At 40.6% G+C, this 72,089-nt stretch overlaps 4 protein-coding genes across 5 annotated transcripts in view; 3 read left to right on the top strand and 1 right to left on the bottom strand.

Annotated features, from left to right (window-relative positions):
- Positions 1–3,666, top strand: part of LOC113113114 (F-box only protein 28-like) — a 5,000-nt gene extending 1,334 nt beyond the window's left edge. Inside the window, exons 4-5 of the mRNA XM_026279288.1 lie at positions 2,079–2,274; positions 2,455–3,666. Coding sequence (XP_026135073.1) covers positions 2,079–2,274; positions 2,455–2,888 — 630 coding nt within the window. The 3' untranslated portion in view covers positions 2,889–3,666. The remainder of the gene's footprint in view (positions 1–2,078; positions 2,275–2,454) is intronic.
- Positions 3,667–42,225: 38,559 nt separating this feature from the next.
- On the top strand, positions 42,226–47,891 carry LOC113113113 (sphingolipid delta(4)-desaturase DES1-like). The gene is made up of 3 exons (XM_026279287.1): positions 42,226–42,529; positions 43,937–44,679; positions 47,087–47,891. Exons 1-3 carry the CDS (start codon positions 42,448–42,450, stop codon positions 47,231–47,233), a joined length of 972 nt encoding a protein of 323 aa, XP_026135072.1. The 5' UTR covers positions 42,226–42,447; the 3' UTR covers positions 47,234–47,891.
- A 408-nt stretch (positions 47,892–48,299) lies between these two features.
- On the bottom strand, positions 48,300–58,417 carry nvl (nuclear VCP like). Its single transcript, XM_026279285.1, has 23 exons — positions 58,200–58,417; positions 57,294–57,364; positions 57,158–57,210; positions 56,991–57,078; positions 56,854–56,914; positions 56,621–56,770; positions 56,349–56,472; positions 56,045–56,121; positions 54,100–54,234; positions 53,934–54,035; positions 53,064–53,181; positions 52,838–52,982; positions 52,535–52,712; positions 51,099–51,320; positions 50,899–51,003; positions 49,953–50,015; positions 49,762–49,881; positions 49,564–49,663; positions 49,379–49,485; positions 49,221–49,297; positions 48,759–48,847; positions 48,588–48,667; positions 48,300–48,424 (listed from the first exon to the last, which is right to left on the bottom strand). Exons 1-23 carry the CDS (start codon positions 58,281–58,283, stop codon positions 48,380–48,382), a joined length of 2,394 nt encoding a protein of 797 aa, XP_026135070.1. The 5' UTR covers positions 58,284–58,417; the 3' UTR covers positions 48,300–48,379.
- An 883-nt stretch (positions 58,418–59,300) lies between these two features.
- Positions 59,301–71,760, top strand: LOC113113111 (uncharacterized). 2 transcript variants are annotated; one of them, XM_026279283.1, is made up of 7 exons: positions 59,301–59,452; positions 62,352–62,417; positions 64,990–65,069; positions 65,341–65,473; positions 65,790–66,068; positions 66,155–66,251; positions 66,381–71,760. In XM_026279283.1, the coding sequence occupies exons 1-7, from the start codon at positions 59,371–59,373 to the stop codon at positions 70,699–70,701; spliced, it is 5,058 nt and encodes a 1,685-aa protein (XP_026135068.1). In that variant the 5' UTR covers positions 59,301–59,370; the 3' UTR covers positions 70,702–71,760. The 2 variants fall into 2 exon arrangements, with proteins under 2 accessions (XP_026135068.1, XP_026135069.1); XM_026279284.1 differs by lacking the exon at positions 64,990–65,069 and having other exon boundaries at positions 59,386–59,452.
- Positions 71,761–72,089: the final 329 nt, after the last annotated feature.

Genomic DNA, 72,089 nt, shown 5'->3' with positions numbered 1-72,089 from the left:
TCCTTCATGAAGCTGCATCACATTAAAGAAACCGAATCAGTTCACATCATTTAAGGGATTATTCACCCCGTATATGAAAACGACTAAAATATACTTCAAAATGTCCTGGCTCTTCTGAGCTTTTAGTGAATGGGTGTTGAGATTTAAGTAAAATAAAGTGCAAGCATCCATCATGGATCAAGTCCTGCAAAACCCTGCCATGAGCTGAACTGATCTGAAGTCTCCGTTTGTCTTTCATGCAGAGACAAAACTCAAGTCTAATCATTCTGGTTTTGCTTCAAATTTTGAAATTGTACAATCTTATTTAAATTAAAAACTGCTCATGTTGTGTGTGTGCAGCATTGTCCACACTAATATACTTTAGTTTGAAAACGCATCTTTTTCTGTCTGCTTTGGTCGTCTGTCCAAATGGAGACAGTGTTTTTAGTCAAGGAAAACAGAGTTTTTTGAAAACGCTCTCCAACGTGGATAAATGTTTTCATGTTGTAGTGTGGACTGTGAAAACGAAGACGCAGTTTTAGTCATGTGACACATTATACCAGTAGATGTCTGTGATATCTGGTTTCATGCATGATACATGCGATGCACTTTCACACTATTGTTACAGATTTTTATTTTAACATTTTCTGATGTCTCAGTGTGGATGAGACAAAGTTTGCAAAACGCTTGAAAACGCTAAAACGGAGAGTGTTTTAAAACTAAAACAGTTTTAGACTGCATCTGGATGAATGTAGACGTAGCTTTATTTTGTTTATATGAAGAGATTCCTTTTATGTTTTATTTAATTGATTTAGGGCTCATTGTAAAATTTCAATTTAGTTTTGTTATTTACATGTACATTATATTTAAATTGTGTCATTTAGCAGAGGCTTTTATCCGAAGCGACTTACAAATGAGGAGAACACAAGCAATCTAAACCAACAAAAGAGCAGTGATACACAAGTGATGTATTAGTTTATTATTATAGTGTTATATTTCAATTTCACAAAGAAACATGCAGCATTTTGTCCAAGCAATAATAAAAGCACACATATAATTTGTATTAAATCTCATTTTGTTAATAATATCGTAAGTGAATCGTTACATCCCTACGAGTCAGTAGTCAGCCATTAGTAACATCATCTGTGATTGCTTTTAATGAAGGGAGTGTCATGAGCATGAAATAATAACCAGGATCAGGTTTAGTTAGTGCTAGTCAGTCTCTGTTTTGACGCTTGCATTCTTAAGATTTAAGATCTGCATTTACTTGAGTGGTTCAGATCTCTGTGATACAGACATAAACTCTCATCAGTACCAGTAACTAAAGAACGCAATGATTCCCATTGATGTTCCACACTATCAGATGTAAAAGCATGCCTCTGGTGTAGTGTTGTCATCTTGAGATGGTCAGAAGAACACCGTGAGATCAAACGGTTTCGTTCACTCAACAGTGAACTTCCTGAAGGGCGTCCAGTGAGGGATCATCTGGTGTAATCAGACGCTGTATCTTTAGTAATCTGAAAGGAATCCCAGCACTAAAGAGCATTGTAGTCAGGTAATCTTGTAGGGTGTGTCGAAGTTAAAAACTCTTTCTTAAGGAAATGCAAAAGCTCAGAGGGAGTTATGCAAAAGTGCGTATAAAGCGCTGTGTGGCATTAAGGCCTGCAGCAGTGAATGCAAATCATGTGTGTGACAGAAGAACACTGACGTGATGTGCTGCCAGCAGACCGAGTGAAAGAGTTCAGTCACAAGATAATTATAAAGGCATGTCTGAGACAACCCTTGGCATTCGTTCTGTTTAATGAGTAAGAACTAGTTAAATTTAACTAATGAAACACCCTGCTCACTCTGTAGCTCCTCTGGCTTTCTGCTACATTTACAGTGATGCTTTTTCCAGAAAGACTCTTAAAGTTTTAAGAAACTGAATTAGTTGTTAAGTGAAGCCCAGAACATAAGTCATTATTTGTCATGCTATTGACCCATGTATGATACATAAAGACTTATTTCAGATCCCTCATTTAAACTGAAAGATCTCAGGAGTCATAGTGCCGCATTTGAAAGCCCAGTGTTTGGACGGTGTTGTGTTCTGCCCCCTGCAGGTGATCGATGAGATTTATCGTGTTCTGCGGTATGTGAACTCCACACGCGCCCCACAGAGAGCTCACGAGGTGCTGCAGGAGCTGCGGGACATCTCCTCCATGGCCATGGAGTACTTCGACGAGAAGATCGTCCCCATCCTGAAGAAAAGGCTTCCCGGCGCGGATCTCTCCGGACGACTGATCGGGTCTGCTCCGGGTACGACCACTATCTAAACATTTTTATGTTGCTAAAATTCTTGCTTAATTATCTGATGCTAATTGTCACTGTCTTGCGTGTGCAATAATGAGAAATGATCATTGTTTTGTTGGCTTTCCTCTGAATTATTGCCCAAAAGCAGCACCAGTGTTTAAGTCTCTGTGGTTGTAAATGTTGCAGTGGCCGGTCCCTCTTCCTCTCTCACCACCATGTCCCTGCTGGCCAAGAACACTCCGTCTCGCTCGGAGATGACGAAGGTGCAGCAGCAGGTGAAGGTGAACGGCGCGTCGATGACGGCGCTGCGGCGCGAGATGCAGGAGGTGCGTGTGAAGCAGCTGGAGCAGCAGAAGCAGCTGCAGGATCAGGAGCAGAAGCTGCTGGAGCAGTCTCAGGTGATGGGCGAGCAGAACGCCCGTCTGGCCGAGCTGGAGCACAAGCTCAGGGAACTGATGGACAGCGCGGTGGCCTCCAGCTCCTCCTCCACCCCTGGGGCGACCGCTGCGTCCTCCTCCTCCACCCTGAGTCCGGCCGAGGCCCAGAGCCTGTGTCTCAAACGACCACGCAAGTGCTCCGACCTCCCGCGCCACTCCAAACGCCTGCGCAGCAAGAAATAGAGGGACGGTTCTCCGTATCCGTGTTTAAGTTTTCTTTTGCTTCCTTAAAGCTGTATAATTTTTTCCACTTATGTCAAATGATAAGTATCACACAGAGTTGGTGGGAAATTGAAAACGAGAGGGGAATCTTTTAGTTTTATCAGTCGTCAGCATGTCCCTCATATCATTCACGTATTACACTAATATGCTTGACTTCTGTTTCTAAAGGCTAGGCATCTGCCTTGAGCAGTGTTTGCCTTCAATGTTTACCCCACCTTCATGCCAGTGAGCTCATCATTGCCCGAGGAAACATTGCAAAGAAACACAAGACCAACATTTGCAAGGGAAACATGAACTGAAATGATGCTTCTGAAGACACTGCATTGAGGAAACATAGCTTCTTTGGCGCTCCGCCGTAGTTTCGACCATACGTAGGTTCAGTTGTGTACGAAGTTTTCAAGTTAAGACCTAGATCCCCTTCTTGAAATGGAGGACATTAGGTGTTCGACACCTGACTGCTAAATTATATTGTTATAAATGGTAAATATCCGCTTCGTTGTGTGTTTTAAGAGTGAAATATTTGATCTGAGATGTGCCTCGACAGTATGAGTCTTGCAGGTGTCTGCAGCTGTAGCATACTCGATTATATTGTTTGTCTGAAGATCGTCCATCATTGAGGATTGTGTCTTGTAGGTGTTAATGCCATGTTGTTCCTGCCACTGTTTGTAGGTGTGTAATTTACTGCAAATAGATCTGTCTCAGTGCAATAAAAATTGTGGAAAGCCTTGTTACTAGGAAAGTTTTTGCCTGTGAGAGAGATTTGTTTTTGTCATTTGACACCATAAGGTAATTGTCATTCCAGCTGCTCAATTATGCAGAAAAGATTCCATTTGCTTCTGAAGCACAGTATCACCTTTCTTTCTTTCATAATTCATCTGATCAAACCTGAGAAAGCAGTTCTTCACCGTCCAGATGATAATCCTGTGCTTGCGTGAACTGTAATGGTGAACCGATGTTAATCAAGTAGCAAATAAGAGGAAGAAATACCGGTGTCGTAGTGAAGAATAATGTTTTTTCCTTGACTTTGTTGTGTATTGGCATGCTTTCACATCAGAGTTGCTACCAGTCCCACTGTTGATATTACTGAGTACTGTCAATGCTTTTTGCAGTTGTGATTACAAACCAGTTGACTTGAGCCCCTTCCCCTTTAATCAGTAATGTTAAAGTGTCCTTTTTATTATATGATCAAAACTATTTGATGGTTTTAATGACACTAATACCACATTTTCCAAGGTATAACATTTGGCAAGTTGCCCTTCTGCAAGGTTTGGCAAAGAAAGACATTTGGCTTGATACCGCAAAAGAGTATATTTTCACAAAACTTTGCAACAGAACAGCCAGAGTTTTCTGCTTAATTTTTACTTTATTTACTCTCCTAATACAGTCCCGTGCAATTTGAAACTAAAAAACCGCTGTTTGGTTCCTTATCAAAAAGTATACATGTAACAACAACAAAAACATTAACACATTTTTAATAGGGTTAAGTAAGCTGAAACCATTTTAATTTACTACAAGGTAGAGTTGCTCTGGAACAAGGGCCTTACGTGCACAGTAATGAGTATTTTCTTTGACCTAACCCATTTGTTTGAGCTTCCTTTTTAGTTGACTGCCAACTTTAAAATTGTCTTATAGTTCCTGGAGAAGCCTTTTTTATGCAAGTCCATTTTCGCCTAAGAAAGGTGATTGTGAGTTAATATAAAATAAGAAAGTCACATTGTTGTGAGATCTAAAGTCTCAATTGCAGTATATGAAACCGTAATCACAAGAAACGGTTGTAATTCCAAGATCTGAAGTCACGTAACGAGAAGCAGAGTGACGTTGTGCAAGTTAAAATAATGTCATCGTCAGGTTGATCCATTTAAGACTCCGATCATGTAAAGACAATATAGAAACTTGTGTATTTTCCAGTAATGCAGTATGACCACAACATCCCTCATCTCCTCACTTGCCAAGTTACTCAAAACAGATGCAATCAAATGTGCCCAGGTTTATTGTAAAATGAAGTATAGTCATGCATGATTTGTGAATTCATTAGAAGATTCTTACCTTTCAACCACCTAAACATCCATGCCATGAATGGACATCTGCGGGGAGCCACTGTCCTGCAAAGATTAGTTCCATCCCCAATCGACCCTGGAGTTGCCCGTTCCTATTTATTGCATTTGAACTAACATTAAACTATGATATTACATTGTCCATCAAGTTGGAAAAGTACAACTGAAACCCAATCTTGGCATAGTACATCAAGCACTAGTTTGTAAATTATATACCATTCATATAGTGAGGGGTTTAGTTTGTGTTAGGCCACCATGGGATCTAGGCTGCTTTTTTTTTTTTTTTTTTGTCCAACGTGAAAGAAGGCCTCTAGGAGAGTTACATCTTAAATTACATACTTGGACATATTGTTTGGTTTGCATCCATTGCTGCAATGGTGGAGGTTAGATATTCTGTCAAAGACTGTAACCACTGAAACAGTCTATGTAGAGTTTCTGTGGGTTGGTATAAATCGGTGGCTCCTAGTAAGTCTTGCAGGATCATATAAGTTGTAATAGAGAAGATGTGGTGTTCTTTGATATGGCCCAGAATGTTGACTCCTCATTCGTTAAGGTCCAACAGCATCAAAGAATATCACCCACAGTAATGATGGAGAACAACCAATCACTTGAGTTATTTTGGTGCTACTTCCACTACCCAAGTCTCTCTTTTCTGAAAAATGTATGCAACAAATGCTTGAAAGGAGAGTGCCCCCAAAGGTAATTATTTCAAACACAGCATAAATGTTTTCTGTTTGGGTGAATGAGCCTGGTTTTGTGTCACTGTCATGTGCTCCTTACACAGGATAATTTAAAGTGGATCAGATGTGTGAGTCAAACCGGTTTCTCTTGATGTTGTGGCATAGACCACAAAACTGATCTGACCCATTTGAAACACAGAATATTCGGCTTTAAAGCGATATGGAGGAGAGCAAAAAGGTTAGACCGTCTTGGGATTATCAATGGCCCTGAAAAGAAGAAGAGGAGATAACACTGTTTGCCATGCACCAACATTAGTTTTTCTAGTAATTAATAATTGCAAAAATTCTTACATGAACTGGTATTATCGGTATTATTATATAAATTTAAATCAAAGAGGAAATTTATTAGACTGCATTTTTATTGCTACGGTCTTTGTTGAGCCTCAACTTGAACTAAAGTTTACTGGCTATTTAAAAATGGGACAGGCTCATGTTCTGCCCTGATATCATATTTCAGTCAGAAATGGGTCAACACATCAAAGAAAACTGATAATCAAACTTTCATATTCCCTCCGACATCCCTAGTATCTCCCCAAATGTCTTACCCACTGCACCCACTGTCCGGGTAACTAAGAGATGAGCGTTATGACCCACCTTATGTTCTCAGAGCTGGAACTAGACCTACATCAGGCTTCAGCAGCGAGAGATTCTGAAGATGCTTTGGCAGCTTGACAAGACGCAGTGAATAAGAGTCATTGTTGAGAACCACTCCCAACTTCCAGGTTAGGAATCTATTAGAGAATAGAAAATTGTCACATATCACCTGTTCGCTCATGACTCTTCTTTTAAAGTTTTTCAATTTCTTGGTTTATATAAGGTGTGATCCATGACTCAAACTCCTTATAAGCTACAGAATAACAATCAACAAATGGATACAGTGGCTGTTCAGATAAAACTCCATAAACAGAACAACCATTATCTCGTGGACTTCATCATCGAGTTTTTACATCTATTTAACTTGGTGCACTTTGATGGTGATGACCTTATTTAATTTTTACAGGCTTAAATTAGCTATTCAAGTTGTTGCTGCCAAAGGGAAGGGCCTCAAGGAATTAATTTGTCCTATTAATTGGACTCACGGTGGTTGAAGTGGAAGAGTCTCCTGACAACATTGCTGCACCCCCTGTGCTCCCCCAGAGTTTGCTCCAGCCTTTGAACTCTTAAAGGGGTCATATGATGCTGCTAAAAATAACATTATTTTATGTATTTGGTGTAAAACAATGTGTTTATGAGATTTAAGGTTTAAAATAACACATAATTTCACCATATAATGCACATTATTGTTTCAACTCTATGCCCTGCCTTCTAAAAAATTCAGTTCAATTTGGTGAACTAGTTCGAAGCCTACTCTACACTGCTCAAAACTCGTGTTTGAATCATCAATGGCAAATTATTTAATTATAAATAATGTACTTACAGGCTGTGTCAGAAACTCCCTGCTTTATAGAAACAACTGTTGTGCCACAGACGCACTGCAGGCTAGAGGTTTATATGGGATGGACTGTTCTTGGAGATTGTTGAAATACAACTTAAACATTGATTTCTAGTTGTGTCCTCTTCTGTAAGGCCAAACAAGTAGTTTTGTTTGCAAACAAAACACAGTGACTCTACAACAGGGGTGCCCAACCCTGCTCCTGGCGTTCGACTGTCCGGCAAAGTTAGGCTCCAACCCTAATCAAACACACCTGCCTTTAATTTTTAAGTGAGCCTGAAGACCTTAATTAGTTGCTTCAGGTGTGTTAGATTAGGATTGGAGCTAAACTTTAAACGCCAAGAGGGTTGGGCACCCCTGCTCTACAACATGGCAGCAGTGCCAACAGAGAAAATAAAAGTTACGGCTTCTTTCTTTACGTGAACATTTGGGTGCCGTTATGCAAATCTTCCCACATAGTGACTTAGATATGTAGGGGCATGTTAGAAAGAGATGTTTTGGGGGGAGGGGTTTATTGTTAACTTTTATAAAGAATATCTCTTTGGATTTGAGACTTTAGTCTTTGCAACTTTACAGATCTTCTTTATGCACCAAGAGCTTGTAACACTCCAAAGAGAAAGGAAATTGAGATCACATCATATGACCCCCTTTAATCATTTCACACCACCCTGTCCATCCATGAGCCTTTGGCCTGTCAGTACTGGAGCCAGTGGTCACCACACTTTCCATCTAGGAGTTAGTTCCTGCTCTTGTACCTACTCCTAGAACCCTGTTTGAGATAGATACAGCTGTCTTTATCATGGACATTATTGACTCCCTGGTTCCTTGGTAACCGAGATAAGTAAGACATGTTCCTGGAACAACATTATTATCCAAAAATATAGACAACCCAATCCCAATCCCTACCCCAAACCTAAACCTACCCATAATGTATTCCTAAAATCAGTGTGAAATGATAGCTGATTAACCGATTAAGCCTAATTGTAAGCCTAAAACAGATATTTCCTGAAAATGTATATCTCAATTTTGATTGATTGAATAGAATTTAGTTCCAGGATCAACAAGGACGTTGATCCAGGAACATGTTGTACTTGGTGAAATCAAACTCCATACAGCTTCCATACAGAAACCTAGTCCTTTCTTTTCCACTGCTTCTGCCTGTTATGAAAGACTCCCTGTTTCCACCCAGGGCCCTTGTCCTTCCTCCTCGCCAGTTCTGTCCAGCAAGAATTACTCCCTGGTTCTGCCTCTTCAAGTCCCTAGTCCATCTTCTTCAAGTTTGTTCCATCCAGCACTTTGGCTCCATCTGGGGTCTTTGTTCATCTTCCTCCAGTTAATTTTTTCCTGGGTCCTCATCACCCTAATGCTCTGCCTGATTACCAAGGACCTCAGGCTTCTCCAGTTCAAACATGGTCTCCTGACTAACTGCAGTCCCTCGGCCTTCTGATCCCCTGATGTTGCATTTGTTCTCTGATTCTACCTTTGACCTCTGTTCCTCTGGATCTGTTTTATTTTCCAGTTTCTTCTCATCTCCCTGGCTCGTGCTTGGGTCATCCTTTCCTTCAGCCCTCTAGCTCCATCCTGATCTCATGTTTCTCTTGGGTTTCACTGCAATGAAGTGGGTATCTGTTCCTCTTTTTTGTAGGCCTGGCCTTCCTTCCCACTTTTACAAATAAAAAGTTTGTAATCAGCCAGGGATGAGTGTGTAAAAGTAATGTCTATATGGCAGTAATATACAGTTACAATACATATTATGTGCTTTGTTAATGGTGTATTCAGTTAAGCAGACACAACGAATGTGTCAGGAAACAATTACAACTGGTTCTCATAATGATTGCAATATAAGGATGTAACGACGGAGTGGCAGGAAGGAGTGGCAGGAAGCAAGTGCGAGTAAATGGTTTTTTAATAAAATAAATGACACCGTACATGAAGACAGGAACACAGGTGATACTTGGCCGGGGATACACTGTCCGAGAAGATGCAGATGAGTGGAGGATCCGAAGTGTGGTGATGAGTTGGCAGCAGGAGAGGGTGACATAGGAACTGCGGGGAAGCGAGCCGAGTGGTAAGTGATGAATCCAACAGTGAGATTAGATGAGTGGACGGGGTTCCGGGGAGACAATACAATCCAACGAAGAAACAACACAAGAAGAGTGGAAAATTAGATGAGGCACTTGAAACAACGCTCTGACAAACACAAAACGCTAGACAGGGCAATATATAGGGAGGAGTAATGAGTGACAGCTGTTGCTGATAAAAATTAGCGGAGACACCCACAAGAAACAATCAGTGCTGACGCGTTACACACAGACTTCACCCACATAGTGAAAAACCCTGAGATCACGTTGAAACCCCCCCAGGAACACCTCCTGGAGTTCCCAGAAGGACCTACCTGCTGATTGTAATCATCAATAAGGGAGTGATCCAGTATGTCCCTAGCAGGTACCCAACTCCTCTCCTCTGGACCGTATCCTTGCCAGTCCACCAAGTACTGGAATCCTCATCCTCTCCGTTTCGAGTCCAGAATCTGATTTACCAAATAAGTAGGCTCCCCATCTATGAGACGCGGTGGTGGGGGAACTGGGGTAGGTGGATTAATACATGGAATAAAACACGGGCTTAATTTTGGACACATGGAAGGCGGGATGAATCCTCCTGTACGCCGGGGGTAGTTTGAGGCGGACTGTCACCGGCCTAATGATCTTGGTGACAGAAAACGGGCCAATAAATTTGGGAGCTAATTTATTAGAAATGGAACGGAGTGGAATGTTGTTAGTAGAAAGCCACACTTTTTGACCCATGACGTATACGGGAGGCTTCGACCGGTGGTGATCGGCCTTGGCATTAGTGCGCTCCCTCATCTGGAGCAGAGTCTCGGGGGCTCTGGTCCAGGTGCAGTGGCACCTCTGGACAAACGCATGAGCAGAGGGGACCGCGACTTCCAACTCCAGACCAGGAAAAACAGGTGGCTGTTAACCTATGCTACACTGAAAGAGAGAGAGGACCGTGGCTGACACTGGTAACGAGTTGTGAGCGTACTCAACCATAGAGAGTTGTTGGCTCCAGGAAGAAGGATTCTTTGAGACTAAACATCGCAACGTTCTCTCTAAATCCTGGTTGGCTCACTCAGATTGCCCGTTACTCTGAGGGTGATAACCCAAAGACAGACTAGCTGTCGCTCCTAACAATTTGCTAAAATCCTTTCAAAAATTTGCATATAAATTGGGATCCCCTGTCAGAAACCCCGTCTACCGGGAGGCCATGTAACCAAAAAGATGTGACAAAGAATCGGGTTTAACGTTTTTGGAACCCGGGCAGTACGACCAGTCAATCAAACCAGCCAAAAAAAGTGCCCACCGAGCCTGCCTGGAATTGAGTCTTTTGGCAGTTCTAATGTATTCTAAGTTTTTTTGATCGGTCCAAACAATGAAAGGTACCCCTGACCCTTCCAGCCAGTGAAGACACTCCTCTAAAGCTAATTTGACAGCCAACAACTCTCTGTTACCAATATCATAATTGTGTTCACCAGGAGACAAACGATGGGAGAAAAACATTCAAGGATGCATCTTATCGTCTGAGGCAGCACGTTGGGAAAGAACTGGACCTACTCCCACCTCTAAGATGGGAGCCGGAATGAAGCGGCTCTTGAGGTTGGTAAATGCAGTTTCGGCTGCATTAGACCACCTGAACGGAGTACGGGGGGAGGTCAAAGCGGTCAGAGGTGAGACTAGTTTGCTGAAATTACAAATAAAACGTAGATAAAAATTGGCGAACCCCAGAAACCGCTGTAGGGCCTTATGGGAATCTGGACCTGGCCAATCTATCACAGCCTTAACCTTGTCTGGGGGTGCTTTCACATCTTTAGTTCGATTCATTTGGTCCGAACCAAGGGCAAACAATTATACATTGTAGCATTTTTCAGCTTTTTTGGTTCCTTTTCACACCACACTGATTGCTTTGGTCCGTACCAGTTGAAACGAACCAAAATGCAGTCACATGACAACATCTACATCACTGATTGGCCATGACGTATTTCCTAAACTGCTTTTCGATTGGTCAGAATTTACGTGTAGGAAAATTCCAACATAAAGAGGAAAAGCCAGCAAACAACACGGAGACAACACGGAGACAACACAACTACTCGACAACACGACTTCGCGGGCTGGTTTTGTCCCTGGCCATAATCTATTACATTGTTTTTATACACCACCATATGCAAAAATAAATTTCTATAATGAAGCGTGGATGCGGCTTGAAAACAATGTTCTAATGCACTGCAAACGGCGAGCGGGAATCGCTCGTAACTTCAAGCAGAGGCGTGCATTAATTCTTCTTAACTCTGACATGCTCATGGTCATCTGACCAAATATATATGAGGCTCCGCACCTCCTCACTACTCCAAGTTTGTCCACGAGCTGCCATGCTAAAGGGCAAACTGTCAACAAACACTTCCTCATCCCATAATGCACAACACAGCTGACTACGGCAGCCGGTTTAGTCCAAAAATGATCAGTACTTTTTGCAGTTGGGTCTGTTCGAGGTCGGATCACATTCTCACCACAAACGAACCGCTCCAGAGTTCGTTTGAAAGCGTACCGAGACCACCTCTTCAAGCAGGTCTCGGTACGCTTGTTTGGTATGCTTTTAGTCCGCACCCGAGTGCGATTGCTGCTTTCCCACCTGCCCAATCGAACCGCACCGAAGGGGGAAACGAACTCTGGTACGATTCAACCGAACTAAATGAGGCAGGTGTGAAAGCACCCTGGATCTCAATGTATTCCCTCGGACTAGACAATATACCCTAGGAAGGGAACAGACTTTGCATGGAATATGCATTTCTCCGCCTTGACAAAAAGATCATTCTCAAGTAATCTCTGGAGCACTCGTCTAACGTGTTGCACATGTTCCTGAAGAGATGAAGAAAAAATCAGTATGTCATCCAGGAAAATGTATATAAACTGATCTACCATGTCTCTTAACACGTCATTAATGAGTGCTTGGAAAACCCCTGGCGAGTTGGAGAGCCCGAACGGCATCACCAAATATTCAAAGTGCCCTCTAGGGGTGTTAAAGGCGGTTTTCCACTCAGGCTTCTCCAGTTCAAACCAAATGATAAGCATTACGTAAATCCAGTTTTGTGAATATGGATGCTCCCTGTAACCTCTCGAAAGCTGAAGACATCAATGGCAAAGGATAGGTATTCTTCATCGTGATGTTGTTCAGCTCTCTGTAGTCAATACAAAGTCGCAGAGAACCATCCTTCTTACACACAAAAAAAGAATCCCACCCCCGCTGGAGAAGAGGAAGGGCGGATGAACCTTGATGCCAAGGAATCAGAAATGTATTTCTCCATGGCCTCCCTCTCCAGAATAGAAAGAGAGTAAAGCTTGCCCTTAGGCGGAGACTTACCTGGAACTAAGTCTATGGCACAGTAATAGAGATGATGCGGAGGAAGAGAAGCAGTGCGGCACTTACTGAACACTTCCTTCAGGTCCAAGTACTCTGCGGGCACATTTGATAAAACCATGGTCTCCTCCTGAAAATCAGAAACAGACACAACAGGGCAAGCAGAAACCAGACAAGACTCATGACAACTTTCACTCCACAATGTGACGGTGTTGGAACCCCAATCCACTCGTGGATTGTGTTTAACCAACCAGGGATGACCTAAAACAATGGGAGCGACAGGGGAGTCCATGAGGTAAAGGGATATATTCTCAGTGTGGTTTCCTAAGGTGAGCAGAGTTATGGGTTCAGTGGTGTGAGTGATGTATGGCAGTTCCTGGCCATTGAGTGCGGTGACATGGATAGGACGAGACACGGGAAGAACAGGAAGGTTCAGGTGATGTGCAAGGACAGTGTCAATGAAATTACCTTCAGCTCCAGAGGCTAGAAGGGCGTGACAGTCACGAGTGTGGTTCTCCCACCGCAGTTTCACCGGAAGGAGAGTTGAAGATATGGTTGAGGACTTCCCGACAGAGATCCCACCTGATAGTAGCCTCAAACTTATTACGGGGCTGGCTCTTTCACCGGGCATGAATGAAAGGTATGACCCGAGCCACCGCAATATATACACAGTCCTTGGGACCTCCGCCTCTCTCTCTCCTCCCGGGATAGTCGAGCTGGACCCACCTGCATGGGTTCGTGATCGTAAACGGGACTGACCATGTTTTCTTGACTCGAGTTACCCCGTTCAGGAGAGTTGTGAAGGCGTGAATGACTTGTCTGTTTACCAAGACAATAAATCCGGGCATCCACACTCGAGGAGGTAGATCTCCTTATGCACACGGTCCGCCAGCCCATGCAGGAATCGATCCCACTGTGCCTCCAAGGTGCGGAATTTGATGGAGTAGTCTGCCACCGACAAGTCCTTTCCGGCTGAGGCCTGATCGAATACCATCCACATTTCCTCGTAGAGGGCATGGAATAAGGCGCAACACAGATGATGGTTCTCCCACACCGTTGTCCCCCATAAGGCGGCCCTGCCAGAAAGCAAAGTGAAAGCAAATGAGACCTTGGACTCCGTCGCGAAGGTGCGGGGTTGTAAGGCAAAGAGCATGGAACACTTGTTAATGTAAGTTCTACAAAAGTCAGGCTCACCGGAGTAACTCTCTAGCGCTGGAAGTCGCGGTTCTGGCCGGAAGTGGTCATGGAAGACCTCCCGGGGGGCGGGCGGCGCAGCGGGAGAGGTCAGCTGATGGATCCGCTGGGTGAGCTCGGACACCTGTGTCACCAGCGCTTGGATCGTGTGTCCAGGGTTTACAATACTCTCCTGCTGCTGATCCATGCGGGTGATGCTGTGGTGGATGAAGTCGGAGAGTGAAGTGGTGCTCGCTGATTCCATGTTTGGTCAGAGCAATCTGTAACGACTGGTGAAAGGAGTGGCAGGAAGCAAGTGCAAGTAAATGGATTTTTAATAACATAAATGACACAGTACATGAAGACAGGAACACAGGTGATACTTGGCCGGGGATACACAGTCCGAGAAGATGCAGGTGAGTGGAGGATCAGAAGTGTCGTGATGAGTTAGCAGCAGGAGAGGGTGACACAGGAACTGCGGGGAAGCGAGCCGAGAGGTAAGTGATGAATCCAACGGTGAGATGAGATGAGTGGACAGGGTTCCGGGGAGACAATACAATCCAATGAAGAAACAACACAAGGACAGCGGAACATGAGATGAGGAACTTGAAACAACGCTCTGACAAACACAAGATTTTGTCAGAGTTACCATACAATTAACACAGTTCAAAGACCCGCTCCCTTAGTTTACTATTGCTACATCCAACAAGCCCTCTCAGGACAAGTGAGAAGGACAGGTAGGGGAAGAGAAGTAAGAATGCATGGTGCTGTTGTCACTGATGAAATAAGAGCCACCATCATAGACCATGTGATAAACTATGCCTAATCACTGACGGTCAACCATGGCTTTTCCTTTATGGATTTTTCAACAAAACAAAAGGTAAGTAATGCATTTCATGAGGGCTATTATTGCAGTTATTTTTGTTCCTCTAAAGGACACCACGACTTCCTTCCTCGCTCTGGGGGAAAAATAAGAAAGCTGCTCAGCGAAGACCCAAGATCATGCCATTGTAGGATGGGTCAGCTGTTTGAACGGTCCCCTTTTAAAGAAACAGTGAGCAGGACAAGGAACTCCTCCACCAATACGTTTAGGTATGATGCCTATACACTGTCTGATTCTACGGTAAGTTTTACACTATTCCACAATTTTTTCCCCCTACCAATCTCTATTGCTACTGCACTAGTAAACATACCTAATCAGAGACCACAGCAATTCATTAATGTAGACGAAGCATGGTTTAACGAGTCAAAAACTCGTAAACAAGGAAGAAACATAATAAGGAAAAGGGTTACTATTAATATGCCTTGTCAGAGAGGAGCAAACGTCACAATGTGTTTTGCAATCTCAAGTGCTGGTTTGGTCCTGCAGAAAAGCCTGTAGTGCGTTTCCTGAAACCTTCTTAACACTATGTCATTCTTAAGTTATACCTTAAGCTGTACTTTAATGTTAATATGCGTTTCCAGAAATGTTGTTGTATACTTTCTGTAAGTCATATGTTCTTAAGGTTACTCTGGACCATTATTAGCTATACCTTATCATCAGTGTTGACAGTTCACTCTTTACATCTTCTTCTTTACAGCTCACTCTATCATATCAAGATGCCACACCCGTGAGGTGGATGGATTATCTCGGCAATAGAAAGTGCTCACTAACACAGATTTAGACAGATTTGTGAACAGATTTTTGAGAGAAATAGGCCTTTTGTGTACATAGAAAAAGTTTTAGATCTCTGTAGTTCAGCACATGAAAAATGGGGGCAAAAACGAAAGTGTTGCATTTATAATTTTGTTCAGTATAATTAAGAAGGTGTAATACACACAAGTGTTCAGTTAGGCTAATGTAAGTGTTTTCATTGAGAATATATATATATATATATATATATATATATATATATATATATATATATATATATATATATATATATTTTATTACACTGATGGATGTACATTTTTATTCATATTTTCCAGGGCCACATCAGCTAATGTGTTTAATTTTATTAATGAAAAATGTGGCAAAGTCGTCAGCTATGAGAGATGAAGCAGGAGAGGGAGGAGGAGGATAAAGAAGTGAGGAAAATGTTTTAAAAAGCATACAAGAGTTAGACGAATTGTTAATTTTGTTATGGTAGTATGTCATTTTAGCAGTGGAGACATTAGCAGAGAAGGAAAATAGCAGTGACTGATACACATTAAGGTCAGTAGTGTTTTTGGATTTGCGCCACATCCTTTCAGCAGCTCTAAGCATAGAACAGTGTTCGCATAGAACTTTAGATAACCAAGGGTCAGAAGGAGTGGTTTCGGGCTGGCCTCGAAGATAAGGGGCAAACAGTGTCTAAACAAGATGTAAGAATGGAGCAGAAAGTATCAGTAGCACTGTTTGCATCCAAAAATGGGAAGGAAGTGAAGATGAAACCATTGCAGATAGCCAGGAGGGTGAAAGTGTGCGTAAGTTACATCGAAAGATGACATGTGGAGGAGTATGTGATGTGTCAGGGACCTAGGTTAAGAGTGGGGAGGAAGTGATCCGACGTGTGCAGTGGAGTAACCAGAATGACATCCATGGAGCCATTTAGTGTATGTGCACTACTTAATCTGTGAATATGTTAGTCCCTCGGGTACCATGTCAGAAGTTTCAAAAATAAAATTTGCCATCTAATTCAGCAGCTTTTAGATCTTGTTGGTCTGATTTTGTTGAGACAAATTTTACAGTGCTCGACACCCCCTCAGCCCTGAAATTCAGCTGCTGGTGGCTCTCCTCTTTCTCTCTTTTCTTCCCTGCCATATTTGCTGTTGATTATTTGATGAGGATGTGTTCTTTTATTGAGTAGGTCATGCAATAACAGAAATTAGTAATTTACACCAATAATGTGATGCTGCTGCTGAGCAATCAGTCTTGGCTGTCTAGTAAATGAGGACGCTATGGCAAAAATAATATATACTACATATAATTTATTAAGCTTTTTCTTTTGCCTGTCATTTTGTTTTATTTTTGCAAGCTTAGAACTGAAGGACTTTTTCTTTCACTGACAGCAATATCATATTCCTAATAAAGCCTTTGCTGCAGCAGTTCTGTCACCTATTTTTCTTGTATATTCTATAAAGTACTGATGACTCCTTTCACTATGTTGTACAAATACTATCTAAAATTAATCCACACATACACACTCACTAAAAATGTAGTGGTTGAGTGGTTTACAGCTGACTGAAAAGAAAAAAAAAGGATTTCATATTGTATGTTCTATGCAGGTAGAACTGAAATATGACAAGTGTTTTTGTAATGCCACCAACTGTTAGTATTTTGACAGTCATTGTATTATGATAGACTGATGCTCTTCTTGGATAGAAAATGTGCTAGTGTTTTGACAATAATTTGCTATTCCTTTGGGCTGCAATGTTTTGATAAGAGTTAGTGTATATTTAAAACATTTCTTGCATTTTGAAATGTAGAGTTAGTATTCATTGAACAAAAAGTTGTTTTGGGCAAAAAATTAACTATTTTGCTGATTGTGTGGTGTATGTGTGTTGCTGTGTAAAGAGTTTAGAAAAAGTACTTAGTATTAAGTATTAGTAAATGCTTGTTATTAATTGTAAAAGTAATTATATAGCAATATAGTATTTCAGATGTTCAATATTATTGTGTATTTGGCACTATTTAATCAGATTTAATTGTAGTACAAGTTTATGAGAGACATTATGTGAATGCTTGGCTAGAGAGATGTGTGTTAAATCTAGATAAAAAATTGAGAGTGTGTCTCAGCCCTAAACAATATCAGCAAAGCTCGACCTCCTTTATTACACTTTAATATCCTTGGTACTATCCAAAGTTTTTGGGGTTTTTTTTTTACCTTTAAAGAGTATGATGGACTGTAGCATGAGAAAATGTTTCTAAATACCATTTAGGGCTTTATAGATAAGAAGTATTTTATAATCTATACATAATTTTAGTAGAGACTGTAAAATAGTGGTGATATAATCATATTTTATTGACCTAATAAGAACTCTAGCATCTGCATTTCAGACTAAATATATAATTTGTTGAAGCAAGTAGTGCATCACAATATATCAGTGTTGAGGTCATGAATGAATAAACTATAGTTTTTCTGCATCTGAAACAGGTAGCATGTTCTGTAACTTGGTAATGTTTATAAGGTGGAAGTATAAGACTTTGTTCCATGGGAAATCGTTTATTTATTTATTATTAATATTTAATTTTTTTTCAAGACATGCTCCTGTCCTATATATAACACCCAGGTGTTTGACTGTTCAGTCATGGGTAAAAGTTTAGTCAGTGACATAAATATTGTGTTTTGCAAAGTTTGCTACTTAAGCTGATGTTCATTCACATTGTTTCTAGATTATTGTGTAGAGTGATCAGATGCATTTTAAATAATTTATAAAAGCTTCATTGACCAAAAAATGAACTTTCCACACTAAAAAAAGCATATCATATATATATTCATTGCTGTTAATAGTGTTCACCATGTTTGCTACACAGTGTTGTAGTCGAGTCACCAACTGTCGAGTCTCGAGTCCCATTGTTTGAGTCCGAGTCCAAGTCCGAGTCACCAAAGAAGAGTCTGAGTCCAGTCCAAGTCGAGTCACCATTACCAGAGTTAGAGTCCGAGTCGAGTCTTGAGTCCCGAATTGGAAAACTTTTAAGTTTTTTGAGGAAACATTAGCAACCAACTGAGTTGAAAGGCATTGAAGTCCATTATATGAAGAAAACATCCTGAAATGTTTTCCTTAAAGGGGGGGTCAAATGCTCGTTTTCACTCAATATCCTGTTAATCTTGAAGTTATGAATCCTTCATAACTCCAAAAAGTCTTTACATTTATTATATTCATAAGAGAAAGATAGTCTGTACCGATTTTCCCCGGAAAAACACGACAGGCTGGAGGCGTGACGTGTGGGCGGAACAAAAGAATCACGAGCGCCAGTAGGCTTTTGTGTTGAGAGCGTTTGGAAGCTGTGACAGCTGTGAAGGCTGAAACTGAACGAGAGCAGCAGCAGCAACGACTCGCTCCGAGCGGGGCTCGAACCCGAGTCTCCGGGAGGGGAGGGGGACGCACTAACAAGGAGGCAGAGATATTTGAAGCAATTTTACTCACCGCCTGCGGTTCCAACACACGATCGTGACCCTTTTTCCTTGGGATTGCATTATCCTTAAGAAATAAACGATGTGCAAATCCGTCGTCAAACTGGGCCTTGTTTGTAAAACAAGCATCTTCGAAATGCAGGGAACAAACAAAAACACTTGCATAACTCCGGTGATGCTCTGTAAAATAAACTCCATCCACTGGTCCCTTAATGCTGTTTTTTTTGGTAATCTGTGCAGGGTTGTCTTGCCCTGGCAACCAAAAACACTTCTTTTGTGACATTTCGCGACGCTCTCACTCTGATCAGTGAATGCCTGTGCTCTCAGTGCTCTGCTATACGGGAGCGCGCACTCTTCCGGCAGAAGTGCCTCAGGACCCATATAAGGAAATTCCGCTCCATCTAACGTCACACAGAGCCACACTCGAAAAAAACTTTCTGAAACTTGTGACAAACCAGAAGGAGTATTTTTGGAACAGAAATACTCCTTCAAACGTACAACTTAATTTTTGAAACTTTGTCCATGTTTAGCATGGGAATCCAACTCTTTAACAGTGTAAAAAACTCAATATGCATGAAATAGCATTTCACCCCCCCCCCTTTAAAAAACATAATTTAAGAAAAAACGCCATGGATATCCTGGATGGCATTGGGAGGAGTAAATGATTAGGAAATTTTCATTTTTGTGTGAACTAATCCTTTAACACTTCTTTTTCGGTGAAAAAAAAGAAACGTGCAGTTTACAGGACACTGTATTTTAAAGATACTTAAAACATAAAAATCAATATATTATGCTGAGAGAGAGAGATTGTGTGAGTGAGTGTGTGTGTGAGAGAGAGAGAGAGAGAGAGAGAGAGAGAGTTTGTGTGTGAGTGATTTAGGGTGAGTGCGTTTGTATGTGTTCAAGTGAATGTGTGTGTGTGTGTTTGATGGCACGCGACTGGTCAGAAAGCAACGTGTAACGTGTAGGATAAGGGCTGTTCACATATTGCGTCTTTTGCGCGCTCAAGTTCGTTATTTCCAATGTTGGCTCGTGGTATGCGCGCTCATAATGGAAGCGACACGCTCGTTTTTTCCAGGCGTGTCCGACTCCGCACCGCATCGAGTTAAAGGCCGTGTTGCAAGGTAGATTTTTAACGAATTTGTGCAATTTGCTTGATGGTAATAAACATTTAAACTGTTATCCATTGTGTTTTATGTTGTTGGGTATCACAAAACGGAATATAATACGAAAAAGTAGGTACTATCTTACAGCGGTCTCTTTTCCCCCACAATGCACTGCATCACGTCACGTTGGGGAGAGAATTTACCAAAACCCGCTTTGAGAGCATTGAGAGTGACTAGAGAGACGAGTAGTAGACGAGATTATTCAGATAGCGCAGATTATAGATAAATATATAAATACATAGATATATATAGATAGATAGACTACATGTATAGATAGATAGACAGATCGATAGATAGAGAGATATCGAACAACAGCGACCCAAACGGACTCGCTTCCCTACAGCACAAGCTTTTCAGCGCAGTTTCCATGGGACAGCACCGCCCACGCAAGCACCTGCCAAACACAGCGACAGACATGCATGTGTGTGTGTGTGTCGTTATTGTGCACTGCTGCTCGTAGACTTGCTCCAGTGCTCATCGCTGCGATGCTAAATGATAGCAACTCACCAGGACACTTCACCAACTCTCCACTCATTCTCCTTGGACCATGCATAGGCTTTGACGGACATCAGTTCTTGGCAATTCCTCATTTGCCCTCTTACGGCTGGCTCGATCAAAATTACATGGCTGCGGGCCTTCATACATGTTGGCTCTTGCCACCTCTTCCTCATCTGTCAGTCGCTATAACGTTCTGATGCTGCGTTCCAGGCATGTTTTTGAGCTCGTAATCACTATTTCATTCCACGACTAATGACTTTGTACCATTCCAAGCAAGTTACGCCAAACTTCCTGAGTGCAAGGAATTGTAACTAGATTATTTATTTTATTGAAACATTACATTGACCTAAAATCGTTTTTTCAACGTGTACCACTTGCATAAACACTGCATCCGTAGGCAGTATTATTCGTAGGGGCTGCCATTGTTGTTTCGCGTGCTGTGTGGCGTCAGAACTCGGAGTACATCGATCTAGTACATCGATTCCAGTGCACTTTCACGGGTTTAAGGTTGGAAAAACACGGGTTACGGGTATCCTGGAACGCGGCATCATACTAGGCTGAGGCTACCTTTCCTCGACTTCTCCCCAACGTGACATCATCACCGGGTTGCGTAAAAAAAAACGTTAATACCAAAAACTAAAAAAATAGGTCTTTAAGACCATTTTTGAGACAATTTAAAAATGATATACCTATCTTGAGTGATTTATGTACCCATTAATCGAAAGTGATGGTTAACCTGCAACATGGCCTTTAAAAACATCTCAACTTATCAGAATGCCGAAAGCGCACCGCGAATCATGTGACAAAAACTAACCAATCGGCTTCATCCTTTCCCTCAAGTGCCCGAGCGCTTTGGAAAAAAAGTAAAGTGAAAGTAAAGTGAGTGACGTCAGTGAGTGTGTTGTCAAGCAAAGAGAGCGAGCGGTAGCAGTGTCTTTAAGGGAAAAGAATAGATCCCGGTCAGTCTTGGGCACGAAACAGGAAAAGTGTAACACCTTATATAATTTTTTTATAACATTTTTAGTCAAAAACAACGTGATGAATGCTCAAGTCCGATTTTATATATCCTCGAGTCCGAGTCCAAGTACAAGTCATCAGTCCGCGAGTCCAAGTCGAGTCAGAGTCCAGGACTCGAGTACTCCATCAATGTTGCTACATGATATTAACTAACTGCTTTATTTTTACAGTACATTTCTGCCATATGGACATCAGCTTGAAAGTCACCAATGATAAGCTATTACTAAATATAATACGTAAACTTTATATTCTATAAAGCTGCTTTGCAAGAATTTAATCATGAAAAGTGTTATACAAATAAACTTTAAATTGAAAGAAAAGCTTCCAATCATTGTGTTCATATTAGTGTACATGCAAGGAATGTGCTACAAAGAATATTGTACCTGCAAAAAAACATTATCTGGATCATCAAGAACAAGGAGAGGGGTTTGACGGCAGTGAAATAGTCTTCAGGACGTCTCATAGTGTCCAGCAAGCATCAGGACGTCTCCTCCTGAGGAGTCAGCTACGGAACAGGACCATCTCCCCTTGGGGAGTCAGCTACAGAACAGGACAGTCTTCTCCTGAGGATTCAGCTAAAGAACAGGACAGTCTCCTCCTGAGGAGTCAGCTACAGAACAGGTGACAGAATGCATCGGTGACAGAATGCAGAAAACAAACCTTGGGAGAAACCAGGCTCAGTTGGGGGGCCAGTTCTCCTCTGACCAGATAAAAACAGTAGTTCAATTCCAGGCTGCAGCAAAGTCCGATTGTGCAGAAGAACCATCTGTTTCATGTGGTCTTGTCCTGGTGCTCCTCTGAGACAAAGGTCTTTACAGGGGATCTGTATCTGGGGCTCTAGTTGTCCTGGTCTCCGCTGTCTTTCAGGGATGTAGAGGTCCTTTCTAGGTGCTGATCCACCATCTGGTCTGGATATGTGGAAGATTTTTATTGGTCAATATGTAAACTAATCAGGCATTATCAATGTGAATCTAGCCATTTATGTATCAAGTTATTCTACTGTTATAATCATGCATTTGACTGTATGTAGAGGCCTGCGTGAGAATGGAATGTGCAGAGAGTGCAGGGGTATAGTATATGGTGCAGCTGCAAGCTCTATTTGGACATATGACAAAATATATGATCAGACCTCCTTGGTGCAGACATTACCAAAATACAGCATATATAGTAACGTTGGACACCCTGTTTTGACATAACAAAATATATGATTAGGCCTCCTCGTTTCACTTAAAATAAATTGTACATCCTAAAAGCAAACTGGAGACACAGCCATAAAAGGTAAAAGAGTTGATAAACAGAACCATATTTATGAAATGTATTGAACATGGGCACGGCTTCAGAAGCACTGTATAAAATAGAGAACCGACACAGACTCGACAGACTGTTCTGCAGAGCTTTCTCTGTTTTATTTTCTCTTGAAAATAAAATCTTTCTTATGGAAACAAAACCATTTTCCAAAGAACCAAAGATTCATGGAAGACGAAAATACACTACAGATACAGGCTTGGTCTGGTGGCTACAGTGACCTCGGAATAAGAGAGAAACAGAAAAATATTAGCATAGATGCCATTCTTCTAATGATGTAGCAAGTACATAGGGTGTTATGGGAAGTGTTTCCGGTTCCGGTTTACCTAATTAATGCAGCCTAAAAATCCTTGAACGGATTTGGATTTTAAAAGCATATTAGTATGTTATGTGTAAACCAGGTTAAAGAGATGGGTCTCTAATCTAGATTTAAACTGCAAGAGTGTGTCTGCCTCCTGAACAATGTTAGGTAGGTTATTCCAGAGTTTAGGCGCCAAATAGGAAAAGGATCTTCCTCCCGCAGTTGATTTTGATATTCTAGGTATTATCAAATTGCCTGAGTTTTGAGAACGTAGCGGTCGTAGTGGATTATAATGTAAAAGGAGCTCATTCAAATACTGAGGTGCTAAACCATTCAGGGCTTTATAAGTAATAAGCAATATTTTAAAATCTATGCGATGTTTGATAGGGAGCCAGTACAGTGTTGACAGGACTTGGCTAATATAGTCATACTTCCTGGTTCTAGTAAGAACTCTTGCTGCTGCATTTTGGACTAGCTGTAGTTTACTAAGCGTGCAGAACAACACCCAGTAAAGCATTACAATAATCTAGGCCGTAATTTAGATATATTTTTGGAGATGGAAAAATGCAGTTTTACAAATGCTAGAAAATTGGCTTTCTAAGGAAAGATTGCTATCGAATAGCACACCTAGGTTCCTATCTGATGACGAAGAATTGACAGAGCAACCATCAAGTCTTAGACAGTGTTCTAGGTTATTTCAAGCAGAGTTTTTAGGTCCTATAATTAACACCTCTGTTTTTTCAGAATTTAGCAGTAAGAAATTACTCGTCATCCAGTTTTTTATATCGACTATGCATTCCATATATAGTTTTGTGCAATAGTTTTTCAAATTGGTGTGTTTCACTAGGCCGCGAAGAAATATAGAGCTGAGTATCATCAGCATAACAGTGAAAGCTAACACCATGTTTCCTGATATCTCCCAAGGGTAACATATAAAGCATGAAGAGTAGAGGCCCTAGTGCTGAGCCTTGAGGTACTCCATACTGCACTTGTGATCGATATGATACATCTTCATTCACTGCTACAAACTGATGGAGGTCATATAAGTATGATTTAAACCATGCTAATGCACTTCCATTAATGCCAACAAAGTGTTCAAGTCTATGCAAAACAATGTCGTGGTCAAATGTGTCAAACGCAGCACTAAGATCCAATAAAACTAATAGAGAGATCATTAAGCAGATCATTTTTAACTCTAAGGAGAGCAGTCTCAGTACTATGATAAGGTCTAAATTCAGACTGGAAATCCTCACATATACCATTTTTCTCTAAGAAGGAATATGATTGTGAGGATACCACCTTTTCTCGTATCTTGGACAGAAAAGGGAGATTCGAGATTGGTCTATAATTAACTAGTTTTTTGGGGTCAAGTTGTGGTTTTTGGATGAAAGGCTTAATAACCAGTTTGAAGGTTTTGGGTACATATCCTAATGACAATGAGGAATTAATGATAGTCAGAAGAGGATCTATGACTTCTGGAAGCACCTCTTTTAGGAGCTTAGATGGTATAGGGTCTAACATACATGTTGGTTTAGATTATTTAACAAGTTTATACAATTCTTCCTCTCCTATAGTAGAGAATGAGTGGAACTGTTCCTCAGAAGGTCTATAGTGCACTGTCTGATGCGATACTGTAGCTGACGGCTGAATGGTTGCAATTTTAAAAGTAAAGTAGTTCATAAAGTCATTACTGCTGTGGTGTTGGGAAATGTCAACACTTGTTGAGGCTTTATTTTTTTTAATTTATCCACTGTATTGAATAAATACCTGGGGTTATTTTTGTTTTCTTCTAAAAGAGAAGAAAAGTAATCGAAACTAGCAGTTTTTAATGCTTTTCTGTAGGATAGGTTACTGTCCCGCCAAGCAATAAGAAATACCTCTAGTTTTGTTTTCATCCAGCTGCGCTCCATTTTTCGGGCTGCTATCTTTAGGGTTTCGAGTATGCTCATTATACCATGGTGTCAAACTGTTTTCCTTAACCTTCCTTAAGCGTAAGGGCGCAACTGTATTTAAAGTGCTAAAAAAGAGAGTCCACAGTTTCTGCTACATAATCAAGTTGTTCTAAGGTTTTGGATAAATCAGAAAGATATCTTAAACAGCAATCTTTTGTGGTAGAAGTGATGGTTCTACCATACTTGTAACAAGAAGTAGAATTTACAATTTTGGCTGTATGAAGTTTGCACAGAACAGGACAGTCTCCTGAGGAGTCAGCTACGGAAAATGACTGTCTCCTCCTGAGGAATAAGCTACAAAATAGGACAGTTTCCTCCTGCGGAGTCAGCTACAGAACAGGACAGTTTCCTGAGGAGTCAGCTACAGAACAGGACAGTTTCCTAAGGAGTCAGCTACAGAACAGGACAGTCTCCTGAGGAGTCAGCTATGGAATGGAACTGTCTCCTCCTGAGGAGTCAGCTACGGAACAGGACTGTCTCCTACAGAGTAGTCAGCTATGGAATCGTTTCACCAGCAATGCAGAGCTTGCTCAGGAATGGCAGCATATTGGTGTGACAGTATTTTCTGTCACACCATTACAGAAAATTAGGTCATTAGCGTTTTCTTTTCTCCTCTCCTCTCTCACGCTGCAGTTTTCCACAAGTTCATCAAACAACCGCAGTAAGAATATTTCATCAAGCACGGTGAATAATGGCTTCTCCTACAATTGTTATTTGCACCTCTTGCCACATGTACAGTTTATCTATCTCTGTCGCTGATGAGGGATTCACATGTGATAAATGCAGGGAAATAGTTAGGCTGACAGAGAAGATTTCAGAATTAGAGACACACATCCAAACTTTAATTGAGGACAGTAAGAATGTTAGGGCTCTAGATATGGCTTTGGATGCGTCTAGCTCAGGGACTCCTGTACATTGTACGGTTCCAGCAGAGCCCCTGCAGCAGGGCAACTGGGTGACGGTGAGGCAGCGTAGTCGTGGGTCAAAACACCACTCTTCTGTTCCGATCAAAACATTAAACAGGTTCTCCCCACTCAGTGATGCACCCACTGACAAACCTGATGAAAGTGCTCTAGTTATTGGCGATTCTATTGTACTGAACGTGAATATAGAGATACCAGCCACCATAGTCAAATGTTTACCGGGAGCCAGAGCGCCTGACATCTTGGCAAATTTAAAAGTGCTGGCTAATGCTAAGCGTAAATACAGTAAGATTGTTATTCATGCTGGCGCTAATGATGTTCGACTTCGCCAGTCGGAGATCACTAAAAATAACTTTAAAGAGGTGTGTGAACTTGCAAGCACGATGTCAGATACTGTAATATGCTCTGGTCCCCTGCCTGCTTACCGTGGTGACGAGATGCATAGCAGATTGTCATCACTCAATGGCTGGATGTCTAAGTGGTGCCCACAGAATAACATAGGTTTCATAGACAATTGGACGAGCTTTTGGGGCAGACCTGACCTGTTTAAAAGAGATGGTCTTCATCCCTCCTGGGGTGGTGCTGCTCTTCTGTCTAGAAATATGGCACATAGTCTTAGTGTTTATACTTGACTAACTGGGGCCCAGGTCAGGAAGCAGACAGACTGGCTAAACCGACCGTCTGCTAGCTGCCTCCCGTCACAGAGGTCAGTTAATTCTCAGCACATAGAGACTCTTTCACCTAGATATCACACTATAGAGACTGTGTCTGTTCCCCGAACTAGAAAATACAAAAAACGTCCAAACCAAGTTAAGGTTAACAATTTAATTGAGGTTCAACAAATAAAAAACAAATGCAATATGGATAAACAAATGATAAAGATTGGCTTATTGAATATCAGATCCATTTCTACGAAAAGACTTTTTGTAAATAATATGATAACTGATCATAATATAGATGTGCTCTGTTTGACAGAAACTTGGCTAAAACCTGATGATTACATTATTTTAAATGAGTCCACCCCCCAAGATTATTGTTATAAACACGAGCCGCGTCTAAAAGGCAAAGGGGGAGGAGTTGCTTCAATTTATAACAACGTTCTCAGGATTTCTCAGAGGGCAGGCTTCAAGTATAACTCGTTTGAAGTAATGGTGCTTCATATAACATTATCCAGAGAAACCAATGTTAATGATAAATCCACTGTTATGTTTGTACTGGCTACTGTATACAGGCCACCAGGGCACTATACAGACTTTATTAAAGAGTTTGGTGATTTTACATCCGAGTTAGTTCTGGCTGCAGATAAAGTCTTAATAGTTGGTGATTTTAATATCCATGTCGATAATGAAAAAGATGCATTGGGATCAGCATTTATAGACATTCTGAACTCTATTGGTGTTAGACAACATGTTTCAGGACCTACTCATTGTCGAAATCATACTCTAGATTTAATACTGTCACATGGAATTGATGTTGATAGTGTTGAAATTATTCAGCCAAGTGATGATATCTCAGATCATTATTTAGTTCTGTGTAAACTTCATATAGCCAAAATTGTAAATTCTACTTCTTGTTACAAGTATCGAAGAACCATCACTTCTACCACAAAAGACTGCTTTTTAAGTTATCTTCCTGATGTATCCGAATTCCTTAGCATATCCAAAACCTCAGAACAACTTGATGATGTAACAGAAACTATGGACTCTCTCTTTTCTAGCACTTTAAATACAGTTGCTCCTTAACGCTTAAGGAAGGTTAAGGAAAACAGTTTGACACCATGGTATAATGAGCATACTCGCACCCTAAAGAGAGCAGCCCGAAAAATGGAGCGCAGCTGGAGGAAAACAAAACTAGAGGTATTTCGTATTGCTTGGCGGGAAAGTAGCATATCCTATAGAAAAGCATTAAAAACTGCTAGATCTGATTACTTTTCTTCTCTTTTAGAAGAAAACAAACATAACCCCAGGTATTTATTCAATACAGTGGCTAAATTAACGAAAAATAAAGCCTCAACAAGTGTTGGCATTTCCCAACACCACAACAGTAATGACTTTATGAACTTCTTTACTTCTAAAATCGATACTATTAGAGATAAAATTGCAACCATTCAGCCGTCAGCTACCGTATCACATCAGACAGTGCACTATAGACCCCCTGAGGAACAGTTCCACTCATTCTCTACTATAGGAGAGGAAGAATTGTATAAACTTGTTAAATCATCTAAACCAACAACATGTATGTTAGACCCTATAACATCTAAGCTCTTAAAAGAGGTGCTTCCAGAAGTCATAGGTCCTCTTCTGACTATTATTATTTCCTCATTGTCATTAGGATATGTCCCCAAAACCTTCAAACTGGCTGTTATTAAGCCTCTCATAAAAAAGCCACAACTAAAAACCAGCACAACACAACCCAGAGAACTTGTTAATTATAGACCAATCTCGAATCTCCCTTTTCTGTCCAAGATACTAGAAAAGGTGGTATCCTCACAATTATATTCCTTCTTAGAGAATAATGGTATATGTGAGGATTTCCAGTCAGGACTTAGACAGTATCATAGTACTGAGACTGCTCTCCTTAGAGTTTCAAATGATCTGCTCTTATCATCTGATCGTGGGTGTATCTCTCTATTAGTTTTATTGGATCTTAGTGTTGCGTTTGACACAATTGACCACAACATTCTTTTGCATAGACTTGAACACTTTGTTGGCATCAGTGGAAGTGCATTAGCATGGTTTAAATCGTACTTATATGACCGCCATCAGTTCGTAGCAGTGAATGAAGATGTATCATATCGATCACAAGTGCAGTATGGAGTACCTCAAGGCTCAGTAGTAGGGCCGCTACTCTTCACGCTTTATATGTTACCCTTGGGAGATATCATCAGGAAACATGGTGTTAGCTTTCACTGTTATGCTGATGATACGCAGCTCTATATTTCCTCGCAGCCTGGTGAAACACACCAATTTGAAAAACTAATGGAATGCATAGTCGATATAAAAAATTGGATGACGAGTTTTCTTACTGCTAAATTCAGAAAAAACAGAGGTGTTAATCATAGGGCCTAAAAACTCTGCTTGTAATAACCTAGAACACTAAGACTTGATGGTTGCTCTGTCAATTCTTCGTCATCAGTTAGGAACCTAGGTGTGCTACTTGATCGCAATCTTTCCTTAGAAAGCCACGTTTCTAGCATTTGTAAAACTGCATTTTTCCATCTCAAAAATATATCTAAATTACGGCCTATGCTCTCAATGTCAAATGCAGAAATGTTAATCCATGCATTTATGACTTCAAGGTTAGACTATTGTAATACTTTATTGGGTGGTTGTTCTGCACACTTGGTAAACAAACTACAGCTAGTCCAAAATGCAGCAGCAAGAGTTCTTACTAGAACCAGGAAGTATGACCATATTAGCCCGGTCCTGTCCACACTGCACTGGCTCCCTATCAAACATCGTATAGATTTTAAAATATTGCTTATTACTTATAAGGCCCTGAATGGTTTAGCACCTCAGTATTTGAATGAGCTCCTTTTACATTATACTCCTCTACGTCCGCTACGTTCTCAAAACTCAGGCAATTTGATAATACCTAGAAAATCAAAATCAACTGCGGGCGGCAGATCCTTTTCCTATTTGGCGCCTAAACTCTGGAATAACCTACCTAACATTGTTCGGGAGGCAGACAAACTCTTGCAGTTTAAATCTAGATTAAAGACCCATCTCTTTAACCTGGCGTACACATAACATACTAATATGCTTTTAATATCCAAATCCGTTAAAGGATTTTTAGGCTGCATTAATTAGGTAAACCGGAACCGGAAACACTTCACATAACACCGTACTTTCTACATCATTAGAAGAATGGCATCTACGCTAATATTTGTCTGTTTCTCTCTTGTTCCGAGGTCACCGTGGCCACGAGATCCAGTCTGTGTCCAGATCAGAGGGTCACTGCAGTCACCCGGATCAGGTACGTATCCAGACCAGATGGTGGATCAGCACCTAGAAAGGACCTCTACTGCCCTGAAAGACAGCGGAGACCAGGACAACTAGAGCCCCAGATACAGATCCCCTGTAAAGACCTTGTCTCAGAGGAGCACCAGGACAAGACCACAGGAAACAGATGATTCTTCTGCACAATCTGACTTTGCTGCAGCCTGGAATTGAACTACTGGTTTTCGTCTGTTCAGAGGAGAACTGACCCCCCAACTGAGCCTGGTTTCTCCCAAGGTTTTTTTCTCCATTCTGTCACGGATGGAGTTTTGGTTCCTTGCCGCTGTCGCCTCTGGCTTGCTTAGTTGGGGTCACTTCATCTACAGCGATATCGTTTACTTGATTGCAAATAAAAAAAGACACTATTTCAACTGAACAGAGATGACATAACTGAATTCAATGATGAACTGCCTTTAACTATCATTTTGCATTATTGAGACACTGTTTTCCAAATGAATGTTGTTCAGTGCTTTGACGCAATGTATTTTGTTTAAAGCACTATATAAATAAAGGTGACTGATTGATTGATTGATTGACAGCATCTGCTCGCACAGTGAGGCCAAGACTTTTGTACAACGGCCTGGTGTCAAGAAGGAAAGGAAAGAAGCCACTTCTTTCCAAGGAAAACAATGACAGATTGAATTTCTATAGAAAGTACAAGGACTAGACTGCAGAAGACAAGTACATTAACAGAGAAGCGAAAGAAAGGAAAAGATGTGGTAGAAAAAAGTGAACAAGCAATAGGGAGAACTGCACCCTGGAGAGGATAGTGAAACAAAGCAAATTCAAAAATGTGGGGGAGATTCACAAAGAGTGTACTGCAGCTGGAGTCAATGCTTCAAGAACCGTTACGCACGGACATATGCAAGACATAGGTTTCAGCTGTCGCATTCCTTGTGTCAAGCCACTGTTGAACAACAGACAGCTTTAGAAGCGTCTCGCTAAAATTGGACTGCTGCTGAGTGGTATACCAGGACGTTTTAGAGCACTTCATGCTTCCTGCTGCTGACAAACTTTATGGAGATGCAGATTTCATTTTCCAACAGGACTTGGCACCTGCACACAGTGCCAAAGCTACCAGTACCTGGTTTAAGGACCATGGTGTCCCTGTTCTTAATTGGCCAGCAAACTCACCTGACCTTAACCCCATAGATTTTCTGGTTTGCTGGTATTGTGAAGAGAAAGATGGGATATGCCAGACCCAACAACACAGAAGAGCTGAATGCCACTATCAGAGCAACCTGGGCTCTCATAACACCTGAGCAGTGCCACAGACTGACCGACTCCATGCCACGCCGCATTACTGCAGTAATTCAGGCAAAAGGAGTCCCAACTAAGTTTTGAGCGCTGTACATGCTCATACTTTTCATCTTCATACTTTTCAGATAGCCAAGATTTCTAAAAATCATTTCTTTGTATTGGTATTGTTATATTCTAATTTTCTGAGATACTGAATTAGGGATTTTCCTTAGTTGTCACTTATAATCATCAAAATTTAAATAAATAAACATTTGAAATATATAAGTCTGTGTGTAATGAATGAATATAATATACAAGTTTAACATTTTGAATTAAATTAGTGAAATAAATCAACTATTATATGACTAGCACCTGTAATAAGATAAGAATGGATTACTAACAGCCAGGATTTGGCTGATATCCAGCATACCAGAGTGAACTGCAGAGGTTATGAAGGGTCAACAAGGGTTAACGCTCATTATAGTTTTTTTCCAATAAAAACACATACAAATTATGATATGCTTATCATTTTTTTCAGTATACCATAGAAACATGTGGAAAAATACAAGAAGCAGAAAACTTGGCAAAACACAAAACTTATTATTGCCATAACTTTTGGCCATGACTGTACAGGAAGAAATAACCATAAATCCTCTAAGATGCAGATTGTATTTTAACAGCTTATGTATACAAGGTTTTGTTCTGTTTAATAATATCTATATTTTATCATAATGTAATAGAAATCAATTTCTGGTCTTCACATCTTTAATGCCATTAACTCACTATGTTAACTTAATTATTTAGAAATTTCATCTGGCCTGGAAAAATTGACTTAGGCAAAACATGAAAGGTCACTTTTTCATTATACCATATTTGAAAGGTTATTTTGTAAAATCCAAATAACCTTTACAGAGTTTTATTGGAAGGGGTTGAAACAGGGTTTCATGCTTGTTCAATGAACCATTAATGATTATTGCACATGCGGAACAGTCCTTAAGACACTTACAGTTTACAAGCGGAGGAAAATGTATGTCACAGTTACAATAACAAAGACCGGCAAATCAACTTGATGCTTCATTTCTCTCCAATTTAGTGGGAAAATTTGCTGAGTGGACGTGAAGGGTCAATCACACAACACTTTTGATTGACTTCTATTCATAGGCATATGAATGCAGCAGACTGGAAATGCAAGTTTCCAGTTCCACTCAAAATGAAAGTTCAAGTTTCTTTCAAATTAACTTTTCAGATATTTCAAATTTGTTTTAGTTGTTATATGTTGAATTTATGTTTTTAAATAAATTGCCACAGAAAATGTTTTCATATCATGTCTGTTGCAGTGACGATAGAAATTTCACCAAAGTCTACCACAAAAAGCGCTGCGTCCTTGAGCAGCATCAGGTACAACAGTAGTAAAAAATCAACTGTGCACAGCATCAGCACGAATACAGTGCATCTATGTCTGTGCCCATATACAACAGCCAAACTAAAATTTAAATTCATAGAACAATTACACCCTCAAAAAATTGTTTTTCCTTGTCAGTATCAGTTTATAGCAAAATACCTGATGTGCAGAATAATACCTCTCAGCTGTCACTGTTTTAATAGTGTTAAATAAATCTGAAAATTCAAAATTCAATGAACCTGAAACTAAACTTGAAACTTATGTGTCAGTGACAAATAAAGGGTGCCCGCATAAGTTCAGCCATGCATAAAACTTCAGCCAGAGTAAAGAGTTTGTTTACAATAAGTTTTTTTTAAGCTTTATTATCAACAAATAGCACGTACAGCAGCATATTCCATAATACAACAGAAAAACATTTCACATGCTTCATGACATAAAGACGACCGTAAAGAAAGAGAGAGAGAGAAATAGAGAAAACAACAACAACAACAATAGAGAGCAGGTACATAAGTGTATACAAAAGCTTAAAATCACAAAAATATTTTTTGGCAAATTCTTGACATCTTTCCAAAAATGCTGAGTATCTTGACAGGACTTAAAAGGAAAATGTTTCAGTAAAACTTTCACAGAAAGAGCATTTTAATTCAGTATCACTTTTGAATTTAATTTTTGTAAAAAAAAAAAATGTAGTGTAGACTCTATTAATTATTTAAATATTTATTTAACCTTATTTGTGTGGTAATGTTGTTTAATTTTACTACAGTTGAGTGAAAATAATTGGTATCTTATTAACAAAGGTCCTGGCTGAAACCACATACATCCCTACTATAAAGTAAGCACAAAAGGTATGTGAAAGAGTAGTATGTCTGAATTCATAAAACAGCAGGAAAAAAGTTCCCAGATGACTTGCTACAAGATTCTGAAGTGTGTATCCACAGGATGTGAGGCCACAGGAGAGGAGTTATGAATGAATGAATGGCAGTGAATCCATGCAACTGACTACAGGCACATTTCTTGTGGCTTTAACACAAGTCAACTGGTTAGGTTAGTCAGTTCAAACCAAAACATAAAAACACCCATCTACAACAAAAGAAAAAGGTGAAAAATCCTCATACCATCTGCACAATTGTTTGAGCTGCTTTGTTGCCTTAGGGCAAAGACAACTTGATATCATAAGCAAGTTGTTTCCACTGTCAGGCCAAAAGCAAACGTGCAGGTGCATGCTTAAATGTGCCTCCTCTGGGCTTAAAGGCCAAGGGTTTTGGCCCATCGATTATTTTGGTCCAAAGAGGGTCAACTGATGCTTGGACAAATGCAACAATGCTCATTTCCCATGTCCCTCTACAGTATATTAACATTTAAGACATTTAAAATAATATTATCCACTCAAAACCAGCAAATATTTGAAACATCCAATTGCAATCTTATATGGATTCTGATCAAAGCATGAGGCAGAAATGCCTAATCATTAGATTTATTTGCAGTGATCGTTGAAATGCATTGTTAACCATTTCTATGATAAATACACAAACACCATGTTTTCTGAGAGACACAAAAATCTACCAGTAGGTATGACCAGCGGCTAATTCCCCTTGACATCTACATGCTTTGCCAGGATTTAGTTGTGTCGGGATTGGGCTCTTTACGCTGCAACCTTTGGTGCCTAATCTTCAAATACTGCAATCAGGTTGTCCTTGTATTTTAGGTTCACTGCCTTAGCACTGGCTTCAATTAGTATCAGCTCCTTCTGTTTGTATCGATGACGCTCTTAGCTGTAAGAGTTCTGTGGGCTCTGTCAATTTCTGGCAGAGTCTGAGAAATTTCCTCCCTAAATATGTCAGACAACAATTGTAAAAAGGAGGAGAACGGAAGAGGCCCTTCAATAGCCTTTGGTAAGCTGCCTGTTCTGATGTTGTTCTGGCGCCTGCGCAAATTGACCTCAGTAACTTTGGACTGAACTATTGCGTTGTTTTCTGAGAGCACCAAACATGTCTTCTCCAGAGCAAGTAACACCTGTCTTTTACATGAATGTTGGTTCCAAGCAAGGCATTCCTGTGATTAAGATCCAACTCACACACGCAACCACACACCTACAGACATATTTAGCTGAGCAAGCCAAATAAAGCAAGCAAAAGTAGACCGATTTCGACAGAAAGGGCAACGAAATATGCTGCGCGGTTTTAAAATAAGGCAGTAGAGACTTGTGAAAATTACAATAGTAAATTAGCATATCAGAATGATTTCTGAAGATCATGTGACACTGAAGACTGGAGTAATGATGCAGAAAATACAACTTTGACCACAGAAATAAATGACATTTTAAAATATATTCCAACAGAAAGCAGTTTTTTTAAATTGTAAAAATGTATCACAACATTACTACTTTTGCTATATTTTGGATAAAATATATGTAGGCATGGTGAGCAGAAGCAAATTATTTAATAAAATATTACCGTTCAAAGAATTTTGGACTGGTAGTGTATATTGAAATGTTTAATAATTCAATCAGATTAATTAGACACTTTTTAAATAGACTGCAGCAATAACGTATTGTCACACATATTTTTATTTAGTTCAGAATCGTAGGAGAATCATGATCTCTATATGGACCAAAAGAAATCATTATTCTCAATTTATCCAGAATCGTGCAGCCCTAATCGTGACATAAACATTTTTAAATAAAAAATTGAAAAAGGAAATTATCGCGGCCAAAACATTTTTCTTATCAATTTTTTTTAAATCAAATTGATTTATCAACTAAGGCCTAGGCATCAACTTATACAAAAAAGGGACGCTCCAGGTCTGGAAGGTTAAGGAAGAGGGCTGTAGTGTTTGGATAACTTGAGAATGGAGAAGTGAGTGCACTGTTTCATGTTTGTAGGTGTCCAGGTACAGAAAACAAATAATTCAATATAAAATAGCACTGCATAGTCTTCAATGTAAAAATTAAATTAACAGTCAAACCTAAATGTATTCAGACACCTTCAACATATCTCACATTATCACAGTTTATTTGCTCTAGTTTATAAAATGGTAAAAAAAAAAATATGACAAGAACTCAAGAGTTAAACTGTCAGAACAAATTCATCTTGATAATGTCAGATAGAAAGATATGTAATGTATTACAATCAACCAAAACTTCAGACAAGTGTTAGTATGACAACATTTACACAACTATCAATACTTTGTTGAACAATTACCAAGCAATGCTTAATTTTGTTCAGTCTGTGGTGTAAAAAAGGTTGCATTAGCAATTATAGAAAAAAAAAAAATGTAAGCAAAACATGGTGAGGTCAAGGTGTCTGAATAATTATTGGTCCCATTTTTTTTCTATCAATTTCACTAATAGTCCAATGCTTTTGCTATACTCTCTTACCTAAATTAATTATAGTGTCCTTCACCTACTATTAAAACATTTAAAAAAATCTTGGATTAATATTACAGCAGCCAGTAGCTAAATTAGGCGCGGTCACTTTAAGAGATGATGAAGCATCCAATATAATACACATCCGATATTTTTCTTAACTGTTTACTTTCACTTAAGACATAATCGACAATTTTTTTCGAACATACTATCCAAGACGGGTATTTTGACATATTTTGTATGTTTTTGTCGGTACAAAAGCAAAAAGAGGCAAATTCTGTGTTAAAAAAGTGTTTTGAGACACCTCTCTCTGCACTGTAAAACCCGACAAGTTCACTTAACTCAAAAAATAGTAGATTACATTGAAAATTTTAAGTCAAATTAACTTAATATTTTTTAGTTCAATAAAATATATATTTGTAAGTGTCTGTTACCATACACTGTAAACCCTAATAAGTTCACAGAACTCTTAAATTTACATTAAATTAAAACATTTAACAGGACATTAAAACATTTCCAGTTGCCTTAAATTATCTCAGTTATCTTATAAATAATGAGATTTTAAAATTTTGAATCAGCTCTTGCAATCTGCAGGACTTCTGTGACTGATGAGAATATGGTCTCAGTTAAGTGGCCGCTTTTGGATCCTGATTGGTTGTTGTCCAGCCAGTTGTTCAGTGAAAGGAAAGATGATACCTAGTTAAAAACAATAGGTTTCATTGTTGTCCCTGGACAGGATGTTAAAGTGAAGTATAAATTGTCTGTAGCACTATTCACATCCATTGATGAGAAGTGGGTGTGGGTGGGAAGAGGTGATGACACAAAAGGAAAAGGCAGAAGGGGGAAAGGGAGTGTAGAGCCCCTTCCACACTACAATTCCAGAAAATACACAGGTAATGTGTCCCGGCAATTGTTCCCGGGTCGCTAGATTTTGCACTTTCACACTGCCAGTGATTACCCAGAATATGTGCATGCATTCACACACAACCCGTAAAGATCCCATAATAACATGTGACATCAGCGCGTGACGTGTAATGTAGGAGTCAAAAGCGCTAGGCATGTTATACTTTCAATGAAGCTGGCGAACGATCTCAGTGTCAGTTCGGATAGTGAGGGAGCTAACTTATCTCTGCTTCACTACAGTTTGCGCATATTTTTCCGTCACGAATGTTGATCTGCCTTCAAAACATCTGGTAAAAACGTTGACGCACATTACCGGGCATCACTACGAAACACCCTTTACGGCATTAGATCTGGCTTTTGTTCAAACAGAGCGCATTCCAGAACTGAACCCGGCAATGTTACTATGTCCCAGACCCCGGATCAGTCCCGGAGTCAATCCCCGGACATGTTTTTTTTTTTTCGGGGTCCAAGGTGCAGTGTGAAAGGGGCTTTCACCTCAATGGAACAGTTCAGACACTTAAACGCATTAAATAACAAGGAATACAGTTAGCGTCTACTTGGCAAAAGCTGTTGTTCTAAATAGAAACTAACACAACAAGAATAAAAATAAAAAGTACCAAAAATAAATTCCATTCAAACCCATGTATACGTGACCAAAATAAAAATTGAATAGAATCATTGAAAAAAATCATTATTTTTGGTTTTCTTTGCACACAAAAAGTATTATTGTAGCTTCATAACATTATGATTGAACCACTGATGTCACATGGACTATTTTAACAACGCCCTTACTATGTTTCTGGGCCTTGAATGTAGTAGCTCCATTGCTGTCTATGCAGGGTCACAAAGCTCTCGGATTTCATCCAAAATATCTTAATTTATGTTCCCGAAATAAGTATTTGTTTATGGGATAAGGGTGAATAATTCATGACTGATTTTTCTTTTTTTGGATGAATTATCCCTTTAATGAGTCACACTATGTGAAGTGAGCACCATCCAAATCTCCAGGTGTTTTCATGAGAACCAGACTGAAAAAAGTATGTGCATCCCTGATTATATTCATGCTCTGAGATCATTTTCACAGTCGCTAGATGCAAGATAGCACTACTAGCATTTATATGAAAAGAGAAAGATCAAATCTGCAGTATTCCAGATGCAAGTGACTTCAGAGCAGGGCTCTTCATCTCCAGTCCTGGAGCGCCTGCAAACTTGATGACCAATCCCAGTTCAATCCACCTGCCCGGAATTGCAAAGTCATCCTAAACACCTAGCACTTAGCTCGTCCCGCTGTTTTTGGTTAGGTTTGGAGCTGAACTCAGCAGGGCTTGTTTTTTTAATGGAAATGGTGGTGCGTTGAACACTCCGTTCTGATGATGCAAGGGGCCTGATATGATCGGTGTAAATACATGTTTATTGATGCAAAATAAGCTCAATGTTACAGTCATTCTCCTTGTCGTCCTGAATAAAAGAGAACAGCCCAATCAAGAGAAGGGATTTGTAGAAACTCTGGATCCTAATTATTGTGTTACAACATTTGTCTCGCAAACTTTTCAGGTGAAGAATGATCCACTTCTAGCTCCAAAACTGTATTTTAATCTATATGACCTTATTATTTTTTATTGTGATGTATATATATATATATATATATATATATATATATATATATATATATATATATATGTGCATATTAATATTTACCATTATGTAATCAGAGGAGTATAAAAAAGTTTATGAAAGTGTCACTCCACAATACAATAGCAAAATATATAAATATAGTAGTTTTATGTCACATGAATCAGTATTAAGCACACCTTCCTAAGCAAAGGAACAGAAGACATTGCAATTGCTAAATTATATTTAGACAGACTTAAAGAAGTGTTAGATCTATACTTGTGCTCTTATTATTTTAGTTACATTGCCTTTAATGTAAATAAGCATGTGAACACAATCTACTTGCTCTTGTGAATTAATTTTGATGTTAATTACATTGTGCGAGCCGTCTCTTTAACAACGCGTGGTTTATACACATGTTGCTGATTGGGATGACATGTTTGACACACCCACCAAACAAGAGAAAACACATCTCAAACCCTGTTGCACACCGTTTCCAGCAAACATGTCATTCATTCAACTGGAATCCGGTGCACACCAGTTTGAGCTTGATCTTGGCCCGGGACATCGGTCCTGGACTGGAGTATTGAGCTCTGACGTGAGGACAGTGAATGCTGGAGTTATATTCAATATTGAATATGAATACAGTTTGACACTTGACACATCACCCGAATCAACTAACATTAGGTTATAGTAGTAAAATGTATCCAAAATTTGTTCCCTAAAATAACAATAAATAAAGTTCTCTAAAATAACAATACATGTTAATACTTTATTATAGTGTTTCTTAGACTTGAACATGTTTCCTGTTTATTTATACTAGTGTAAATGCAGACTTTCTGGCCTGTAATTGTAAGGGAAACAGGTCAATTTAGCTCAAAGGGAATCATTTAAGATTTTAAAGGGAATTTGAACAGAATCACTGTTTCACGGCTGGTCATTTAGACGCCCTGCGATTCAGTGAACTAATATAGTTAGATACTAATATGTGCTGGATACTAATATCCAAACTATAGTGAAACACTATCAATTAGCACAGTAACAAGATCGGCAGTTTAAGACATTAACTTGTAAGCACAAAACACAAGATACTTCTCTTTTCAATATGAATAAGGCTTTATTAGATAAATCTAAGACATATCAACTAATCTAACACATAAACGCACGCACTCACACATTCACACAAGTTGCAGGAAGATTGAAAGTTAAGAAAAGATGCGTTTAAGAGAATGGAAATATGGAATCCCAAGTTTACAGCAACACGTTAAATTGCATAGACATGAACAACCATCAATCATGTAATTAGCGCTCGCATTGAGTTCCTCAATGAGGTTACAATTATATTAGATACACAGTAAAGGTCACAGTCTGGAGGTAAAGTTACTAGCGTCTCCTGTGAAGAAGGAGCCTCGGTGAAAGGGGTATCCCGGTTTCGCTGATTGGCTGGAAGTTCAGTAGTCGCTGAAGTGACGTCTTGGGAAGCCCATGGTTGTTGGGCGTTGGCTGAAGGTGCAGAGTCGTGTGCGCTGGTTGAAGTTGAACGGGCACCCGAGGTCAGGCGTCGGAGACTCGATGTTACAAAACTTAACTCAGAACACGAAACTCTCAAATGGAAAAGAAAATAAATAAAGTTTGACGAGACAAGGTTGTGTTCCTTCTCATCGTGGCTAAGTAGCAGCAGGCGTGCAGGCTGAAACACGCAGAACCGCGCTCAAAGAATAGTGATGATCAACACAGCATGGCTAGAAGCTAAAAGCTAAAGCTAGGTAGCAAAGCTACAAGCTAAAAGCTAAGAGCAGGCATGACTAATAGCAGAGACTAAAAAGCAGACTAAAAGCCGACTAAAAGCATGACTGATAGCACGAGCAAGGCTAGAACTAAAATATTTTACGATGTCCTCAGTTTTTAAACTGGCATGTTGGCCACACCTCAAATGTTGTCTTGACCAATCAGATATTGTCTTGGCTCGTATCATAAATCATTTGTTTATCTTACCAAGCATGTGGTCTGAGTTTTCCTGCTCTGGCAGGGTCTAATTTTGGACATGATTCCTATAACACGAATATGATATATTTTACAAATAAATGATTGTCAGGACAATATCAAGCAAGAAAATTCAATCACAGACATACCAAACACAATTATAAAAATCGTTAAGCTATGCCATAGTTATAAAAAAAAAAACATACACAATAAGTGATTATAACATGATAGTCAAATGTGTGGGTTACACATAAGTGAATATGGAGTGAAGCGATGGACTGATTCATTTATAAGTCTTTTTGAGTTCATTCTGGTCCATATATCTGTACAAAAGAAGTTTCTTTGCCATTCTCTGACAAAGGGATGTTCTGTGAAGACAGAGGTTTAAAGCCCTTCCCCCTTAGGAATTTCAGTCTGGTTCTGCCGGGTGGGGGAAGTCAATGGAAGTGTTTAACTTGATCTCCTGGGTTTCCATGTGATGTCCAGCGTTGCATTTCCATTACGAACAACACATTTGGCACCAAATTTCTCTTCTTTGAATTGAAATTGTAAATAATTGTTCCAGTGGTGTTAATGTTGAAAGCTGTTGTGTGAACAAGTTGGTTGGTCATCTTGCTTGGTTCTTGTGGCACTAGAACTGATTTATGACTTCCTGAGGAATTCGGCTCGTGTTTCAAACATCGCTTTGATAGACTCTTTAATTTGTCTGGTTCGACTCATTTCTGTTACATAATTTAGGGCATTTAAAACAAAGAGCCATGATTAAGCTGTGTGAGAAAGTTCTGTAACGACCCATATCTGTCACCAATCAGAACGAGCGGTTTTAATCTGTAGTGTTAAGATATATTTACCAATAAACAAACAAACATGTTACAGAGGGGCTGACTAGACAGTCACTGCTTCCAGAAGTTGTGCACTTTCAGAGTATGTACCACATTTAATGATATACTGCTCAGTCATAAATTAAGTTTTTTAAGTACCGCACATGCACTCTATGAATATGATACTGCTATAGTATAGTACATAGGGCGAGGAGTCTAATATTGTCGAAACTGTGATGAAAGGAACAAAGCAAAGATTAAGATCATATGTGACACATGAGAAGAGCAGGTCAAGGTTTTGTGTGGATGCTATATCACCATCTGATTGTGAAGAGAACAGTTTTCCATTGACTTCCATTCAAACTGTATACTCTGACAAAATAAACCTTTAACTTATTTTAGTTTTATCTATCTGTTGCACACATCATCACAAGTATATATATAGCAAGTAGTTTATTTTTTTGACTAAGCGAAAATGCTTCAGATTACATATATTACTGTTTTATTAGTATTTAATCTCCTGTTATATGTTATTGTGAGAATATTTGGTTATTTTAAAGATTTTATCTATGTTCTCATATGCAATCTAAGCCTACTCTTGTCATATCTTTCTTCAATTATTGTTTCTTAACTCCATAATCTCCCCAACATTACAAGACCAAAGTACTTCTGCAGCTACTCTGATCTGAAATAAATGGCCTCATTTCATCAGTCTAAGATAAGATTCATTGCAAACTATTGTTAAATGTTTATCTCTGTAGATAGTACAACTGCAAGTGCAAATGTGCTCAGAAAAATAACAATGTATGTGCACGTGCATTTGATACTGTCAGCTCTTTAATGTGGATAAAATCTGTGAAAGAAAGTCTGCTGCAAACCTCTGTCTGCAGAGAGAGAGCGTGACGTCATCTGGAGGCTCCGCCCACCGCGTCGCGTCACTCTGCGTGTCCCGTTTAGAAATCGAAAGATCTTAGGAAAGAAAGGCGCTAAACGAGGAAGGAGAGCATGTTGATGTCCAGCAGCTGCTGTTAACCCGTGTGGATAAAACCCGCTGCTATTCCTGCAGACACGTGCTGAGCGCAAACCTTTACGCCGAACTAACAGTAACAGTAACAGTAACAGTTCGCGTCAACATGGGGAATCGCGTCGCTCGCGAGGACTTTGAGTGGGTTTATTCGGACCAGCCTCACGCCGACCGGAGGAAAGAGATCCTGGGTGAGTCTCTTATAATCCCAGCAGCGAGGATGGAGATGATTCTCGTGTGTGTTCAGATCTGTCTGTGGAGCTGTAGTCGGGACTCCAGTAGTTAATCAGCTCAAGACAAGCGCTCTTTATTCTGTAGTAACGTTTCTGTGCCATCGCTCCAGTGTTCAGTGTTTTTTTCTAAGTAAATAAAGCCGTGTGGTGTGAGTGTTGGTTGTTAGGTCTGAGATGACCGTTATGTGCGGGCCGCTCCCGCCTCGAGCCCTTCACTGAACACTCAACACTGAACACCTACAGCTAACACACTTCTGACTACAGCTAACACACTTCTGACTACAGCTAACACACTTCTGACTACAGCTAACACACTTCTGACTACAGCTAACACACTTCTGACTACAGCTAACCCCTCACATCTGACCCACACAGACAGCACTGCGGAGGATCTGCTCAGAGATCACTGAGAGAACCTTTTTATATCGATTTAAACTGAGTACCATTCGAATATACTATGACTCTCTTAACAATGTGATCTCTATGTTGTGTGTTCATTCAGTAATGATCTGTTAAGTGTTAAAATGGCGAGTGACGGTCACATGAGGAAGACTAGCTATTCTGTTCATTCATGTCTCTCTCTCTCTCTCTCTCTCTCTCTCACACACACACAAAAGCACTCTGTTGCTAATTCATGATTTATTCACGTTGCCCTCACTGACACACACACACACACACACCAGTCTTCTGGTAAATTATTCTGTAGATTTTCAGTTACTTGTAATATTATTTACGTGTTCTGTCCATGTCCTATATATTCTGCTGCAGCTGTTGTGAATAAAGAGATGAGCTGTATTTTGTATTGCACTGTAATGAATATGGTATATGGAGCGGATGATTTCTCCTGCTCATTGGCGAATCATCTTCCTTGTTCAGCAACCCCTCATGTGAGCTCATGTTTGTCTGATCTGGAGATGATCCAGTGTGTACCTGTGCTGACATGCAGTCGGTCTTATACGCTGTTGCATGTACAGTAAGTGATCCAGACCTGTCATTACCTTGCCCTGCTGCTTTATGCATTAAAACACTGGATTAGGCTGTAAAGTAGCACTCCTACCTCAAAGCGGTCAGTCCTCCCATTGTGAAGTACTTCGTATGCAAAGTTCTTACATTTAAATTCTACTGTGGGTTTTGCATGGTTTTCTTGGAAGCTAAAGGCAAATGGCCTGGGCTTCAAGTTTCATCATGTAAAGCATATTATATGGCTGACTCTGCACGCCCGAGACGTGTGAGCCACCGCATCAGATCCCACTGGTGTCCGTGTGGTGTGCATCTGTCATGGAAATGGACATCATTTGCATGCACCCATCCTCCACATCAGAGTATTTCAGTTTTACAATGGTTGTCTTGTGTTTTCTTTGGCAGCGAAATACCCAGAGATCAAGTCTCTGATGGGACCCGACCCCAGGCTGAAGTGGATCGTCTGTATGATGGTTGCCGTCCAGTTTTTGGCCTTCTATTTGGTGAAGGACCTGCCGTGGAAATGGGTCATGTTCTGGACGTATGTGTTTGGGAGTTGCATTAATCATTCAATGACTCTAGCGATTCACGAGATCTCACACAATACGGCTTTCGGCAACAACCGCGCCAAATGGAACCGCTGGTTCGCCATCTTCGCCAATCTGCCCATTGGGCTGCCCTACTCGGCGTCCTTTAAGCGCTACCACCTGGACCACCACCGGTACCTGGGTGGAGAAGGGGTGGATGTCGACATCCCCACTGATTTCGAGGGCTGGTTCTTCTGCACCCGTTTGCGTAAGCTCTTCTGGATCATGTTCCAGCCGCTCTTCTACACCATCCGTCCCCTCTGCATCAACCCCAAACCCATCAGTCAACTGGAGCTCATCAACGTGTCCATACAGCTCTCGTTTAACGCTCTGGTGTACTGGGCCTGGGGCGCCAAGCCCTTGGTCTACATGATGATGGGCTCCATGCTAGGAATGGGTCTCCATCCCATCTCAGGACACTTCATCGCAGAACATTACATGTTCCTCAAAGGCCATGAGACCTACTCTTACTACGGATCCCTCAACCTGCTGACTTTTAACGTCGGGTACCACAACGAGCACCATGACTTCCCTAGCGTCCCAGGACGCCGACTGCCGATGGTAAGACGAGTTATTCAGTTCATCTCAATAATTAAGTAGTTATCTGTTTTACTTTTTGATGCCACCCCAAATATAATGATCACCTTGTGATGGAGCCGTTCAAACATAATAGCAGCTCTATATTTTTATGTATGAACTCTCATTTGTACTTTGTGAGGAAAATATCAAGAATGATTCTATGAAAACAAATCAGATTTTGAATTTTAGAAGAGAGCTCCATGCATGAACTGTGTTCTGATTGATAGGGGCCCTACTCAGTGTTCTTTGGAAGGGTTTGATTGATAGGGGCCCTACTCAGTGTTCTTTGGAAGGGTTTGATTGATAGGGGCCCTACTCAGTGTTCTTTGGAAGGGTTTGATTGATAGGGGCCCTACTCAGTGTTCTTTGGAAGGGTTTGATTGATAGGGGCCCTACTCCGTGTTCTTTGGAAGGGTTTGATTGATAGAAAATCACCCATTTATGTGATTAAATCTAGCCATTGGCTAATAAATTCTTAAATTTAATTTGCCATTGTGTGTTAGAGGTTAATTTATTATTATTCTGAACTTCTGAATCTGTACTTTTTCAGTTAATCTCAATGGATGCAGTGTACTTGTATTTGACTCACCACAAACTTTATTGTGAAGGCGCACTGTGCCATTTTATAAATAGAAATATATAATTTTATAAAGGCTGGTGAGTAAACTTAGAAAGTTACTAGCCAATGGTGATTGTATTTCAAAGGTGTGCTTGGAAAGTTGTACCTGCCCCAAAAGCCTCGGCATCCATCTTAAAAGCTGTGTGACCAGAGGCATATTAAAACACTGATAAATTAACCCATTAATTTACAGCGTAAGGTTAGTCACCTTTCATTGCCCTCAATCTGGCAACCCGTGTGAACAGAGTTTGAGGGAGAACGTTGGAGAAACCATGCTATCCAGTCTTTTGGATCCGGACTGCTAGCTGTCAATAATACATCCTGAACCATTAAACACCAACATCTGAGTGTGAAAGTACATCACTTTCTTTTCAAGTTCCAGATGTAGGGTTGGTAGGGGCCTAATCATTCAGTCGTGTCAGTCATCATTACGAGCTTAGATAAGCCAGTCATTGCGTCGTCCCATCTCCTCCTCCATTTCTGTTATTCTCCATGAAGTACCACAATGGGACGTTGAACTTGGTGCTCAAGCTGAGCCTTTTGCTACGTTCACACTGGCCTGAAACGACCCAATTCCAATTTTTTACCCCCTATGCGACCTGGATCCGATCTTTTCATGACAGTCTGAACGACACAGATCCGATCTTTTCAAATGTGACCCAGGCCACTTGGATATGTGGTCCTGAATCTGATACGTATCCGATCTTTTGAAATGCGACCTTCGTCTGAACGGCCGAGCCACAAGTATCCGACCCGTACGTCATTGATACGCTACAAACGCCATAATTCTGCGTTGAAGTAGGCGGGAACGAGAAGAGCCACTCACATCATTATCCCACCCCTCCTGGCACCCACACGTTTCTCTGTACCGACGTTGCTAACACTGCTCCACAAAACGCCATGGCCAAAAACCTTCTTTTTAATTTTCTTCTTAAAACGAGAAGATTGTAAATGTGCTGGCTCCGTTGGTGAAATAACTTTAATATTGCAAAAAGAGATCCGCTGTTGACTACACTGTTGTTGACATCCATGTTTAACGTTAGCTACTTCCGCTAACAACGAGTGACGTCGTTCACTGTTGAGTACTCTTCTGCGCATGCGGGTCACTTATGGGTCATTTCATGTTCACACAGGAGATCACAAAAGGTCGCATTTAATTGGAAATGTGAACGGCCTTGCAAAAAAATCAAATTAAAAAATAAAATCGGAATTGAGCATTAAGCCCTGCAGTGTGAACGTAGCCTTAGACTCGAGCCTCTGTCGAGGACAGCAAGCCAAGGTTGTTTACCATTAACCATCAGGACTGTATGGGCAGCAAACTCATGAACCTGTTTTAAGAGGCCTTCCAGAACATTCACGAGAAAACCTTCCGTTGTTTTTGCATGCATATAAAACAGCCTTGAGCCAAAGCAAATCAAGTGAGGAAGTGCTCAGGAAGCATGCTGAAGCTTTGCTCGTATGATGATAAGACAGACTGTTTGGTTTCCTTCAGTCAAGTTCCTGTTATTATGAATGTGCTATTACACTAATAGTGATTTGTTGACTGCACCAGAGTCAGCTAAACATTCACTGATTGTTTATTCTCAAGAGGAGGTTCGTTACATTGCCTAACTAGTCTAGTCTGATGTGAAAGATTAACTCCTCTGAGCATGTGAGCTCAGACATGTAAACAATGCAGTTCATCTCTCATATCAGAGCATCAGGTACTGTGTGTACGTCAGCAGCTCAACTAATGTGATCCTCAGATACTCTGTGTGTCCCATTCCTCAGGTGAAGGAGATCGCAGCGGAGTACTACAGAGAGCTGCCCTGCTACACCTCATGGGTCAGGGTCCTGTATGACTTCATCATGGACGATGAACTGAGTCCGTACTCTCGCGTGAAGAGACGGCTGACAGGAGAGGTCAAACAGGAGTGACCGGGACATCTGCGGACGGTGTTAACCCTCGCCTGCTACAGACTCCATCACACAAAGGACAAGGCCATATTACTCTCTGGTTTTTAGCTATTTTAGTGCTATTGAATTTTAATTGTGAACCAAAAATTTTTGCGTTCTGCTGTTGCACATTGTCTGACACTTTTATTATAGTTTTATTGAATTTTGTTCTGCATTTACTCCTGTGTGACTGTTATACATTGGAAGTAGGGATGCACAATATTATCAGAATCAGCTGATGATGTCCAGATAGTCTGATTTGGTTCAGGTTTAGGAGCGGTTCAGTGGGTCTATCAGTACTCGGTGATTAATGCTACTCATCTCTCAGTAATAGACGCTGTGGTTGGTGAAGAGGCCCGTGTGTTTATATCTGTTACACTTTGTTTCATCATTTAACCAAGTAAACTGACACACCTCGGCCAGCAGTGAATGAAGTCTTGAGCGGTCAACATTTATACATTTACTGTGACGCGAACTGAAAAGCCTTAATACATTTTAGTTGGTGTCTTATGATGTTATTGTTGTCCATCTGAAATATTCGATATATTTTATAAGTATACACTACTGTACTGATCAAAGGTTTGGATAATTGAAAACTTACTCATTTGGAAAATAAGAATAATAAAAACTATTTTACACAGGTTTTAGATCAATCATTATAGGTTGAATATAAGAAATAAAAGTTTACGTGTGTCATATCCTTGGACTGGTAGTGCATATATATTACACACACACACACAATCTCAAACCTCTCAATGATTGCTAGTTCAGCTCATGATGGAGGAGTCAGGGATACAGTTGAATGATATTTTCCTTCTGAAACACACTAAACTATGACCCCATGTGTTTTCTGTTAAGGATGTTGAGTGTCTGTTCCTTTCTAAAAACACAAACCTCTGAAACTGAAGTTCAGTCTACATGAACATTACATGATGTGTCAAGTGTTAAAACGGTGTGAAACAGTTTCTGATACACACTTGAATGCATGTTTAACTTCATGAAATAAATGCTGAAATCTCCTCTGATCGAAGGCAAATACACAAAACACTGATTTCTATCAAACAGTTTATCATCTTTTTGTATTCTTAGTAAAAATGGAATCAAAAGTATGTTTCTGATCGACGCTTGTCATCTTGTGAGGGTCTCTCTCAGTTTCTCATACATTATCTGATCCTGCAAAGAGGAAGAGAAGCAGCCACGATTAATAAATCATACACACACTGACTCCAGACGGGTAAACTCTGAGCAGAACAACAGAAGAGTTGATCCAGCTCGAGGATCTCTCATGTGTTCTGTTCAGAGCGTCTTCATAACGAATGTTCTCCTCGTCCCTCACCTTCTTGGACACTGACGGTCGCACCTTCTGGAAGGCGTCTTCAAAGTGAATCCTGCTCACTCGGATGTCCTTCTCCGGCTCTGGAACATTAAACACATGCTGTTGTGTTGGGTGTGGATCTCCTGGAGTGTTTGTGACGAGATGATGTGTGTGTGTGTGTGTGTGTGTTACCTGAGTGTGTGTGTGCTGGCCGTGAGCTCAGGTGAACTCTCAGAGCGTTCACACATGCCTCTCGCACCAGCGCTGACAGATCTGCACCTCTGAACACACAATCAACAGACGATCAACATCTGCTGAACACAAGTCATCTACAGTTTCAGAGGAGGATTATACATCAACAAACTCATCTGAGTAGAGCCAAGTATCACCAGTAACCTCATCAATACCTACATACTACATAATCAATAGATGAAGCGTTACGATGTGTAACTGAAACTGCAGCACAAGCGTGAGAAAACCAGCTGGTCCGGTTTGAATATGTCTGATTTCTCAGAAGATACACACTCATTTAGATCAGCTGCTTCAATAATGGGATGCACAACAAGTCAAAGCAGAAACTAATCAAAGGATTTGAGTGGAAAAATGATCTTTTCATGTTGTGAGCACCGCTCTAATAACACCTGACACACTCACGTAAAACTGTCACAGCGTGCATCATGGGCAATTTCCTGGAGATTGACATCTGAATCCAGAAGAGGTTTGGTGCCGTTCTGAAACCGAATCAGTCCAGAGGTGAGCCACGCTTCAGCTCATTACACCGGTCATGCTGTGTTAGGTTATATGAGCTTTACCTTGGTAATGGTGACTAATATGGCGTGTCTGTCTTCAGGAGGCGGTAAACCCACATACAGAGTTTTGTCCAGTCGTCCTGGTCTGAGCACAGCTCGATCGATGATATCTACACACAGACATGAAGTCACAAACACCTTACAGAAGTCCAGGATTATCACAGACATGTGAATATAGCTCTGATCACCTGGCCTGTTGGTGGCGGCCATGATGAACACCTGGTGACGGTTCCCCATGCCGTCCATCTCTGTGAGCAGCTGGTTGACCACGCGGACGCTGGCTCCCGACTGACACACACACACACACACACACACACACACACACACACAGCAGTGTGAGCAGACTTCAGACAGCTGAGAAACTGAAGTGTGATGACGGCTCTCACCTCATGCTCCGAGCGACGAGGACAGAGAGCATCGATCTCGTCGAAGAAGATGACGCAGGGCGCTGAGTTCCTGCCCCTCTGGAAGACCTGCCGGACGGCCCGCTCGCTCTCGCCCACATACTGCACACACAACACGGCTCACGGTCAACCTCACACACTCCTCACACACCGGAGAGACCAGAGAAACTCACCATGTTGAGCAGCTCGGGACCCTTGACAGAGATGAAGTTCAACCCCGACTCGTTAGCGACAGCCTGTAACGAGAGAGAGAGAGAGAGGGAGAGAGAGAGTGAGAGAGAGAGAGAGAGAGAGAGAGGGAGAGAGTGAGAGAGAGAGAGAGAGAGAGGGAGAGAGAGAGAGAGAGAGAGAGGGAGAGAGGGAGAGAGGGAGGGGGGGGGGTAGAGAGTGAGAGAGGGGGAGAGGGAGAGAGAGAGAGAGAGAGGGAGAGTGAGAGAGAGAGAGAGAGAGGGAGAAAGAGGGAGAGAGAGGGAGAGGAGAGAGAGAGAGGGGGGGGGGGAGAGAGAGAGAGAGAGGGGGAGAGGGAGAGAGAGAGAGAGAGAGGGAGAGTGAGAGAGAGAGAGAGAGAGAGGGAGAAAGAGGGAGAGAGAGGGAGAGGAGAGAGAGAGGGGGGGGGAGAGAGAGAGAGAGAGAGAGAGAGAGAGAGAGAGAGAGAGAGAGAGAGAGAGTTTCACTGGCCACTGAAGATACAGGGAGCAAACACAGCCACGTCCTTAAAGGGACAGTTCACCCAAAAATGAAAACCCGTCATCATTTACACAGCTTCCTCTGATGAACACAAAAGACTGTGAGCAACCAAACAGCTCATGGCCAGCAACTCTTTGGTTACACACATTCTTTAAAACATCAAAACAACAATTTATTCACATTCATGATGCATCATAGATGTTTTCCTGATCACAGAACTTGGTTTCTGCAGGAATCCAAAAGCCAAGGGAAAACCAGGTAATGTGAAATCAGGGATGAGCCGACAAACATCCATCATCACTGAGGAACTCTACAGAACCAGTGCTGTACATGGCAGAGGAAGCTTTAATCACGCTGCGTCTGGTTAAGACCTGGTGTACACACACACACACACACACACACACACACAGCTCTAAAGAGAAGCTCACACACTTTGGCTAGCAGGGTCTTCCCACATCCGGGCGGTCCAGCGAGCAGCACTCCAGCGGGCGTGTTCAGACCCAGAGCTCGGAAATGCTCCGGGTTATTGATGGGAGCCTGAGAACACACAAACACACAAACACACAACATCACCTCTAAACGAAGAGACGGGAAACTGAGGAATCACTGATACCACAGTGGACGCGGTGTACCATGATGGCCATGTTGAGCTCCTCCCGGATGTCGTGCAGCGCACCCACGTCTTCCCAGGTGACGTCTGGGACGGTGGCGAACCCCTCGCGCTTGGCAGACGGCTGGACTCTGGGTAACGACGTCCTGAAGTCTGACATGAGCACACAGAGTCCAGAGAGCTGCTCCTCGCTCAGAGTCTCGTTCCTCTTCAACAATGACAGCAGCTGCTCCAGATCTGCTTTCTGACAGCAACCAACAACAGCTGAGACCACAGTCCTCTGAGAGACCGACACAAGCTGAACACGGTTTCACACTAAACGCTCTAATGGGATTAGTCTTCTTCAATGCTAACAGAATAGTTCACCCAAAAACAAAACCACTCAGTCCATCAGTTCACGTCTGGTGAAGCCAAAAGCTGCAAGTTTGTACCAAACAAATCCATCGTGAAATGTTTTTAAACTAAAATATGGGAGTCCATAACACTTCTTCCAGTGAAAATGTGTTCTGATCTGAATCAGGAGAGAAATCTGCACAGATCAGGTACTGTTTACAAGCCAAAACAGCTCTGAACAAATATGCGAGTTGATTTTGATGTGGCAGCCAACAGGATATGGACATTTTCACTGGAGGAAGTGTTGATATGGATTGTGAACTCACATTTTAGTTAAAAACGTCCTAATGATGGATTTATTTCTAATAAGCTTTTGTCTTCTCCAGATGTTAACCTGTGATGCTTTTATCAGCTGTTTGGACTCTCATTCTGATGGCACCCATTTACTGCAGAGCATCCACTGATGCAGTGCTACATTTCTCCAGATCTGATGAAGATCTGTTGGATGGTTTGAGAGAGCAAACATTTTCATTTTTGGTTGAACTATTCCTTTAATTATGTCAAATGTATTTGCATGGAAAGCAAGTATAGTTGATGTACTAGAAGCACTCATGAATGTTCTGATTGCATGCTTGTGTAAAGGCACTTTCACACCAAATATATTGCCAAAAGCACGAATCAATAAGAAAATGACTGGTGATTAATGAGAAATCAAACCCATAAAGATTAAAATGTGTAGACTATTTCATGCAAATTACTCGCTTGAGATCAAAGGGTTCTTGAAATGCAAGAAATGTTATTTTTGAGCTTGTGTCCAATTTGTGTGGATTTTAAAGGACTGCAGATATATCCCAGTTCAAATGGGCATCAGTGCTACCAAGGGCCTCGTATGAGTATCAGCAGAGGGTGTAAAAATTCCTTAAGATTGACATGTTTCAAATACATTATTACGGTTTCAAAGAGTGATCTACAAATTAGGCATTGTCTTAAAGCGCAGTATTTTTCGAGTATCGCTGTCAAAGTGTCTCAGGTCTAGGCTGAACACAGATGCTAACAATGCTAAACATCTTCTGCGGTCTGGGTTAGAAATCATCGGTCCTGGTCATGTGTTGTGTGTTTGTGTACCGGTGCGGTGCCGTCTTCAGTGTTGGGCTGCAGCAGGATCCTGTTGACCGCCGTCATGGCCGCCTCCCGACACAGCGCCATCAGATCTGCGCCCACATACCCCGGCGTGAGGCGCGCCAGCTGACTGTAGTCGAAGTCCTCCGGGAGCATGATTTTACGACAGAGCGTCTTCAGGATCCTGGGATAAGACACAGTGAGGGGAAGTTATGTTCCTTGTTCAACATGACTTCTTTTATTCAGCTTTTAGCAGTAGTATTAGCTCTTTCTGTGCTGTGTGGTGTGGTGTCAGTGAGAGTGACGTACTTCAGCCGCGCGGCCTCGTCAGGGATCCCCAGACAGATTTCACGGTCAAACCTGCCGGCTCGACGCAGGGCCGGGTCCAGCGAGTCCGGACGGTTAGTGGCTCCAATAACCAACACCTGAGCCGGTTCTGATAATGAATTGAGGTCTGAAGACAACAACAGACAAACATGATGTGTAGAAACAGAGCCATGGAGAACAGAATCACTGAGCAGTTACAGTGACGCACCGTCCATGCAGGTGAGTAACTGAGCCACGATCCTCCTCTCCATGTCTTTAGAAGCAATCTCTCTTTTCGGTGTGATGGCATCGATCTCATCGATGAACATGATACAGGGAGCGCTGCTCTACAGGAACAACAGACACAGTGACACGAGCACCACTGAGAAACACACGGTCTACAGTGTTTCAACAGCTGAAAGACGTCAGTGAAACAGCGAGAACAAAATCATGTAACATCACCTTTACCTCAGGAGAGACATCCAACGACCAGAAACTCATTAGTCAACCATCAGTGAAAACCCTGAGTCTCAACTCAAGATTCATACCTCATCTGACAGCTGAATACATAGTATTTCCACCAGTGTATGGTTTATTAGGATCGGACAATATTTGCCTGAAATACAACTATTTGAATAAATCCGGAAACTGAGGATGCAAAAACTAAATATTGATGAAATCATCTTTAAAGTTGTCCAAATGAAGTTTTACTTCATATTTTTACTAATATTAATATTACTAATCAAAAATTAAGTTTTGATATTTTTCGGTAGGAAACTACCAAATTTTTTCTATTGTATTTTTGCATATTGCTACAAATAAACCCCAAAGACTTCAGACTGCTTTTGTGGTCCAGATTTACATATAAAAACTACTTTAGAGAAGAGAACTACATCATCTATTCATAATCTGTCATAAAAACCACTAATACAGTTTTTTAGCCAGTAGAACAGATCATTAAAAATATGATTCCTACACATTCCTAATGTTCCTACACAACTCAGTTTTAGCTCGTTTATTATAATATCTATAAGTGAATATCAGTTGAGTTCTCAGTAGAGGCGTCTGACCCTGAAGATGTTCAGAGAGTGACTCTTACTATGGCTTGCTCAAACAGCTCCCGCAGCTTCTGCTCCGACTCTCCAGAGACTCCTGACACCAGCTCTGGAGCAGAGACCTTCAGCATCGGCAGGCCCACCTCCTGCACACACACACATCAGATGCAGCAGTGACACACACACACACACACGTTCAGAGTCACTCACTCCAGCCGCAGCCTGGGCCAGCAGGGTCTTCCCACACCCCGGTGGTCCGTGCAGCAGGAAGCCCCTCGGAGGAACCACTCCCAGCCGCTGGTACACCTCCGGATGCCTCATGTGGATCAGCAGCTTACAGACCTCCTGAAGAAGACCAGCACACGTGTGTGAGCAGGACAGACAGACAGATGGAGAGATTGAGAGAGACAGACAGATTGAGAGAGACAGACAGACGGAGAGACAAATAGACAGACAGACAAATGGATTGAGAAAAATAGATAGACAGACGGACAAACAGACAGACGGATAGACAGAGACTGACGGAGAGACAGACGGACAGAAGGAGGGACAGATAGTCGGAGAGACAGACGGACAGAAGGAGGGACAGATAGTCGGAGAGACAGACGGATAGACAGACAGAAGGAGAAACTTATGAAGAGACGGATGGAGAGACAGACGGCTAGACAAATAGATAGACAGACGGAGAGACAGACAAATAGATAGACAGACGGACAGACAGACAGACAGACGGACGGAGAGACAGATGGACAGACAGACGGATAGATGGATGGAGAGACAAATAGACAGACGGACAAACAGACAGACAGATTGACGGAGAGACAGACGGACAGACAGACAGAGAGACAGACAGACAGAGAAACGGACAGAGAGACAGACAGAGAGACGGACGGAGAGACAGACGAATAGACAAATAGATAGACAGACGGAGAGACAGACGGATAGACAGACGGACGGAGAGACAGATAGACTGAGAGACAGACAGACGGATAGACGGACAGGCAGATGGAGAGAGACAGACAGATAGACGGAGAGACAGACGCAAAGACAGACACACAGACGGATGGAGAGACGGACGGACATACAGACGGATGGAGAGACCGAGAGACAGACGGATGGAGAGACAGATGAAGAGAGACAGACGGAAAGACAGATAGACAGAGGATAGACGGAGAGACAGATGGAAAGACGGATGGAGAGACAGACAGACGGTGAGATGGATGGACATACAGACGGATGGAGAGACAGATGTATAGACGGATGGAGAGACAGACAGACGGACAGGCAGAAGGTGAGACAGACAGAAAGATGGAGAGACAAAAAGACATACGGACGGATGGACAGAGAGACAGACGGAGAGACTGGTGGAGAGACAGACAGGGGGTGAGACAGAGAGACATACAGAAGGATAGATAGACAGACAGACGGATGGAGAGACAGACGGACAGGCAGACGGAGAGACAGACAGACAAATAGATTGACAGACGGACAGACAGACGGAGAGACAAATAGATAGACAGAGAGACGGACGGATGGACGGAGAGACAGATGGAGAGACGGATTGGAGAGACGGATGGAGAGTCAGACAGAGAGACATACAGAAGGATAGATAGACAGATAGACAGACAGACAGACGGATGGAGAGACAGACGGACATACAGATTGACAGGCAGACGGAGAGACAGACAGACAGACAAATAGATTGACAGACGGACAGACAGACGGAGAGACAAATAGATAGACAGACAGACGGACGGATGGACGGAGAGACAGATGGAGAGACGGATTGGAGAGTCAGACAGACAGAGACAGACGGAGAGACACACGGACAAGCAGATAGACAGACGGACAGACAGACAGAGAGACAGACAGACAGACAAATAGATAGACAGACGGAGAGACAAATAGATAGACAGACGGACGGATGGATGGACAGAGAGACAGACGGAGAGTCAAACAGATAGACAGATGGATGGAGACAGACAGACGGACAGGCAGAAGGAGAGACAGACAGACAAATAGATAGACAGACAGACGGAGAGACAGACAGATAGATAGACAGCCAGACAGACATAGAGACAGACGGACGGAGAAACACACGGAGAGACATACAGACAGACAGAGAGACAGACAGACGGAGAGATCTGAAACACACCTCTAGAGTTTCATCACTGCCGCCGAAATCCTCAAACTTCACAGAGGAGTACTGCAGCTCATAACCCTGGCTCTTACCTAGAGTTACAACCAGAATAACTCACTACACAACACCTGATGCTCAGAAACGAAGAATTGTTAATAAAGATTATTGTTTTGCATCAAGATTTTTTTCATCACAATCACTATAATAGGTAAGATTAGTCAACATAAATAAACAAGGAAAAATGTGCATATATAAATTTAATTATTATTTTGATGGAAAAGCAAATTCCTGCTTCGTGCCTCGAGCAGATGTCACTCACTCTTTTTAGCTTGTATTGCGGCAGTGATTTCTTCATCCACGTCGTGCTTGCTCTTCTTCGATCTCTTCAGTTTCCTGCTCTTTGGTGTCTTTTCCTTCTCCAGCTTTGATGAATCTCTCTGCTTCTGAAACACATTCTGAGGTGAGATCCACCAGACGCAAATGCACCCCATGCTGAACTCTGGTCTTTATTTAACTGCATGGGCACATCAATACTGGAAACCTTATGTAGAGTATAACAAAGGATGGGGAAGTCTGAAAGTTGATATTCACCGTGGTGCTGGAGGACTCATCCTCACACAGGTCGATGAAGATGTTCTCCTGCCCTCTGTCGGGGGTCTTATCGATGGTCCAGCCGCTCTTCTGAGGGGGCGCTCCTCTCTGATAGAGGGACGTCAGCGAGCTGTTCATGTGGTTTGTGTGCTGTTGAAGAAACACAAGCATTAACCACATCTTACCTAGAGACAGACCTGATGTTTCTGGCTTCTGTAGTCAAACCGGATTACTTCATGCTCAGGAATCTCGTCCTCGCTGTCGGAGCTGAACTCTGTGACGTGACTGTCCTCCCTGAAAACCACCAGAGCAGGGGTTATAAAGAGATGAGTGTGAATGACCCGTCTGTAGATGTGTAGTCGTATCTCACCCGTCCTCCTGGTTGTGCCTCGCTCTTTTGGCCAAGTGTTTGTCTTCCAGAGCGGAGACATCAGACTCACTGCATATCACCGCATGCACTGCACAGACGTCACAAGACACGCTCAAGATAACAGTTTCTGCCGTAATGCTCAGTTTTCATGCATTCATAAGCCAGACCTTTCTCCACTTGAATCCTGAAAGCCGTCCTGTTCCTGCGTCCGTACTCGATCCTGCTCGGATCACAAACACATCACAGGGTCAGGTGTGTGCGTCTGAGCTCACCACGGTCACAGAGTCACAGATCCAGACTCACCTGAACTGCTGCTGAAGCTCCGAGGCCATCGCAGACACGTCCACATACTGCTCCCTGTGAGACTTCAGATACTGAAACAGACAGAGGGATTGGCTCCAGACCCAAAACACACAAACACACTCAAGAAAACACAAACGAGGTGATCTGAGGAGCATGTTCAAGTCAAGCAGGTGTTGATCTCGATCAGAAACACAGCATGAAGCAGTTTTAAAGACATTCAGCAAGCCTCGAAGACAAAGCAGGATTACATCAGAAACATTTGAGAGAGAAAGAACAGCAAAAGAAGCAGGTAAACAAATATAACAACACGTGTAAATACAAGACAGTGAAACATGGTCAAACCTGCTGTATTCACTTAGACGAGCCAACTTTCTGGTCTTACCAACTACTCATAGAGTAGTAAGATAATTCATATTCAAACCCTTTAAAACTGTGATACATTTATCCTTATTTATTTCTTCTTTCTTCAGATGACTTAGTTGTTCCTTACTGTGCTGTATAATGTCACAGTTATTTACAAGACAATAATAATAACTCGATATGGACATGTCCTGAGTGGAAGAACTCGGCCCTCGGTTGCTAGGGTGTTTCTAGGTGGTTGCTAGGGTGTTCTGTGTGGTTGCTAGGGTGTTGCTAAGCGGTCTGTAGTTGTCACGCATCATTACGATGTAGTGTTATAGAATTCTTAATCTGATTTAACACTTAGCTAATCACTGATAACATGTGTAGTATACATAAGCGATGTAAGATTTATTATTATTATTATTAAATGTGCTCTTTATTCATATTACTTGCTAATTGGTTACTGTGTTTTATAACATTACTGTTATTTACACGATGCTTTAATAAATAATAGATATAATACTAACAGACAGATAACGTTAGATACTAAAGCTTTAAGTTTACCTGATGGACTCTGTGTTTGAGTCTCGGATCTATATTATAAGCACTGCGGTTCTTCATCACTCTTTCTTCACGAGGCCACGACATAAATCCACTTTACATGAATGTGGACGTTAAATGAAGGAGAATAAGAAGAGGGGAAACAGTAGAATCAAGAGCGCTCCATGTTTAGCGTCGCGCTGCTGCTGTACATGTGGAGAAGACGAGTAGCGGCGCATGCGCAGCGGCCACACGCTCATCAGCGCCGCCTGTCGGCCGGGAGACACGCGCTTCACCCACTGCGACACAACACCGCAACACCAGAGGAAAGGCTGCAGCTCAAACAGTGCTCGTCCGCCAGGGGGCGCTGAATACACAAGACGGACTTTGTTTATATCCTCTTCAACAGGTTAAATTATAAATATTATATTTTTGCTTTATTAATTCAGTGGCACAAGAAAAAGGGGTTTTACATATATTCACATTATAATATTAACTAAAGAAAAAAGAAAACACCAAAACTTATAGAGGAAAAGGAAATGGAATATATATATATATATATTTTTTTTTTTTTTTTTTTTTTCAGGGCTTTCAAATCATTAAATGTTTTCAGCTCTTTGTGGTTTTTGTTTTGTTATAAGAGATTTACATATAATTAAAAATCATTCATAAAATTTGAAAAATGTGGTTTACTTTGAGCCCACTTCTTTACGTTTATGCTATTTTCCTAATAAAATAAACAAATAAAAAATAATATGTTGTTCTTTACACTTCAAATTTTCATTCATATCAAATATACACATTTCTATCATGCTCCAGTTTTCTATTAATAAAGAATTCAAAATTATTTCCAAAAATAATCTTGAGTAACTACAGTAGAAAATAAAATAGATGTAAAATAGTTTATTTTTCTTGATTACAAAATTCACAGGTATATGCAATATTAAGCTTTATTATTTACAAAACGTGCTTAGGGCGGAATAAATTATATGAAATATTTCATAAGACACTTCCTTAATTGTTTTATTGATGCAGAACTTATTTTGGCAGTTTCCATGATAAATTGAGGTTACTAACCGCAGGTAGAAATAATAAGGCGTAATATTCGCCGCATAGTGACGTTTCGTGCGAAGCGATGCGTGCTCGCGCTATCAGATAGCGTGCGCGTCCCCGCCCGTGTTCATCACAGTAGAAGATGGCGAGTCCGTGCTCGAGCGAGAGGTTTGTTATTGTCCGGGACGCGGAGAGCTGGAGGTCCGAGCTCCTTCACAGTGTGGGTAAGAGCAGTACACCATCACGAGAGATCTGCTCGGATTCTTCCTGGTGTGTTCACGATAGAAACATAGAGACCGAGACACTGATTCCTGCAGCTAGCATGCTAACGGCTAACCGCCAGGAGCTAACAAACCCCCATAATGTTTGACTTTTATTCCTCGAGTAATCTTTACAGAACACACGCGCAATGATTTATCACCAAACTGTGCTGCACTCGCTCTAAATCTAGTCCATATGTCGTAAATTAATTCATGTTAAATTGACCAGATTACTGAAATGAAAACCGGGACATTTCCTAGTTCAGTGATCACAATAACACTGAAATATCACTTGTGATTATCTACTAAATTAAAAAAACCGGGACAATATATCTGTGTATGTTTTTTTTTAATCGTTTTTGTTTTACATATATTAATATCATAATTATTAATTACAATGATGTGTAACTAAGAATCTTAATTACCCTCGTTTAAAGGGATGTGACGAGTCACGATTCGATTACATTCACCTTGTTTTGAATTTTTTTTTTAACCAAATTATAAATTAAATGTGTCCTTTTATTATTGCTTGGACAAAATGCTGCACGTTTCTTTGTTTGATTGAAATATAACACTAACTGTAGCACTTGCATAATTTAAATATAATGTAAATAACACAACTAAATAGAAATTTTAAAACAAGCCCCAAATCAAATAAGTAACACACATAAAAGCTCTGCACTTATGAACCTTAACATGCATTATTCAGAGTCGAGATGAAAAGACTAAATGAGGCGTTTGTAAGGATCTGTGATGTGATGAGTGGGAATGATGTGGGTCTGTGTGGAAGGTGCTCAGATTGGGCTCAGAGAGCACAGGTACAGCTGTTAAAGATCGCTTCATCTGGAAAGCATCTGCTGTGTACAAACCTCTGACAGACTGCTTTAAGATGTGTGCATAGACTACTTTCTAAATCATAAACATAAACTTCAGCGTCTGTTCGACATCTGATAGGAAATGTCCTATAGACGTATCACAGATGAGCAAACTCTGTTAAAGACGCCTCAGTTCCTGATAGCACACGCACATCACAGACACATCTGCACGATGTGTTAGGACGTTTCCTATCAGAGAGTCTTCTGGTGTGAAAGTCACGTGTGTGTGTTTGTAGATCAAGGTAAACCACAAGCTGAATGTCATCTGCTGCGGGTCACATGAGCTGTCACAGACAGATGTCATGTAGTGACTAACCGACTTCACACTTAAAAACATCACTGTTAATTAATCATGAGGCTCGCTACGCTGCTAGGGCTGGAAGACATGGCCAAAACTTGTATCATGTCGATTCGGTCGATATAATACAATATAATTCCAATATCAATATGAACACTATTAAAAAAGCCTTGTAAAAACTGCCAAGAACAGATGTCTGTGCATACAAACTTATGAAAAATGAATTTGCCAAGTCTGACACCTTATTTAAAACCATATATTTTAGAAAAAATACAGCACAAATAAATGAAGGTTCACCTTTTATTTGTATTTAGCCTTCATACAAACAATAAATGTGAAATCACTCACCTAATTAACATTAATATCAACATTAATAATCTTTTATATTTTAAACCATAGGCTAATACACACTACCAGTCAAAAGTGTTTTCACTGTAAGATTTTTAATGTTTAAAAAAGATCTTCAGCTCACTGCATTTATTTGATCCAAAATACAGCAAGAACAGTAACATGGTGAAATATTTTTACTATTTTTTTTTTTATTATTTATTGAAATGTATTTTATTTCAGATTTCTAAGCTGTATTTTAGCATCATTTCTCCAATCACATGATCCTTCAGAAATAATGTTAATATTCGGATTTGCTTCTCAAAAATCATTTGTTGAAAACAGCGGAGTATAATTCTTTCAGGTTTCTTTGATGAATAGAAAGTTCAGAAGGACAACATTTATCTGAAATAGAAATTGTAATATTATAAATGTCTATCACTTTTTGATCAATCCAATTTTGAGCATCCTTGCTAAATAAACATAAATAAAATGTATTTAACTGTTTTAAATATTGATAATCATCAAAGCAGTATATTATCATGATTTCTGAAGATCATGTGACGCTGAAGACTGGAGGAATGATGCTGAAAATACAGCGGAGCATCACAGAAATAAACCGTTTAAAGCAGTTATTTAAATAGTAAAAATATTTCAAAATGAAACTGTGTTTGCTCTACTTTGGATCAAATAAATGCAGGCTTGATGAGCAGAAGAAAAAAACTTTTAATATAGTTAAGTTTAATATAGTTAATATAAGTTCATATAAAACACCGCGACGCTTTTTGATGTAGAAACGTGCAGTGCTCATGTTTATTTAACGAAGTAAATCGGGAAACATTGGTAATATTTATCGAAATATCAGAAATGAGTTTAAAAATCATATCGCTGTTATTGAAGAATATTTTATTGTGATGCATATTGTGTTATTGTCCAGCCCTTGGGGCATCTTACGCGCATGAAAATTTGTCAGAGGGACTAAATGCAGAGATGTTTTAACATTTCAGGGTGTTTGTGATCCTTCAAAGTTCATTGTTAAAGAACTCTGACGTTTGCCTGGTAATTTAGTTAGTAATGTAGTTAAGGGATCTAGATTTCATTCATGCAGAATAAGACATTCATGTGTGCTTTATTAATACTAATAAACAGCCAATAAGCTGGTAATGTGCATGGTAATGAGCAACTTGTTAATAGTGAGAATTGGTCCTTAAAATCATCTTTTACCATTTACTCTTGTGCATCTGTTTTCATTCTTGATCATAATTAACTTCACATAATTTATGTCTGATGAATTAATTTTTGGTTCATTGTGTCAGACTTCAAGAAACTGTTCTTGAGCGCATCTCTCTTCTCCTCTGAATAGGTCTTGACTTGATCTTGGGAGTGTTTGGTAAAACGCAGGTTCTGGAGGATCTCAGGCTTCTGAAAGGTATGTTTTCTGAGATGATGATGATCAGAAAAGGACACACAGGCTCTAACTGAAGGGAGTCAATGATGTGTTGTGGGTGGCTGCTGAATATGAAGGATGTGTTTTAATGAGGAGGCTTATTAGAAAAAAAAGTGCCTCAGAAATTACATCATTGCTTGCTCTGCAAATACCGTAGAAAAGGAAAAGGTTTTATGCCTTTAAAGTTCAATAGTGAACCACCTTCATGTAATTTCTGCATTTCTAATTTGTTTATCAGACATGTTTTACATGGACCGCACAACATTTCTAGACGAAGGTTTTGCATTGTCCAGCGGCCAGACAACTTACAATCAGTCCTCTCTTATCAAATGAGAGTAGAAACAAGCTTTCTGTTATTTGGAAAGGCAAGAAATACCGTTGAAAGGGTCATCGGAGTTGACAGCCAATCAGAATCCATCCCACTTCAAAGAGCTCAAGCATTTAAATTGCTAGACATTTAAAACTAAATGGAAATACTTGTTGAATGTAACTGGTCCCATTACCAACACTTTTTGACCCTATTTAATAGTTAAATGTGTAGATCTGTCACTTCCCAAGCCTGCCGTTGAGAGAGACATGTTCATTTTATCATGTTTTAGAAAGGTTGAATCTTCTTGCATCTTTTATCATAAATTACCTTAATTTTACCAACCACAAATATTAAACCCAACTTTTGATCATGTAGTGAATCTAGATGCAAAGTGTTTTACTTTTTATTTTACATATATTAAATTTATGCATTTAGCAGACGCTTTTCTCTCTATATATTTTTGTAATAAAAATATTGTCATATGAGTATTGTATCACAAATGTGGAAGCGACCTTTGTATAGTTGTGTGTCTGGTGAAGCATTGCGTGGTGCTTGGTGATCTCTGATGAGGATCTCCATGATGACTTCTGTGCTCTGTGCTCTTTTGAGAGTGTCTGTGTGTCCGTGAGTGTGGCTAAAGTTATATAAACTTATACAGTTATTTGGAGTTGACTGAACCACGTTTTAGGGCTGGGTGACATGGACCAAAAAATATATCCCACTATTTTATCTCAGTAGGCTGAATGGCTATACACAATGTATGTCTTTTGGTATTTTCTATAAATCAGTTATGAGATTGGTCATTTGATAAGACTCACCTTATGTACTTCTATCAGGGCAGAACACTTTGCTTTAAAGATCTAATGTAGTGCTTTGAGACACAGAGCTTTTCTGTGTGTTGTCGTAATTTCAACTGGTACAGGAAGACAAAGACATATTGTGCAGCCCCGCCCACTTAAAAAAACAGCCAATAGCGTTGTGTTTATATCACAGCTTGGGTCAGAGCCTTTGAGCTTAGTAAAGCTGTATTTGACCGCGTATGACCACCACAGTCAAATAGATTAGCCCTTTAGATTCAATATGAATGTTACTAAAGCAAAAACACTGATTCTGATGCTGAGGATGTGTAGTTTGAAAAGTGTGGTATCTCCTCTATCTGTTTCTTGCTGTTTCTCCTCCTAATCTCATCCATATACCACTATAAAATATAGCATTACTCTGTCTACTTTGTTGCTTTAACCGATAATCAGAAGTAAGCAATGATCAGAGTTATATACACAAGAATCTGGCTGGTCATCATCTATTGGTGAAGTGTTGTAACTTGCAGGAAATGCCACTGAACAAATAACTTACTGATTTAGATCTTTAATTCCCTGAACTGAATCTAAATCCCCAATAATAGCTGCTGGCCGGTGTCATTGTTTTAGTTGCAAGGGAGAACACGTACTGAAAAATGGATCCAATAAACGCACTGTGAGTTGCGGTGTCACTAGTGTTTTTAATATATATTAATACTAATAAGTTTATTATATACATTAACCACAATGAACTTTTGTTTTTATTACCTGGGCATTAAATTGCAGAAAGCTAGGTAATGCTGCTGAGTAGGGCTGCACGATTAATCATGATGTAATCAAAATAGCAATTTGACAGAAGCTGCAATTGTCATGCATATCTTTCAGTGAAGTGTGGTTCTGTGAAAATAAAACACAGATATTTTATTTTTTCTTGCTATTGGGGCAAATGAAAATGCATAAAGTATTTGTTCCAGTTTCTATTCACCACTATAAAAGTTAACCTAACTATGATGGCTTCCACTTCTGAAAACCACAGAAATTAGAAAAGGGTCGATTTGGTGATTTTGGTGAAGACTGGACAAATCTTCCAAGAGAAATGTAATGAACTGTTAGTTGTATGTCTTTCTATTGTTGGATGATCAACATTGGGAGATGATGAGAGAACTGGAGGACAGAAAATCAATGTTACTAGACCTAAGGGTTCAAAGATACAACCCAAACAATATCCTCTTTGAGTTGGTGGTGCTACTAGGGGATTGGAATAATGTAATTAAACCGGTCTAAGGAGGCTTTTGATTAACCGTTTCCATTTTGCATTGACAGTCACGCTACCCAAAATAGACAGCTAGTTAGTCTGTAAAACTGGTGGGTTTTGTTTTTTGTTTTTTCTCCAAGTTCCCTTTCTTGCACACACAGTTGAATTTTGCCTCTTCTTTTGGATCCACAGATTGTAAGCCTGCAAGTGTGTCAAATTGGTCATTTGATGAAAATTGTCTTTTCTGCTGCTTAAGACGAGAAAAAGTGAAGGTAGTTTTTTTTTTGTTCATTTACACTTTCCCCCCTTTTCCTGATATATCAGGACACCTTGGAAGAACCGTTCTGATTTTTGTTTTACCTTAGGGTATCGTTTCTTGCATCTATACTATTGATTCAACTGTGTTTCAGTGTTAGTATTTTAAGTGTTAATTTCATTTACCATAGTATTTGAATACATTTTAAGTTGCCATGTGTGTCTCCTAAACTGTTAAAGCACACACCTCCACCCTTTATTCTCTTTGTATTTTTCCTCTATGAACAGGAACATGTAGTTGCACTGAACAAGCAAATTGTGGAAAGTGGTGGAAAACCTTTACTAGGTAAAGATCCCTCTAATATAAGCAGACTTGAGTGGCAATCAGAGGAATTCCTGGATGCAGTGTTACACAGTAAAGGTGAGTATGCCAGCACATAGTCTGTCATGTGTGTGGTAATGAATGGTGGGACAGTATAGTGATGGGAATGACTGCAACTTTTACTTTAGTAAGAGCGGTTACTCTCCAGAGTAAATCGATCAATCTCTCAAGTTTTAATGTGCATTTAGCAAAGCAATATTTACTCCTTTCTAGTTTGTTCCTATCAAATGTTCCTGTTGCCTGCACATTTGAATTAAGTCCTAATCAACTGTGACATTTATTGTCAGACTTATGTTGTCGAATGGTTATTGAGAGTGCTTTATTTTAACAACATATTTAATTGAACTGTCAACAGAATACTCTCCAAGAATTCCAGATCCTCACATCCCTGTGGTGGCTTGTGGTATCGTGCAGCAGATGATTAAAGAGTTAGCTTCATATTATACCTCCGGAAGTGACTGTTTTCAGGACCTTCAGAACAATGAAAAAAAGCACCAAAGACTTTTGAAACCTAGCTGTCACACTTCATCCACTGCTGTCAAAATAGACTCTTGTCAGAAAAAGTTAATCATGGACCAAGATGCCCCGCTGGACCTCTCTCTGAGAAAGGTCAAAGTGGAGGATTTTGAGCAAGGTACAGTATAGGATTATGAATACAGTAAGCGCTACTAGTTCAAAAGAAGTCCGGTCATCTTACCTTTGAATGATTTGTCTCTTTAGATGGAGTTCTTGATCTTTCTACTAAGAAGAATATTAACAAAAGTCATACATCTTTAAGAAGTTCTGATGTCAGCCCAGCTACACATTTGGTCAAAAGGTAAAGCAGGATACAGTATGTTTCTACCAGGTTTATATGTATTGTTTACTTATGAGGTCCAATCATGTATTTTCTTATGCAGTTTAGAAAGTTCCTATATATGTCTAATTTTTTTGCCCGGTCTTTCAGGGAATCTGTCGACTTGAGTCTTGCCCAAGTAAGAGATCTACAGCTGGTGTCCACTTTGGAACAGTTCATGGCAAAGCTATGTTTGCATCATCAGCGCCAAATAGTCGAAGCATTAGGCTTCTTACAAAGTGAAGTCAAGGCTGTGGCTATTCCCGACCAATTCCAAGCACCCACTCCAGATTTGTCTGAGAAGCAGGCGACAACCAGCTACAGTCGTGCATCATCTGAAACCAGGTCTGAGAGAACATGCGCTGTGGATGCGGCTGTGAGCATTAGTAAGACTCAAGGGTCATCTGTCAGGAACAGTCAAAAGCCCATTGCCGAGGTTTTAAAGGCTGTTGTTTCCAGTACTGCCCGTGTACGGACTGAAAAACAAGAAGACCTTGGCAAGTTGGAAGTTTTGTCATCTTCATCTTGTGAAAAAAGTGTTGAGTGTGGAAATGTAAGTTCTCCTAAATTTCTCGTCATGACAAAGACAACTACTGATAATCTGGGAGCAAAAAGAGAGTTGGGGTCAAGCAGTCAACAAATTCCCAGTAGCAATTCTGTAAAGAAGTGTCTATGCAGTGCTGAGCAATGTTTGCCAACTTGTACCGCAGAGAACGAGCATGCAGGCCCGTTAGCACAGATGTGCTCTTTTGCACAAAATGAAGATGATGTTGTAAAGCCCTCCACATTTCAAAAGACATCGAATGTTGTTTTACCAATATCCCCAAGAACAGCCAGGAAAAGCAGAAAAGGTTCTTGTCTTAGTCAAAGGAATGGCTCTTTAAGTTGTATCATAAATGATGCTGAAATGAGCCATTGTGACCTAGTTTATATTAGAAAATCAATAACAGAATGTCAGCCTCAATCTCGTCATCGACTGCATCCACGACAAAATGCCCGGAAGAGCACGAGGGGGCACAGATATGTGGAGGAGTACTTGGAACTAAAAACCGTCCGTACATTAGCTGGTAAATTGATAGGCGATTCTAGTGGGAATTGTCCAGCTCGTATGCCAGACATGCACACCTCAGTGACTCCAAAGCAGGTCCTTTCTAAGTCTGGCAGTGTTCCTCTTGTAAACGCACCTTTTGCAGGCGACTGCATGAAAAATGTTATTCCAAAATCATCGGAGCAGATAGTGGAGAATGAAATGCCTGGAGATGTCGTGAAAGTAACCAGTCTGGGTCTGATGGTTGAAACCAGTCAAACGGGTCAAATTGAAAGCAATGGCCATATTTTCAGTGAACCGTCAGGTAAACAGAGTGAATTAACCATGCAACTAGATTTGATCTCAGAAGCTCCCAGGTGTACTCTGAATGCAGTAGTGCAAGAAAAACATATGGACATGGTAGAAGGAACCACTGAAACAACAGAACTCACTGTAAAGAAAGACGGATTTGACTCCCAAATTGGGCCCATGCCAGAAGTAGTAATATGTGGTACAGAAAGAAAGCCAGAGCATGATAATACATTTTTGGAGCCATCTCTGATCCATGTGTCCCCTAACATGGCCAAAGAGTGCTCTGCTGATGAAGTCAACATGGAACCAAGGGATGAGAGAGAAATAAAAAAAAACACAGAAGCCGAGACTGCAGCAAATGTCCAGGAACAATCAGAGGCATCAGAAATAAAGGCAAACACTGAGAAGGATAGAGGTGCTCGGGAAGAAGTTTTGCAAGCCATTGAAAGTAATCTCCAAACCGTAAACTCTTCCGAACTACCAGTGAAGAATGAAGTGGATTCAGTGGTGTCCAACCTGACTGAAGTCTCTACTGTACAAATGCCTGTCAAATGTAAAAAGGATGTGGATCAGCATACTTCAAAAGGTTTGAATCCAAACCATGCAGTGTCCTCAGACAGATGCTTGCGTAGTAGAAGTTCAAAAGGCAGTGTTGACGTAATAAAAGAATCCATGAAGTGTGGTGCTTCTGAACTTGTTGATCATGCCAATGATAAAAGCCCAAAGACTCATTCTACTGAAACAAATGTACATACTGAGCAGGAGCCTGATTTGAAAGTTGTTGACATACTTGAAACTACACAGGACCTCCCGGCTGCTAAACCTTATAACGGTCTGGTTGTGGATCACAGTCCACAAATGAGACCAAAATCAAGAACTGCAACGGCTGTTGGTAGAGATGAGCATTCGAGTCCAGACAGTAAAGTAAATAATGATTTGCCAAATGTTTTGTCACATGACGTTCTTCCAGAGACTGTAAGCACCACCTCCTCCACTTCAGAGAGTGAAAAACACCACAAACAGAACAATCAAGCCTCTGAAAGCACTGAAAAAATGCCACTTAGAAATAAAATTAGTCCTGTTGAGATGTCTAATAGTGGACCCTGTTCAGCCATTAAAAAGTCACCACCAAGTTCTGAAAATATGCTTTTGAGAAGCAAAAGTAACACTGAAGCGCCAAGTTCAAAGTTGATCACTCCGACAGAAGCCCATTCAGAGAAGCAAGGACAGATACCTTTAGGAAGCAGCAGCTCTATTAGTGAGCAAGCAGCTAACAGAGATTTGTGTACATCTTCCGAGGCAGTGACGCATATGCCTCTTCGAAGTAGAACTATTAGCTCAGTTAAACCGAATGTTACCAAAGATTCTCCTGTTAAAAGTTGCAGTAAGAGTTTCAGTGAACAACCTGTCAGTTCATACTCTGAGGCCAGAAAAACCGAAGCCAGTGGGCACATGCCCTTAAGAAGCAGTGCCAGTTTAACTGCAGAACAGCCCCGCAACAACAAATCTGTTATCATAGATGCATCAGAGAGCCCTGGACGCATGTCCTTGAGAAGAGGGAATGCATCTAATACTGAACAGGCATGTGGCTCAACAACAACCCATAATAAAAATAAACATCCTCTGAGACAACTAAAGGTTTCAGCATCTTCAAGTGGAGAAGCTGAAGAGAGCCCCTTTAGTTCAAACGTTAAAATCCAAAATCAGAAGCATATGGAGTCCCAAATAAGAGGCTCATCAACTTTGCCAGATGAATCCTTCCACCTAGCTAGTCTTCAGACGACTGAACCTGTTGTTTGCAGTCCCCCTAAATTTTTGGATGCACTAAGGCGGGAAAAACACCAGCAGCTGATTTCAAGCTTAAATTCAAAGTTTGATAAAATGCACAAAAGTTGGGTTCCAATGGATAAGGAGGGCCAGCCTGCACCAAAACCCAAAAACAAGGCAGACAGGCTTAAAGAAATCTGGAAAAGCAAACGCAGAGTACGAAAGTCAAGGCCATTGGAACAACAAAAGTTGTCCCCTGTGCAAATGCTATTCATGAAGCCTTTTGATTTGCCCAGTATCTGCAGGTGGTTTCTGCAGTCAACTGAAACCAAATCACTTGTGATTGTTAAAAAGATCAACACCAGACTTCCTTCTGAAACACAGTTGTGCTTTCACTCTTCGGCAGCAGGAGCGGGTTCCTCTCATGGGATATTTCCAAGCCTCCAGGCTGAACGGTTGAAGAAGCACCTGAAAAAGTTTGCTATTGCATCACCAGTGAAGAACACCCCCAAGAATCAAAGGCTGCTTGCCAAAGCTTTAGGTCAGGGTATTTCTGTGATGAGGAGTAAAGTCAAGCACGAACCGACGACTGCCACACGAATCTGTACAAAGGCACAGAGTCTTGCTGGAGTGACACCGGCACAGACTCCCGAGAGCCTGGCCTCGACCGCAGTCGGTGCGAAAAATCCAGCCAGTGCTAGAATACTTCGGAAATATTCCAACATGCGTGAGAAGCTTCAGGTTCAGCAAAACAAGAAACGCAAAGAGAAAACTTTCAAAGGTGCTCATCTCCAGTCGGCAATAATTCCAAAGAAAGCCAACAAACAAAAACTACCGACATGTAAAGGGTCTAAGTCTGTGGTTCAGAGGATCTCATCTCTGACCAAGACTGCAAAAACAAACTCTGCCCTGAAACAAAGAGGTTTGAAAAGGAACCCATGTCACAAAGACCGTGCCTCTCCAAAGAGGTTGCAGGCACTCACAAGAATGACAAAAGCTATCGGTGAGAATGCCTCGGCAAACATCTTTAGTAAAAAACAGAAACTGATCAAAACTGGAACTGACAAGGCACAGCAAATAAAAGCAAGTGGGAAAAGTAAAGTTGACACAAAGAAACTGGTGTTTCAAAAAGGCCCTAATAATTTAGAATCACAATCTTTAGATGTTGACATTAAACCTCTGATGTTGGAAGACCAAGTGTTAACTAGGTCACAAAGAAAGATGGAAGGCATCCCTTCACAGACTGCCTCTCCCAAATCCTCCACAAAGCGAGGCTTGGAACCACTGGTCACACCCACAAAACGTACTCGGACTTCAAAACCATGAACAATGTGTATAGGTACTAGAACCTCATGTAGACATGTTTCATAAGAAAGGGGTGCTGATGCTTTTTAAAAAAAAATGTCATATTTTTGAAGCTATTTTTTTAAGCTTGGCAGTACATTTTTGAAGCTTTGAATTTATTGTCATCTGAGAGAGATTTGTCATTGTTAGGTAGTTCAGGTAAAGACATTTACCAGAGTTATTTCTTTTCGGTGTCAAACATTTTCCAGTTATGCTTAAAGAAATCTATTTGTTTATGAGAAAAGACTTCCTTTCTTGTTATTGTTGATGGAGCCATTAATGTAAAAATCAATAAAGGTTCTGATTCCCATTGGGAATTTTAAATGAGTTATAAACGGGTGTCAGACTTAATTCCTGGAGGGCAGGAGTCTTGCCAGAGTTTAGTTCCAACCCTTGCTCACATACTATATAGTTTTCAAGTAAACCCGAATGACTTGATTGGTTGAATCGGGTGCATTTAATTAGGGTTGAATCCAAACTCTGCAGGGCTCTGGCACTCCAGGAATTGAGTTTGATTCCCCTGGGTTACAAATAACCCAATATCTCACTTGTTTGATTGACTGTTATGTTGAATAGCTTATTATTACAACAGCTTGGACTATTGAGATACCAGATATTATTTAAGGAATGATCCTAAACCGTTAATAATTTTAGCTAATCAAAAGTGGCTTTGTAACCTGAATAATGTGCCTTTTTCTTATCTGTATTTATAAGTGATTGAGGTTGCCTCAAGAAATAAAGCCTCATTCTTTTTGCACATAGATGAGAAATTTGTCAAAAATGTCTTTATAAGATCAAAGCTTGTTTTTAATAGCTTTTTAATTTTGTTCAAGTATGTAGTAGTTCATATTGTCATTGTCTACATGTATAATTTTGTTTCAGCTGATATGTACATAGGAACATATGCACAAGTTTCTGTAATTTTGTTTCTCAAATAGATTTTCTGTTGAGAAGAATCATTATGCATTATGGTATCAAACATTTTTAAACAGCTGTATTTATGATGCAGTTTTACAAAAATAAACATCCAAGATGACAGATTTTCCTGGTTACATTAGCGAAAATATGTTTAAATCCACTGGATTTGGCTAGTTGGAGATAACCATATGAGATTAACTATGTGATGTCGTAGTAATATATAAAACTATATTTTAACACTTTGTTTTACTTTTTGACTTGGAAGCAGTTTGAAATGTAGTTTACTTAAACCACCACCAGGAACAAATACCATACCTCATTTATATGTTTTGAGTTGTACAAGTAGGAAATATTATGTAAAAGTGAACTAATTTGTTTGAGTTTTATGCATTTTTGTCTTTTGTCAGTTATTGATGCATTTTCAAATGTTGGGGTATGTTTGGAGCTGAGGT

This window comes from Carassius auratus, chromosome 13 (genome assembly GCF_003368295.1).
Source record: "Carassius auratus strain Wakin chromosome 13, ASM336829v1, whole genome shotgun sequence".
Taxonomy (NCBI): Eukaryota; Metazoa; Chordata; class Actinopteri; order Cypriniformes; family Cyprinidae; genus Carassius; species Carassius auratus.
The sequence above is the reverse complement of the archived record's forward strand: the minus strand, read 5'-3'. Positions and strand labels throughout refer to the sequence as shown.

Bases quoted from the DNA above. Each gene is read 5' to 3' on its own strand.
- LOC113113111 (XM_026279283.1), top strand. From the start codon at position 59,371: ATGGCGAGTCCGTGCTCGAGCGAGAGGTTTGTTATTGTCCGGGACGCG. The intron at 59,453-62,351 runs GTAAGAGCAGTA...TCCTCTGAATAG, and splicing joins CGAGCTCCTTCACAGTGTGG to GTCTTGACTTGATCTTGGGA. The intron at 65,070-65,340 runs GTAGTTTTTTTT...CTCTATGAACAG, and splicing joins TAAGACGAGAAAAAGTGAAG to GAACATGTAGTTGCACTGAA.
- LOC113113113 (XM_026279287.1), top strand. From the start codon at position 42,448: ATGGGGAATCGCGTCGCTCGCGAGGACTTTGAGTGGGTTTATTCGGAC. The intron at 42,530-43,936 runs GTGAGTCTCTTA...TTTCTTTGGCAG, and splicing joins CCGGAGGAAAGAGATCCTGG to CGAAATACCCAGAGATCAAG. The intron at 44,680-47,086 runs GTAAGACGAGTT...CCCATTCCTCAG, and splicing joins CAGGACGCCGACTGCCGATG to GTGAAGGAGATCGCAGCGGA.
- nvl (XM_026279285.1), bottom strand. From the start codon at position 58,283: ATGTCGTGGCCTCGTGAAGAAAGAGTGATGAAGAACCGCAGTGCTTAT. The intron at 57,365-58,199 runs GTAAACTTAAAG...TGTCTGTTTCAG, and splicing joins TCAAACACAGAGTCCATCAG to TATCTGAAGTCTCACAGGGA. The intron at 51,004-51,098 runs GTACACCGCGTC...GTGTGTTCTCAG, and splicing joins AGCTCAACATGGCCATCATG to GCTCCCATCAATAACCCGGA.